Genomic DNA, 72089 nt, shown 5'->3' with positions numbered 1-72089 from the left:
ATATCGTTGTTAGTTCTTGAGTTATGGTGTGTTAAATGCTGCCACGTTGTATTTGTCCAATGTAATGGACAAGCGGGACTCAAGAGTCGCAAAATAACAGCACGAGGATCAGGAGAACATAACTGCGCTGGAGATGCGCGCGCATGCTACGCCGCCGCGAATTCAGTTTCGGGTTACCAACGTGATGTACGTAATGACAACGTGTATCTGCGGTGTTCCTTCAGAAGGAGGACGAGGGTACAAAATTCGTATCTGGGTTGGCGGGTTTACAATGTAATTGTTTACAACTTTTTAAATTAAATGTGCTTAAACAAGAACAATCTTCAAATAAAATAATGCAGTTTCCTCTTCAACGTGCATTGATTGAATATACTGCTGACGGAAGCAAAGGGGTGGGCGGAAACATCGGTGTATTTAGCGGGAGGGGCAAGGTCCCCTCCTAAAAGGTAAGACTAAATGTTATGGAAAAATATTATGCGCCGTTATATCGCAACAAACCGAAAAAATGTTTTAACAGCACAAGATAAAAAAAAGTCTTTCTTTCGGTAGACCATAATATTTTTTTCGACAGATAAATTGAACAAAACAAAGTTTAGCATCTGAATGATGCTTTAAATTTACACTAATCCTGTTCGTTTTTATATCTTTGAAATTTTCTACATAATATGTATCCTGACAACCTAGATAACTCGGATGTTGAGTCTCAATTTCTCCATGTGCTTCTTTTTCATGATGACGTTTCTCTAGTACTTGCAGCTGTGCTTCCGTAAGAACAATACCATCTTGTGCCATCTTAGCTTCTAAAGCTTTCAATCTTTTATTGATATTATTTAAATCACTAATCGGAATTGGATTTGCTGGACGCTGGAATATGCGCCATCGGAAATCGAATGTGTGATGGATGCCCTCCCTCATTACAACACCATCACACTAATACTACGCCATTACGAAGGCCTTCAAAGGATAAAGTATAGAGATAAGAGATTATGCCCAAATTTACACTAACGGAGATGAAGAAATATCTACAAAGCAGAACTGAGTAAACAAAATTTTGATGTAATTAGTTTTTATGTAGGTTTACTGGTTAATTTTTAATTGGAGATTTGGAGTCCAAAGTATAGAGTAATCCATAATTTTTAATCCGCCAATATAGGCTGTACGATACACGTCACAATTTTGTTTCATAACTGCTGTCACAATCTTTAAAGTTACCCCTTTTGATGGAAACTCCAATGTTAAATTACACGATAAAACCAAGTGACAACCTTGTTTGGACTCAAATCGTGCTCAGTCGTATGCTGTGACATATAGGGTTACCAGACGTCCCGGTTTTTCCCGGACATGTCCTACATTTTAGCGGCGTCCGGGAGGAATTTTGAAAAATATCATAAATGTCCTACATTTTGAGCGTCACATAATATTAATTAGGAAAGTACGTAACAAAAAAAATCATGTAAGTTATAAGTCTATGGACTGAGCTTCCAAACTCAATAGTGAAATGTATTTTGATTCAGTCATTGCCCAAAAAGAAAAAAGAGTTTGTCCTGCTAGAAAAATAACGGGAAAACGGAAACAATTAATGAACAAAGTTTTGGGACCACTTTCTGATGATGTCACTGTTCAATGACTTGAGCGGAATTTCTTGCCTTGGCGTTTATACTGATGGAACAAGGTGTTTCCCATTCTTGTTCAATATTTTGATTGTAAAGCAGGGGTATAGAGAACAAAGTTATTCAGGTTGTCTGCCAGTCAAGACAGTCATGGAAGCCACCGACACAAGCCCCACATAAGATCTGCGAGTCCAGATGCCAAAGCTTCGCTAGTCTGCCAAAAACAGTTCAGGATGCATTAATAGATGAAGCAGGTCTAATTCTCTTCCTAAATACAGCATCAGTTTTCATATTAACTGGCCCTTTGGTAGGGGTTTTCATTAAATAAATATTTATTTTCTTATTTGCTAATTTCCAACTACCTAAGTAGGGGTCCAATAAATAAACGTTAAGAAAAACGGAAAAAAGGGTAAAGAAAGGTCAAGAAAAATCAAGAATTCTGGATGTGTTATTGAACTAAAAACTACCCAAGATGAAACTTCTGGAACCATTTCAAATTTCGGTAATTGCTGACTATTTGTTTGCCATTACAGGTCATAATGCAAATGTTGAGAGAGTACTGGAGCATTACATCATCACAACAGACTCACGAGAGAAATTATTTTTATGATAAGGTCTGTAAAATGTTTGGTACTGATCCCTATAATTTCAGAGAGTTTGACTCCACTCTAACATAAATATATTTTAACTACACCTGAAGTTTTGAGAAAAATTAGCTCTTCTGAGAAGTACCACTTCAATCATGTAGTAAGAGGTGCATTGTTTAGTATCATTGCAAGTTCTGAAATTTTGCATTTAAAAATTAATTCTTTAAAACTAAAAAGTTTCATTTTTCAATTACTTTCTAATGTGTTCTATAGAAATATGTATTATTTATTGAGAATGTGTTGTGTCCTACATTTTGGGACAGCATGTCCTAAATTTCCAACGATTGTGACATCACCACTAATAACCTATATGGTTCATTCCTCCTGGACCATTTTCACCATCTTTTGTCAATGAAAATTCCCTTCTACACGCACAAAACACGTATAAATGCAATCTCCTGATTTATAACAAGAGCTTAAAATTGCCACCGGCACCAAACCTAACTTAACAAAAACGTCATATTACTCCCTAACCGTAAAATTACGAATAAATTTATATCGCACCGTATTTTCTGCCAATCGATCACATATGCAAGTAAATTATTGTTCGAGTCGAATTACTTTCGGAACATCTCCAGCGGACTGCGCGAGTCTGTCTAGCGAGCCTAGTGGGCGTGTAGAACCTGAGTAAGGGGCTTAGCGATAGGTTCTGGGTTGAGATGACGTCAGCAGCTTGCTTGGTTAATTGGCTGCTTCGAGAGTTGTCACTCATTCCGAAGCTTCAAATGCATAACTGCCAAAGATGTTACGGAAATAATCTCCCTCTAACGAAATTATAGGCCTATACCTTGAAAATATTCACTTTACACTGTATGGCTGTATGGGCGAAATGTGTCAAGTCTCAAATGGTACGCATTTTACGAAAGCTCGGAAGAATAACTTAAAATTACTATGCGCATCAATTTGAAAAATACTGAAACAATCTGGCACTTTCATACTTGAGAGCCCGCGATACGGTACGGCCTGTACGATAAGAGTAACATTAACTTTCGACAACTGATCATCCTGAACCACTATAACACGATAAACCTTGTGCATATAATCATGCACGACTTGTTTTGCAATACATTTCCTGTTCTTCATACGTCACAACATTCAAAAGTAGTTACATTTTATGCACAACACGAAAAAAGTAAGTAAGAAGTATAACTCCTCGTACGCAATTCGCTTCACATGACGTCACAAATTATACCAGGCATACAATCACTAATTACTCATATCGGCGGGCTAAAAACAACGGCAGTCATCATATGAAGAACAATCTTTATAAACCAGACAAAATTTTCCATTTTCTCGTGGGTATATCGTGGGTTACCAGAACCTCATTATTATTGCAACCGTTTTTAGGATTTCCAATGTCACGTAGGTGGAAAATTATACGGCATTTATTTTGGAAGACCTAACCTATAGTCGTCTAATTGCTAGAAATATAATTGTCATGTCAAAGTCGAGACTAGACCCACAATTTCAAGTGGAATCCGGACAACTCTTCGATATGCCTCCATCGCAACAGGGGAAGAAAAGGATTGGTTGGAATGAACAAAACATGGTTAGGCTTTTTGGTAACCGAAAAAAAAATTAACAGCCTTTAATAAATGTGATAATTCTTTGTTAACTCTCAGCAAATGTGCACGATTAGCCTATTAAAATAATGTTTCTGGTGAACAATCATTTATTTAGACTATTTAAACAAATATTTCGTTATACCAGAAACTATTTTTTGGTTATTTCTCTGTGCGAGATTGAATCTGGAACTACACTACAATCAGTGCCGGATCTGTAAATCTTGGACTCCCCCTGCAAAATATTATCAAAGGCCCCTCTCTACCTACCTACTTACCTTCATACACAAATGTGTGTGTAATTCTTGATTTCATGTTGACATAGTCAACGGCCTACAGGGTGATTCAAAAGTCCCTTAACACCTCCTATAAGAAGTAGAGGCGTTAGGCTGGGTACAATTGATCATGATAGAAACAGGCAGGGACGTAGCTAGGTTGATCAGTTTGAGGGGGGGGGGGGTCAAAAGTAACATTTTTTTCTATTAAACTATTATAAATTAAGAAACTATTTATACTCCATATAGGTCTATACTGTGTGTGTGTGTGTGTGTGTGTGTGAGAGGCTGATCGGGACTGGTCCTACAGTGTAATAGGGATCCGAACCACTATGAGCATCCACTGGGTATCGAACCAGGAACCCCTTGATTACAAGGAGTTAGATGTAATAACGAGGGACTTCCCGATGGCGCATCGTCTCCTTGTAATCAAGGAGTTCCGGGTTCGATACCCGGTGGATGCTCATAAAGGTTCGGATCCCACTTTACACTATAGGACCAGTCCCGATTTGCCTTACTGTGCATAAAGTGGACTTAAAACACCAACTCAATGAACCAATAAATTGGAAAGGAACATCATTTTCTTCTGTAGTCCCCAACAGTCTACGGATAGACTCGCGAAATCCACAGCCATTATTCGGGAAACTAAATCTCAAGGTCTGAATTTTTCCAACTTTGTACCCGCATAAAGCAACGCTAGGGCCTACCTAGCCTCAAATCAAATGGTACGGGGGGGGGGGGTAAAGGTTGCCAGAACGTGGTGCTGATCACATCACCTCCAAGATGGCCAACATAAAAAATATGTGGGGCCCTACCCCCCACATGCCATAAATGTGCCCTCATGGCACGGTGCTATATGCACAGGGAACTAACTTTAACTTTAATTGTATATTCGTTTCTATACCCCCGAGTATTTTTTTTTTTTTTTTTTTTTTTTTTTTTTTTTTTTTACGCGAACCCTACTATGTCAATGGCTGAGGGCCCTCTAAAAGCTTACTTGTTTCCGGGCCACTCCGCACTGCGGGGTTTTGCGGCTTTTAGATCCGGCACTGACTAAAATACTTGATTATAAGACGACAGAGTTACAACTACACACAATATGATTGTCATCAAAATTATGCAATCATTTACGTCGTTCCTACAGGCTATATGCGGTTCGAAGTTCGTTTATTGAGTTATAAAATTCAGTCCATAAAAATCAGAATGTTGCTTCTACATACCTGACAATAAAACATTAGACCAAAGTTCCTTTTGTTTTATTGAGATTTCATCATGCTCCGAATGGAATTTTTACATTGTTCGATTTCGATGTACGTTTGTTAACACATACTTCGGAATTTTAGCGATTGCCTAAGGTTTTGTTCAATATGTGCTTTCGTGGTTATGTTAGGCAGCTTAGGTTTGGTTCCCTTGGCATTAAAATAAAGTCCCTAAATGCATTCTACTAAGGTTCCCATTTACTTCTACATTCATTCCCACGCTTGTACGATATTTATTGTCGCTTGTCGACGGAGAATATCTTGTCCATGAGAAGTGCGTAAGGTAATTTTCAAGTTGTTTTTTTTTCAACATAAATAACTTTTTCGAGTCCAAACAGTGCTCATTACTTTAAGGAAGATTCAAATTTCGTGTGACAATGATTTCCAAAATTCTACGATAATTAGTCTTTGTGCTAGGAGAAATCATAAAACAATCGGAACCGTTACCGTCAAAACCTCTGCACCGTACACTCTCACGATATCGTAATAAATTAGATATGATACTACTCACCATACAGCGCTGCAAATTACGTTTCTCAACCTCACTTCTATAACAGACATTTTAGCAATAACGACACTTACTGTCCAGTACATTGAAAAAACAGCACGTTCCAGAAAACACCACACCATCATCATTCACATTAGAACTTTCCCGCTGATTCTACTGGCACGCTGAATGTTGAACAGGTTGAACCAGTGCTTCCCTCTGGCGGGTGATTCACGAAACAGTCTCGAAAGCGAGGCACGGCCCTTATCAGAAGGCAGTGCGATAGCCCGACAGATTTACCGGAGGAGTTGAATATACGTTGGGAGTAATGGGCCCTTATACACTACACACAATGCGAAATCGGCCGTCATTCAGGCATACGTTTAAAGAGTAAAAATTAAAACACTAAACTGGGAAAATTGCCTAGTTCTGATAGTTATGGAAACTGCAATTTGCATAGGGTCTACACATAGATCTGAACTGACAGTAATTGTAGGATATTCAATTCTCTTACTAATATGTATGTACGTATAACGTTCAAGGTCGTCCGCAGGATTCTTCGGAGGGGCGGGGGTGGGAAAGTAAGGCATTTTCCCCTCAAACAGTGCTTGAGTTTCAAGTTATCGTGTTCCTACAACGACCTTCTCTGCCAGCCTTACTTGTAACAATCCTTTATAGACGAAAATACTGTGACGGAAATTAAATCTTAGGTACGTGTGGAATTTTTGAACTTCCGGGATGGAGTCCAGTCCAGGCATTTCAACAAATTCATCAAATCATCATTCATTCATCTCTCGCAGTTACGCAATTTGGAAAAGTTGTTTTCCATGCTTAACAAACGTAATCTCATTATAATCTTCCAGAACAGTTAGTAGACTATACATCATTGAGATAATTATGTAATTCCTTATTATTTGCTGCATGTCGATGTAATACTTATAGGTTATTTGTTGAACGAAACACAACAGATACCTACAGGGGCAGCGATTGAGTTCCAAAACGGGGTGGGGCAAGGACAGTTTACTTTTCCTTGGTATAGATAAGGTTTAGCATAGTACGGGGATAAAAGTGGAAAAAAAGTTTGAAATAACTGCCTCCCCCCAACCCCACGCCCCCTAATCGCCGCATCTGGGTACCTACATGGGCCTCCTCCCCGATAACGTTCTGCAAACGTCGTTGCCTTGAAATCAAGGGGTCCCAGGTTCGATACCCGGGATGGGAACGTAGTGGTTCGTATCACACTTTAAACTGTAGGTATAGTGGGATCCATTAGTATTACCGTGCAAATTGTCCATCACCATGTTCGTGCACGTCATTTGACCCAACAAGAGCTCCAAGAATTAAAAGAAAACTCAAAACAAGCTGTTGACAACTTCTGCACCAGCATACATAAAAATCCATCGCTTAAAAACACACAGCACAGGATGTAACAGAAAAATTAATGAAAATAGTCATGTACAATTTGCACGGTAATACTAATGGACCCCACTGTACAATCTGTGAATGAAGTGGATTTCAAAACTCACTCAAACAAAGGTCGACGGATCTACATACCAATTTACAATATTAATGCAAGAGGAAAAAAATAAAGTGTACTTTCACATAAAAATACTTGTTTATCACTTACAACGTATACATTTATTGGATCTACGCACTGAGATTTTATTTTTCGATCGACATGTGGAAAATATATTAGTTTGGTGCGCTTGATGCATTCACACGGCTTCCCGATAAGCGATTTCCTTCAAGCATTGTGTTCGTTTATTGCTTTGCTGTGGTAAAATGGATTCCTCCCTTCCTCCTTTCTTTGTAAAATGTAATAAATTATAAACTTACGTTGCTTGCCAAAGGTAAGTGCACAGAATTGACGTCCTTACTATTTCACGAGATAGCTCGACAGCGAAGCAGTAGCAGACAGGCGCAGCCGCCATCTTGACGTCAGAGTGAGACTTGCAACGCGCGACCGTGAGGGTAAGGACACTGAAAGCTTTAGTATCCGGAGAACATAACTTGCTGCCAGGTGGCGTACGTGTAGGCAGCCTGTTGCTATTTACACGTCGCCTCCGTTACCGAGCGCTATTATTTAGCAATTCGGGCGAACGTGTTCTTTTAAATAATCTCAGTTCAGCGATTCTAATTGCGAGATCGGAAAGGGAAGTTTTTAATATTTCTTTCAGCTGAACTAGGATCAATTTGTGAAATAATTTCTATTTGTTTGGCATTGGCTGTTCATTCCCAGCGAAGTTGATCAATCGCAAAAACTAAAAAGCGCGGGTAATAAGTTGAAGCTAATTTAGTTCCTTAACAAAACCATGTTGGTTGCTTCAGAATTTAGGGTATTTGCACCAGCATACTTATTACCAGGGAACGGATTTATATGTAAATACATATTTATGTATGAAGCTGAAATCAGTTATATTTTGATTTATCTTTGCTCATCATGGCATGTAGACTCGAAAAATTCAGTTTTTATTTTCATATCTGTACATATATTAGCATTTCGCTCATAATTTACATTTTAGTTATTTTTACATATTATTTCCATACTTCAGAGCATTTCTCAAAACACACTCTCCATATTCGCACAATAGCTATATAATGTTACATGTCTCCATGTGACCGAAAGAGTTGGGTGATTTTTTTTGCCGAAAACTACAAATTTGACATACACTCCAACTACTTACTTCTTGCTATATTGAACACAGTTTTTGTCAATATAAATCCATCTTAGGAGACAACAGAAGGAAATTCACGTTCGAACACTCACAACAAAATTTTGTTATTCGCTGTTTTGGAAGTAGAAATTGAAAACACATTTTGTGTTGTTTTACAATTAATGTGAATGTATTTTATGTAGCTCGTGCAGTGTCTTATTTTAATAAAAAGGTAAATTTTTACAATTTTAAGTCCATATTGAACTCCATATTTTGGTGAAAATAACTAAATATGTATTTACATATTTAGCATCTACATATAAATACGTTCTCTGTTTATTACAAATGCAGAAAGCAGGGACGGCGCTACAGGGCGGCTGGGGGGGCTTAAATCCCCCAAAACTGGTCTCAGCCCCCCCCCCCATGTAGCGCCCCAAGATTTTTGTAGTATGGTAGACACAATTCGACCGAAAACTTAAAAAGTAGAAGTTTACATTTTCCATTAAAAAAACTTCCATTGGAGCAAGAATGTTCAATACATTTTCTAGTTCGGTTAGATCTAGTGTTGCCCACGGGACGGAGATGGACAGGCTTTTAAAAATTCGAGACGAGACGAGATTGACCATGTGTCATAAGACAAACGAATATTTTCGAGACGAGACAGCATTTCCACGAGACTCCACAAGACGAGACAGGCCAAAGTCTCGTCTCGTGGGCAACACTAGTTAGATCGCAAGTTTACTTCATTTCAATGTGTTCTAAAATTAGTGTTGCCCACGAGACGAGATTTTGGCCTGTCTCGTCTCGTGGAAATGCTGTCTCATCTCGAAAATATTCGTTTGTCAAAGGAACACATGATCAATCTCGTCTCGTCTCGAATTTTTAAAAGCCTGTCCCGTCTCGTCCCGTGTGCAACACTATCTAAAATCATGTGGGGGCGGGCTGGGACAGCTGTAGATATGCCTGGATAACTTATCATTTGATATTAGGAATTGGCCAATCATGAGTCGCCAAACTTTACGAAATCTGCTGTCTGCCGTGTAACTGGGCGTATTCAATGGTTGTGAGATTATTATTTGATTGCTGGCACACACAACTAAATGTTACAATTACTAACCTCTATATATCGTATCTCTATATTTCGGAATAGGTCTAACATGTGTGACAAATTATGTTTATTAGTAGGACGACGTTCAAAATCTAAAGAGTACCGACAATTGCATGAATGTTAGCGATATTCTCTCGTAGGTTTCATAGCTATCTATCCTTATCGCTGCAAATATTCCGAAGGGAGAAATACGATGTTAAAGAACAAGAGTACACCTACAGGGCTACTACAAAAGAAATAGACACTTTCAATGTTTTATAAAACAAAAACTATTCGTAATATCGACATAAATTTTGCGCTGGTAGGTTGAGGAACTGGAAGTTTCGATAAGACACATTTTGAAAAATCATATTGTGTTCTTGAACTAAGCCAAAACAAACTCCGTTACTGTCTTACAACGACTTTTCGAACACGTTTCGGAAAACCAGCACCTACTAGACAATCGATCTATGATTGGTACAGAAAATTTAAAACAACAGGGTGTTTATGTAAAAGGCCGGGAAGACCCACCGTGTCAGAAGAAAAAGTGGATCGTGTCCGTGCTCTTTTCCAGCGAAGTCCACAAAAGTCTACAGCAAGGGCGAGTTTGGAACTACAAGTGCCACAACAAATTATTATGTGTGCTCAACATTCAGAAAACGTTTTATTTTATTCCACAACCTTCCAAAAGTGTAGACGCAGGTATCTTACACCGGGTTTGGGCTGAATTTGATTATCGTCTTGATGTGTGCCGTGTGACATATGTGTTAATTATACGAAACATATTTGTAATGTTATCAAAAGTAAAAATAAAATACTCAATTAAAAATATATTTTTATTATTAATTACATAAAGGAAATTAATTTGTGTCACTTTTATACATAGCTATCAGATATTGCAAAACAGCTAATTAATTCCTTTACTAACTGGTTAAAGATGTTAATAAATTATGAAATAGCTCAAGTGGTTTTAATAAGTGTAAGTCTTTGTTTAGTTTGTGCTTTATGATAAATAAAATTAGATTTCATACTTATTATTTTGTTGCATTCTTGTTTTACTTTTATTGTGCGTATTGATGTAGATTTGTTAATGATCTCTTGAGAGAGAAAGCATTCAATACTCACAACTACACTAATTTGTGTGTGTTTTCGATATTATTCTTGGTAAAGTATATTTGAAATTAAAGTAATTGCTTATCTTTTGTTTGTTATAACAAAAACTCTCCCCCGGGAATTTTTGAGGCCAATATTATTGGTGGGGGAGGGAAATCCCCCCGTCCCCCCAGGATTTAGCACCCTGGGTCCGAGGTTCGATCGCCGGTGGAGGTAACATTTCATTAAGTACTTCGGATCCCACTATAGAAACTGTAGCTTTCGTCCTGTTAGCCTCTACGCATATAGTGGACCTTAATACAAATCCGATGAACTAATAATTGCACTACAGTGCGAAAATCAGCCCGCTTGGGCAATTTTATTGCTCGCAGTCCTAGGTCTACATGGTAATTAATTATAATTTGTGACGATAGAAAACAATTTCTGCAGTACCATCATAGCCGTCAAACCTGATTCCGTGCAGGAGAATCAATCTTTGAAACACATCTAAAACTATTGATCCAATTCTGGTCAGTACTTATGCATTGTACAGGGTGGCTCAATAAGTCACTTAACACCCTCAGTAGAAGGCCACTGCGGCATGGAATTTGAAATTGGCGATGACCAATCGTTATCTGGCCAAAGGGGAACCACATTGACGCCACCCACACGGTCGGCGGCCATCTTGAATTCAACTTCAGAATTTGAAATGGGAAGGGGGTCGTGCGACATATCAAAATGGGCTAGAATTTCACGAGAAATGCAATGGTGAAGGTTTTTTCGACGTATCTTTAACCAGTAAAAGGTTATGACTGAATTCTTGTACCAATTTGCTTCCTTTTCGAGGTGTTAGAAAAATGCTTTAAAATTTGTTTAGCGCTTCGGTAATGCATCGAGATCAAAGTGACGTCTATGGAGAGACGTTCGCATGCCATTGCACATTATTTTAATCGGATACATCTATGAAGAGCTGTGCATTATGAATGGTTGTCGCGAACAATTTACAGTGTGACGCTTCCATTGAATTAAAAGTCCTTCACAGTGACAAGGCTAATGTTTATGTTCATAAGGAAATTCATAAACAGAATATGTGACCCTTGTTATCTGATAACTAACTTTGGACAAAAAATGGTTCATAACGTTCCCATAAGTGTTCTGGTGTTCTTCCCTATTGAAAAACTCTGTAAAAAGTACCTTCTTCCATAAGCAAGGATGAAAAAAACGGTTTATTTAACAAATCCAAGTAGCCCTAAGCATTTAAGGTTCCGTATGGAAAATTGACTAACCAATCGTGTTCCACACAGCACGCCACACCATTAACTTACCAACACTAACCATTCAGCTTTGATCTGAATGATCGAATATTCTGTTTATGAACTTCCTTATGAACATAAACATTAGCCTTGTCACTGTGAAGGACTTTTAATTCAATGGAAGCGTCACACTGTAAATTGTTCGCGACAACCATTCATAATGCACAGCTCTTCATGGATGTATCCGATTAAAATAATGTGCAATGGCATGCGAACGTCTCTCCATAGACGTCACTTTGATCTCGATGCATTACCGAAGCGCTAAACAAATTTTAAAGCATTTTTCTAACACCTCGAAAAGGAGCAAATTGGTACAAGAATTCAGTCATAACCTTTTACTGGTTAAAGATACGTCGAAAAAACCTTCACCATTGCATTTCTCGTGAAATTCTAGCCCATTTTGATATGTCGCACGACCCCCTTCCCATTTCAAATTCTGAAGTTGAATTCAAGATGGCGGACATCAAGATGGCCGCCGACCGTGTGGGTGGCGTCAATGTGGTTCCCCCTTGGCCTGATAACGATTGGTCATCACCATTTCCATGTTGCGCGCTGCAGTGGCCTTGTACTGGGGTTGTTAAGTGACTTATTGAGCCACCCTGTATATTCTGAAATAAAATCATAATCTTTAGCAGTTATTTTCACTAATCAAAATACGCAGTGAAAGAGTTGCAACAATATTCATTGCTTTTATGTCAATATATTTGTCTCAGGGGAGGTGAATTTGTAGTGAAAATATTTTTGTTCCTTGACAGTGGCACCTCCTGTGGACGGTATTTCTCGCATCCTTCCCAATTTTAGCCGTAAGTTCTGAATTCCAGAGAAAATGGTATCATTAACACACTTTCTATTGAAGGGTGGTATTGTTTATTTGATGTCTACTTTGTTAAGTTAGTGCCGCTTTTCTGAAGCACGAAAATCTTCCGCCGCTCCCTGTATCTACTGTTATGATTTGGACAGTGAGACAGAAAGGAACGAGAGATTGAGTGCTCTTTCTATTCTGTCCTTTGAGAAACAGCTTGCAAAATTAGGTGCTCATAAGAACAGACGTATCTTAACGGAATTGCATGCTGTTGTTCATTTTCTCAGTTTAGCAAAGAAGTGCTCACACTCTTTACATAGAAATAGTAGCTATTACGTGTAGTATTGATACACATTTCCAGCGAATTGATAACGAGTGTATAGTTTTCTTGGTGTATTTGTACTGTTCATATGAATAGTAAGTAAGTATCCGACATTATTCCACTCAATAATGGCTTAGGAAATGAAGTCAATAAAATTATTGCATGTTACTTGACAAAAGATTCGCGCCTGAAAGTACTTTTGAATATATGATGGAACAAAATGCAAATATATTTTCATCTGAATGTAAAATATGTCACTGGCAAAATAATACCGTAAAAAGTATTAAGTAAATATCTTTTAGTCGGTATTAGTTATCCCCCACGAATTTGACTCCCAAATCTGTAGCCATTGGTTAATTGGTAAATTGATTTGGTGTTTTAAGTCCACTTTATGCACAGTAAGGCTAATCGGGACTGAACCTACAGTTTAAAGTGGGATCCGAACCACTATGTGCCTCCACCGAGTATCGAACCCGGGACTCCTTGATTACAAAGTGGCGACGCTACCACTACGCCATCGGGGAGGCCCTAATTGCAAGTTTGTAGTACTTTTTAAAAAAAATGACAAACCATTGAAACCAAGTTCATTTTTACTGTCTGTTTTATTAATTTCGCACTGTTGGTTCCCTTCTGCGGCATAGGAAGCTTTTTTTCACAGCATACAGAAAAGGAAGTATCTAAATGAACATACTTTGCGCATGCAGAACGATGGACCCTTCTTGCTTCTTATGTGGTTTAAATGTTGCTTCTTGCTCAGTATCCAGTCTTTGTTATGCAACTTCAACTCTGTGTTGTTGTTTTTTTTTTATCATTTCATCATTTCAGGTACTGTGAAACATGTAGCTGAGATACACGCAGTGAGACAAATATCTAATTTTCAGATTTATTTTATTCTTGGGTTTTTATTTGCATTCTTCATTTGAAGGTGAGATTTGTAATTAGAGTTGTTTTAATCTTACTTTTTAAAATTTAATGGAGCTTTAAACAATTTCCCAAAACAGACAGTGGATTGGAGTTTAATGAAATGCACAATTATCTCGTTTTAAATATTTAAGCCTCTTGGCGTGGCATGTTTCTCCGACAAATGCTGTGAAGCTTGTTACATAACAGCAAAGCAACACGAAGAAGCAATACCAAACATGTTCTATGGAAATAAGAATATCACATTGCATGGCATCTGGCATACTTCGTCAGAACGTGGTGGCCTTACTGCGTGTACCATTTGAAGATGAGACCGGAGTCGTGCATTCTTCTGATGAACACGCTGAATCGGGATGCGAACGGAGATCCTTCGGGAACACCGAATCCGAACAGCTGCTTCCCAAGACTATGGCTCATGATGTGAAATTGCGATTCGCAAATTCTACAAACATGAGCTTTGTGTCCGTAATATTTCAGACTGGGTTTTGCATCAACAATCGCCGTGTGTCCTCCGTGTATTACGTCCCTTAATACTGCGTCGTAAATTGTTCCCACGCCTTCATGGGCGTCCGGAAGGAGGGGCAAGGGGGGGCCATGCCCCCCCCCCCTGGAAAACTAAAGTGAACCAAAAATTACATATTTCACACATATAATTTAATTTCAGCCACAATAATGTGTGTTAATTATTGTACGAACATGAAAAATTCAAATTTAAGCAATGTTTTTTGAGGGATGAACACTATTATTGGGGAAAATATGACATGTTGCCCCCCCTGGAAATAAATACCTTCCTTGCCCCTCCCTGGAAAAAATCCTGCGGACGTCCATGAACGCCTTGGATACGTGAACGTAGTGACTGTAGTTCTGTGTCCCGATGGTCATCCAGAAAGCTCCAATACGCGTACATCCTGAGTCCCTTGATGGTCAGTTTAGACAAGGCAAGTTCTTCCAAAGTGTCCAGGTCTGGATGAAACTTTGAAACTGTCAGTGTGCTTATGATTCCTCCACGGCAACAGTGGCGTACGCAAGGGGGGGGGTTACCGGGTTTAACCCCCCCCCTTGAGCTTTTGAAATATTATGTAAAATGTTGTAGAAAAAAATTAAAAATGGCTAATTTATCACAGTCAAAGATCTGCGACAGTAATAATAATAATAATTTGAATTATTATTCCCATGCAGCATGAAGAAAAACACAACATTCGAAACACAATATAAGTGGAAGCAAAGTTCAATTTTGCAATTTTTTTGCAAAGTCGCGCAGTGACTCTCGCGAGAATTGTAAAAATTCTTTGCTTCGTCGCAGTGTGCCGACCTTATTGCAAACGTTCTTCCCAGTACTGATTTTGCATCCCCTTGTGAACTCTCAAGTGATGCTGAGTCTACACCACATCATTAAATAATGTTGAAGAAGTGCTTTGTGAATCACCTAGAAGTGATAAATGTGTTGGAATGTATATAAACTTACTTTTCAACGAAAACATAGACTCAGTGGAATTTAGCAACACGTATTCTCGCGCTTCATCATCATCCTGGGGGAGTTCCATAAATGTAAATTTCCCCGTGAAGGCACACGTAGTGGTGTGGTGGGCCCCAAAGATTCTCGATCTCGAACTATTTTGCAGGTGATGTGATCAGCACCATGCTCCGGCAACCTTCATCCCCCAGGGTTGCTCTCAGGTACCCATTGCTATGAAGCTGCACTGTAAAAAAAAATACGCTTTCTGCACACTTTTGCAACACTTCCTAGAAACTACTTTTGATCACTTCTTGTACACATTAAATGTGCACAAGAAGTGCTTCAATAGTGTACACGAAGTGCTAAAAAGTGTACAGGAAGTGTACAAAAAGTGCAGCAAAAGAAGTGTACAGGAAGTGTGCAAGAAGTACTTCCAATATAAAGGTATCCCAAAAGTGTGTAAGAAGTGTGCTGCAGAAACTACTTTTGATCACTTCTGGTACACTTTACACATTTGGAACACTTGTGAAAATACTTGAGCGACACTTCTTGCACACATGAGATATATCGCAATTCAGTACTCATACTTAGTTTCTAGAATAAAAATACAGTTCACTCACATTTAACTTGAAAATTGAAAGAGGAAAAAGCAACAACTTTCAACTGTGAACCTTAAATTTTGTGAGATGCGTGTTTGTTTTTATGCGACACACGTACCTTCTACTTATATAGTCCAGAATCAAAAGGTTGCTCATGGGAGATTCACTTTTATTCACTGCAGTACATTTTCTTCTTTAATTTGTATCTTAGATGTTCACATATTTTTCGAAGAGTGTTAAAGCACATTTTTTCACTATGATTACAATCGAACGTATCATTATTTGTTGTACAAAAACTTATGTTTCTTGTACACATTTTGACAGAACCATCTAGCGGCCGGTGTAGGAACAACCAGCCCCCCGAAGTTAACGATCTGTTTTGGTGTGCTTTAAAGATGAATAGTTCGATTTAAGAAAATCTATTAATTTCCTCGGAACATTCAACTTTATCCTTCTTCAATTTTAATGAGATTTATCCAATTATCAAATTGGTACATTAAACAAAAAAGTATTGATAGTTTCATGATGCAATGCGATTTCCATGTGTTCCAGGAAAAAAATAGTTATATTTTGTTATTGTTTAATGTTGCTTGCTTTCAAGTGTGTTACTGCTTTATATAATGAAATTGATTTATGTTCATAACATATTCATTTGTCAAAAAAGTATAAAATAACAATCGATATGACCAACAACACAAAATGAAATCATGTGCTACAAAAGTGTACAAGAAGTGTACACTTACTTTAAACAAAAGTGTACAGAAAGCGTTGAAGAAGTGCACACAACTTTGAATGTGTCCCCAAAGTGTGCAACAAGTGTACAAAATTTCGTCATTTCGGGTCGCACACATCTAGAACACTTTAAGTACACTTTTGCAACACCTTCAGTACACATCTTGTGCATATTATATGCAAGAAAGTGTACCAAAAGTGTACAAGAAGTGTATTTTTTTTTACAGTGTGGGTGCGGAGACAAGGCTGGATAAATTCCAACCAATTCCAGGAATCGAACCCTGATATCCCACGAAGTTGTCAGACTAGACCAGCGCGGCTCCTTGAATGAGTTTCATATTTCGATTATTTCAATAAATCCAATATATTTGCTTCTTTTTATGGATTTTCTTCACACTTAAAATGTCTCACTTATCATATACAAATAACCGTTGACTAGATAATTATTTTGTAACAAAGAAACAAAAGAAATGTAATTTTGTTCTATTTCTTTCATAAATAGCATCTGCATTAGTAGTAATTATTAGTAGTAATTAAATTAATTAATTAATTAATCATAAGAATTATTAATTAATTATTATTAATAATAATTAATTTATTAAAGTATAATAAAACAATGGTAATGTGAATTTGTAGAAAGTTTTCGAAATAACACCCCCCTTGATGAAATCCTGCGTACGCTACTGCACGGCAAAGCTCGGAAATCACAAAACTAAGAAGCACCCATGAGAGGAAGGCCATTCTGGTCGAATCTCTAGCTGGTTGAGTGACCGATACTTCAAGAAGAACTCCAAACTTTTCCAGGAATTCAAATGCCAATTCACTCCCTTCTTCAGTGACGGCTGCAGGAGTCTTTAATCTTGACTTGAGCAGAACAGCAAGAAGGTAAAATACTAAAACCAAGATGCACACCTCTAGGCGATAAAACACCACCAGCAGAAGCCAATGAGGAACCATTTTTCCCTTGGGAACTATGATAGACACTGGAAACATAACTACGTATTCAGTGTAATCTATGGATTTGTACCTCTCTGCATTGAAACCAAGTGGAATACCAGCCATGTCAACTTTCATGGCAACAAGGTCACTTATGGCATAGGCTATGTCCAGGACCCATTACGAAGCTTGTATCCTGCCCTGTACCAGCCATGTCTGAACAAATTTTCAGTTGTGTAGTTTGCGCACTTACGCAGACCATTTAGAACCTCTACTATGTAACCTTCCAACTTACTGTATATACACCATCAGATCCTTTCCATATGGAAAGATGCGGCACACCCTTGCACAAGTAATCTGTTGTCTTTAAAGTATAGTTATGTAGGTTTACTGTCTTTTCAAGCGAATACGCTTGCCTTAAAAGATTAGCTGCCATCTTTACTCTCTCTAATGTGAACTTGCCTGTGACCATCAGATCTGTGAAAGGATTGTGAGACGAGATAGATAAACTTGCAGAAGGACTCGTGAAATTGTGTGCAAGAGCTGTTTGGTGAATCACAGTCTCGACATTCAAAATATTGGATTTCCGAAATTCTTTCAAAATAAAACTGTGAACTTTATGTACATCTCCTTGTGTAGATGTTAGAGCTAAAATGATATTAACTTTGTTGTTCAAATGGAATCTAGATATAACATTGGACATAGAATCTAAGAGAGATGCCACGTTCTCAAGAGGAATAATTATAATCTCGTAGTTTCGTGGAAATTCCTTTGCACCTGTTGTGTTCAGTGGATGTAGGTTAGCTATTGTTGTAACGAAATGCATCCCGTTAAGAAACTGTGACAGAAATAACCAAGAATTGCCACCATCTCCAACAATAAGCATTCGGGAAGGTGCCTGGTTGATAAATGTTTCATTGCATAAAGATGAGAGAAAGTACGATAGTTCTATGCTTTGATTGCTTCCATAATGTTCCATGAAAGTAATTTTCACAGTACCTATGTTCAAAAGAAAGCTCAATACTGCAATTTGACACCAATTTTTCATCTTTCGTTTCACATGTGTTGGAAGTTCATGTACCTTCTGAAGGCGACGATCTGAAACCAAGAAGTGTAATATAAATTCTGGCTTAGAATGAGATATTTATGTTCAAATATTATAAAATAAATTAATATTGCATACTAAATCGGGCAGTTTGCCATTGGAAAATGTATGGCTCCAAGTCAAATTTTTATAAGAGTAGTGAAGATCTTGGAACTATAAATTACATATATTTTATTAAATGATCTGCAGATTTGTTAGTTTATTTATGCATTTCGAAGCTACTTGTATTAGGTGCTACATAACAAGTAAAGATACAGTGTTACCTCTGTGGCTCTTCATATGTACATTCAGCTACTTCTCAACGTAGTTCATAGTTCTCATAGTTGTTGAGATCACAAACCAGAATCCGCTCTATAGGTTGGTTGCGGGGTCGGTAGCAAAAATTTTCATGTGGATTCTTCTTCGGTCTTCATAAATTTATATTTCCTTCTCTTTCACATTTCTTTCCATGTTCCTCTGTCTTTCTTTTCTTCCTTCTCTAGCTTCATCCAGTGATATGCAGTAGACTATAAGTTTACGTCTACATGCGTTATCTACACGTAATCTACGCGTAGATTACATTGGGTAGTAGTTTACATAGACTACGTAGACAATCTAAAGTGCATTAAAATTAATTTTCAAGGGTTTCATGAAGGGAAAGTGACATTTTCAACTATATTGGTTCCTAACGAAATAAAAAGAATCGTATTTACAACAAAATTTCTCTTCTCTTCTATCAACTATAGATAAATAGTATGCAAAAGCAACAACAGATGGCAGTCATGAGGCAAGAGTGGTCTTTCCCCCATAAAACACTAGAATATTTCTTATATTAGGTTTCTTCCTAGGTGAGAAATTGTTCGAATTTGGAAGAAAGAGTATGAAAAGTTCTTTTCACACATCAGCAACTGATACGCAGTATAATTTTCTTTTAATTGCCCTTTGCTAAGTTATCACCTTTCGCCATGTTGTTTACATAGGTTACGTAATCTACGCGTATAAAATAGTCTACGTGTAGAATGTAGACTATCGTTGTTTACGCTTAGACGCACATCACTGGCTTCATCTCTTCTTCTTTCTTCCTCTCTCTCTCTCCCTCTTATCTCTTTCCTCTCTCATTTACTTATCTTCCTCTCCCTTCTCTCTCCTTTTGGGGATCTGGGTTTTAAAGGGAAAAATTAGCTAATTGAACATGCACAATGAGACAATAAAAAATGTAAAATTGGCAGCAATGTGTGAACGAATATCCATTTAAAAATGTCAGAAAGTTTTAATATTCCACAACATTTAAAATAATACGGATTTCCAGGCACTAAAGATTGCCTGAATGGGCAGGCCAAAGGACATTAAAAATTTGTAAAATATGAACTATAATATGCACTAAAAATAATAACAGCACATAATAGGCATTCACTTTTCAATGTTGTGTGCAATGAAAGACCTCTAATCAAAATTTTATCAACCAATATTTAATACTTCCATATCATTAACGGTTGTAATTTCGTAATGAATGCTGAGGATTGTATAATAATTTTATATTTTTGAAACGGAACCGGTATTTTGTTGTTATACATTACTTATTGATTTTCAAAACAGAAAGTTTTTTTTAAAATTATCTTTTCTAAGGTCAAATAATAAAATATTTTTATTGTGTATAACAACAGTTCATGATGACGGGGCATTCACAAAGGAACAGTTATGCCCGTGTTGGGATTCGAACCTGGAATCTTCGGTATCGTGTGTGGGTATCAGGAATGGCACAGAGACTTGGTACAGTCTCGTTCCTGGTACTCATCAACTTGGTTTGTTATTGTGTTCATTACAATAAATCATGGACGTCCGTATGGAGGTTCAAACTAAGGGGTCTCACTTATCGCACAACACTTGAGCAACCTTGTGTTCTGACGTCACGGGAAACAGCTTTTTAATTTTAAGATAAATGCCTACGTTGTTAGGTTAGGCTAGCTAGGTTTTAGTGTTGCCCACGAGACGAGACGAGACGAGACGAGACTTTGGTCTGTCTCGTCTCGTCTCGTGGAAATGCTGTCTCGTCTCGTGTCTCGTCTCGAAAATATTTGTTTGTCCCGTCTCGTCTCGTCCCGTCTCGTTTTGTCTCGTCTCGTCTCGTAAAAATACTGCAGGACATTGTGCCAACAAAAGTTATAACTGGGAGACATCACAAAATATTATTCTCCAAAATGGGTTAAACCTGTAATCACTTTGCTCATTGTAGTTATAGTGAGAATAAATATGATTTCTTAATTATAAGAACATGAGTATATCAAATAAAGTTTGTTGATTATCAATAGCTAGATATTGTATAGAATCTGCCTTGCTTTTCTAACTCCCATCCACTCTTTATCATCCATCGTACAGGGAGGGAGCTTTCAGACGGAAGGAACACGCGACAAGCCACACGGGGATTTACACTGAAGTGACAAGCGACAGGATCCCCTTCCGTTCCGTCTATGATAAAAGTCTTCACCGCACGGGCAGTACCAACAGATCGAGGCATTCTACGCTCGATATTAAGAAAACGACCCAATTTGAGCAACACGCAAGCGACAAGAGACACGTGGTACTTCGGTTCGGAAGGTTACGTTTACTGAGGGTTCGTATCTAAGCGCAACACGTTGCTTGTCGCTTCTCTCCTGTGACTTGTTCAATGTGACAAGCGACACGAAAGTATCACACTGAAGCAACGAACGACAGGGACACTTCACTTTATAAACAAACACGAGTCGCTTGGAAGCGAACTTTCAGTAGTCAATGCAACCTTTCGAACAGAAGACACACGAAAAGCTGCGCGTGTCTCTTGTAGGGATGGCCAAACGGATCCGGATCCGAAAAATCCGGATCCATTCGGATCCGGATCCGGATCCAAAAGTTCCGGATCTGGATCCGGATCCGAATCTGAAAGTTTCGGATCTGGATCCGGATCCGAGAGTTCCGGATCCGCGGATCCGGATCCGGGTCTGAAAGTTTCGGATCTGGATCCGGATCCGAGAGTTCCGGATCCGCGGATCCGGGTGTGAAAGTTTCGGATCCGGATCCAAAAATTTCGGATCCGGGTCCGAAAGTTTCGGATCTGGATCCGGATCCGAAAATCCGGATCCGGATCCGAGAGTTTCGTATCTCAATCCCATTATAATATTACCACACCTTAGTCCTACAAGAATTTTTTTCAAGTGTTGTTCCTAAAATACTTTGCTACGCATCGGCTAACACACTCGTGCACAAAAGTCCGAAGTGATTTTGTAAATGCCATTGAAACGAATATGTATTCATTCGAATGTATTAGAAATGAAAACACACATAAATGTGAGACATTCCATTCCAGGATGAAACCTTTAACACATATAACAAGATAGAAATGTTATACAAAAATTATACAATTGTTCTACAGTTACAGTTTTACAAATTAAAATAAAACATTATAATATATGCAGTGTTAAATAATTACAAAGTGTAAGACTAACAAGGGAGGTTATCTAAAGGTCCCCCTCCGATTTCCATGAAACTTGACAGTATAGTGGGGCCCAAAGGAAGAATTACGTGTTTTTTTGTTTCAGCTAAAAAACGGTTTTAGGGGGCAAAACCCCTCAAATGTCAAGATGAGGACAAATTGAAGTGAGGATCTGACCCCTGTGTCTTTCCGATTTCCATGAAACTTGGCAGGTGTATAGTGGGGCCCAATGGAAGAAATACGTGTTTTTTTGTTTCAGATAAAAAACGGTTTTAGGGGGCAAAACCCCCTCAAATGTCAAGATGAGGACAAATTGAAGTGAGGATCTGACCCTGTGTCCCCCTCCGATTTCCATGATACTTGGCAGGTGTGTGTATAAACGGGCCCAAATGAAGAAATACGTGTTTTTTTTATTCAGCTAAAAAACGGTTTTTAGGGGGCAAAACCCCCTCAAATGTCAAGATGAGGACAAATTGAAGTGATTATCTGACCCCTGTGTCTTTCCGATTTCCATGAAACTTGGCAGGTGTATAGTGGGGCCCAATGGAAGAAATACGTGTTTTTTTGTTTCAGATAAAAAACGGTTTTAGGGGGCAAAACCCCCTCAAATGTCAAGATGAGGACAAATTGAAGTGAGGATCTGACCCCTGTGTCCCTCCCATTTCCATAAAACTTGGCAGGTGTATAGTGGGGCCCAATGGAAGAAATAAGTGTTTTTTTGTTTCAGCTAAAAAACGGTTTTAGGGGGCAAAACCCCCTCAAATGTCAAGATGAGGACAAATTGAAGTGAGGATCGGACCGCTGTGTCCCCCTCCGATTTCCATGATACTTGGTAGTTGTGTGTATAAACGGGCCCAAATGAAGAAATACGTGTTTTTTTTGTTTCGGCTAAAAAACGATTTTAGGGGGCAACCCCCCCTCAAATGTCAATATGAGGACAAATTTAAGTGGGCATTTGATTTGTGTGTCCCGCTCCGATTTCCATGAAACTTGGCAGGTGCATAGTGGGGCCCAAAGGAAGAAATACATGTTGTTGTTTTTTTGTTTCAGCTAAAAAACGGTTTTACAGTGCGAAACCCACTGAATTGTCAAGATGAGGACAAATTGAAGTGGGGATCTGACCCCTGTGTCCCCCTCAGATTTCCATGAAACTTGGCAGGTGTGTGTATAAACGGGCCCAAATGAAGAAATACGTGTTTTTTTGTTTCGGAAAAAAATTTGTTCTAGGGGGGCAACCTCCTCTCAAATGTCAAGATGAGGACAAATTGAAGTGGGGATCTGACCCCTGAGTTCCCCTCCGATTTCCATGAAACGTGGCAGGTGTATAGAGGGGCCCGAAGGAAGAATTACGTGTTTTTTTGTTTGAGCTAAAAACAGTTTCAGGGGGCAAAATCCCCTCAAATGTCAAGATGAGGACAAATTGAAGTAAGGATCTGACCCCTGTGTTCCCCTCCGATTTTCATGAAACTTCGCAGGTGTATAGAGGGGCCCAAAGGAAGAAATACGTGTTTTTTTGTTTCGGCTAAAATACTGTTTTAGGGGGCAAAACCCGCCTCAAATGTCAAGATTAGGACAAATTGCCGTGGGAATCATCTGACCCCTGTGTCCCCCTCCGATTCCCATGAAATTTGACAGGTGTATAGAGAGGCCGTATGCCCCCTGTTTCTTCCTATGCCATATTTACGTGGTTTCGGGGACAGATCCCCACTTCAATTTCTCCTCATCTTGACATTTGTGGGGGGGAGCTCTATACACCTGCCAAGTTTCATGGAAATCGGAGGGGGAGACTTAGACCTCCCTAGTAAGTAAGTGTATTAATTAATTACAAATCGCGCACGCGAGCACACACACTATATATACAGGGAGGTTATTTCAGTCGTTCACCGCCAGCGTATCGGCCGTTCAGCGGACTCTTCATGCAACAGGTCCCGGCAAATTGCGTTCAGGAAGTCCGTAACAGAAACCGCTTGTTTTGTAATGTTTCCACTTTTCACAATTACAGTTACAATTACAATTGAAATAAGCACGTACCTTGTCGCAAGGATGCTGTGTGTGTGTGTGTGGAAAAGGTGTCCTCCCAAATACAAATATTTCTGGCACCTTATTTCTGACAGAAAATCTTAGATTAGACATCGCTACTTTATCGTCAGTTGTCAGAAAGGGAAGACAGCATCCCGGCGCATAAAGCAAACCGAAAGCGTAAAATGATATTTAAAAGTAATAATAATGATGATCACTAACCTCCTGTGTTATAAGAGATGTTGAAAATGACCTCCTTTAACAGCAATACAACACGTTTCTTAGGTTCAAGAGATCCGGTCTATCGTAATTCCCTGACCACTTTTCTGCAAGAATTCGTTTTCACGTAATTATCGTACATAAAAACTCTCTGTTCAAGACTATATTTGTTTAACGACATAACTAATGAATGAATAACAATTAACACACAATAAAGCACTGGCCATGAGTAGCAACACAGTATAAACAACACGCGTACTGATAAACGCAAACAGAAGTGAACTTGAACGTACACTGACTAGTCTGGTAGCCGACAGTGTTGCTAACCATTTTTCGGCAATGTCCCTACAGACGTAGTCAAAATGTCCCTACAACTGACCAAATGTCCCTACGCCAAGTAAAGCGACTAAAAAAATTATCACCTCATGAGCATGCAAAACAGAAGATAAAATATACACATTTACTTACCAAATCTTTCTGCTCGGTGCTTCCACAATTAATGAAGGAGCGAATTTACATTTGCCTATCCTAACTTAACCTAACCGTACCTGGAAGCGGCCCCGGCGCCTACCCAGCGTCGAATAACATGGGTACCTGGGGGAAACCCTGGGGGGTAAAGGCGGTCAGGGGCGTGATGCTGATCACATCACCCCCACTCACGACCGGATCAAGAAAGTGTGGGGCGTTACCCTCACACCCCCTATACGCCTTCATGGCGTGGTGCTATGCACAGGGGAACACTTTACCTTTTTTGTACCTGAATGGTTCGTGGGGCTACCCGTTTTTCGAGCCCAAATTTTAACTATGTTTGCCTTGCCTAACCTAACTTAACCTAACCTTACCGAGAATGCTCAGTGGGGCTATTCCTGAATGGTTTTGCGGTAATTGTGATTACGAACCGAAAAAAAATATTTTTTTCGTAGCACTTTAACATCATCGAAGACGCCATTTTAGTATCCTGCAATTTTATGATTGATGTAATGTTGCCAAATTTACCTGTAATCAAATCAGTTCTTCTACATCGTGATTGTCGCTGTCACATGTAAGCATGTTCTTTGGGCAATATACTGAAATGAATAAGTTTATTAATTAGCCCTCCTGCACACTCCACCTAACAATCTGTATAACATTAACAACTTTTTTACTGTTCTCTTCCGCTATTCTTATACAATCCATGCTCTCCAAGTATGAAATCAAGAGTGTGGTAACGCTGTAGACAGCGTAACTAATTGTAATTTGTTCATATCAACAAATATGGCTACCATACTTGTATACGGAGAATCATTGCGAGAATTGAAATGCTTATTTTACAACTTTTACACGTTAATTAACATTTTTTCCCCCTCACCCCAACATGTTAACTTGAGATAAATCATCACGAATAATTATTTCGTGAGTATAAGACGTAGCATAGAAATTACAGAAGGGTCCGGTATTGGAAATTCTTGCCTTAATGAATAATAGGGGTGTACGGGACAGAATTTTTTGGGTCGGGACGGGATCGGGACGGTAATTTTTTTAAATCCCGACATTCGGGACTGAAAAATTTGCAATTTCCCGACCAAGTCGGAAAATTTTCGGGACGGGAAATGTTCGAAATTTCCCGAAGCACTGGAAATCTCGAATTTTACAAGTCATTTTCACTTTAAGTGATTGTTTTTGCATTTCTAGAATAAAAACTTACAATTTTCGATAAGTTCCAGAAACTTACAAGGTAGAAAACGTCGAGAATTAACGACTTTTTAAAGTAAAGGATCCCGCACACCCCTAATGAATAACGTTGAGTCGTTTACTGTTGATTATGTTATTTGAAGTCATACATGCTGCTGCTGTGCAGAGATAGATGTTGGTTGGTGATGCTGTATTTCCTGCAGTCTTTAACAATTCTGGTCCCATTTTATTTCCCTTTTTTGTTTTTGTTGAGTTGATTTGAGTTGGTGTTTTAAGTCCACTTTATGCACAGTAAGGCTAATCGGGACTGGACCTACAGTTTAAAGTGGGATCCGAACCACTTGTGCCTCCACGGGTATCGAACCCGCGACCCCTTGATTACAAGGCGACGACGCTACCACTGCGCCATCGGGGAGGCCCTTTTTTTGTTTTTGTATCACTTAACATTGAAAATATTCTTTCCGTTTCCGCTTTAGAATGTGGCAATGTTAGCACTATTTTCGCGAGAGTGGAAATGTTTTCAAAAAGGAACTTGCCTTGAAAGTTTTTGGTAACCGATAACATGTTTCAAAATTCTGATGGAGATTTGTTAGTTAGTTCTTTTTTCTCCTCTTCGCTAAAGTATCCAGATAAACTAATTCATAAAATGTCATTTACCAAGATTGAAAAAAGTACCTACGTTTTCCCTCATTTGGCACAATCTGTCCCTACGTTCTTACGCGGGAGAAATTTAGTGAAAAGTCCCTATGCTTAGGGACATGTCCCTACGGTTGGCATCACTGCCGACACGTGCAGTATGAAGCGCCCTCTCGCGGCTGACAGACAACTCACCCAACCCCCGATAAGCTGCCGGCGCTGTCGCGACAACTGAGGATAAAGTAGCGATGACTAATCTAAGATTTTCTCCCGGGTTCGATACCCGGTGGAGGCACAAGTGGTTCGGATCCCACTTTAAACTGTAGGTCCAGTCCCAATTAGCCTTACTGTGCATAAAGTGGACTTAAAACAACAAATCAACCAACCAATCTAAGATTTTCTGTCAGAAATAAGGTGCCAGAAATATTTGTATTTGGGAGGACACCTTTTCCACACACACACACACAGCATCCTTGCGACAAGGTACGTGCTTATTTCAATTGTAATTGTAACTGTAATTGTGAAAAGTGGAAACATTACAAAACAAGCGGTTTCTGTTACGGACTTCCTGAACGCAATTTGCCGGGACCTGTTGCATGAAGAGTCCGCTGAACGGCCGACAGGCTGGCGGTGAACGACTGAAATAACCTCCCTGTATATATGTGTGTATGTATATTATATATATATATGTATATTAGCAGGTAACAATATGTTATAAGCACATTCTTACTTTCCAAAGAAGCGCATGTGGGATGGCAAAACGGATCCGGATCCGAAAATTCCGGATCCGGATCCAAAAGTACCGGATCCGGATCCGAAAGTACCTGATCCGGATCTGAAAGTACCGGATCCGAAAGTTTTGGATCCGGATCCGAAAATTCTGGATCCGGATCCGAAAGTTTTGAATCCGGATCCGAAAGTTCTGGATCCGAAAGTTCCGGATCCGGATCCGAAATTTCTGGATCCGGATCCGGATCCGAAAAATTTTAGGATCGGAACCAACCGGATCCGGATTTCGGATCCGCCAGGATCCGGATCTGGCCACCCCTCTCTTGTCGCTTCGGTCCGTTGTTCACGGATGCGGGGTGAATGCTTTCCTTCAGACTGAAGGGGATTGTGTCGCTTGTCGCTTGGGTGTGAATTATACGTGTCGTTTGTCGCTTCGGTGTGAAATTTCCACCAGATAGCTTTCAGGTTGAAGCGACAAGCGACATAGAGTTTTCGCACCAAAGCAACAAGCGACACGCTCCTTTAGGGCGATTTCAGACCGGAGCGACAAGCGACAAGCGACCCATGTTGCTTTGGAACGAGCCAATCAACAGCAACGTTTCCCAGCGTAGGAGCATGGCAGGCCTAACTTAACCTCGTAGGCAATCCTCGTCTGACGTCAGAACACAAGGTAGCAAAACTGTTGTGCGGAGAGGAAGACGGCAAACTAAGAGTCGCTTAACTCCCTCCCTCCCTCTTTTATTTGTAACTCTTTTCCTTCCTTGCATCTTCTGTCTAGCTTTCGAAATTTTCTGTTTTATAATAAGTCTTCTCCCACTTTCTGTCTGTTTCTTCTTTCTTCTTTTTCTCTATCAATCTTCTACTGATTCTCTTCCTTCTCTTTTAAATTTATCTTTCCTTCCCCCCTCTCTCTCTCTCTCTCGCTTCATTCATTCTCTCTTTCTTCTCTATTTCTGTCTCTCCCTACTCTATTTCTTTGTTCTCATTCTATCTCTTTGTCTCTCACTTATGTCTTCCCTTCTCTTTCTGTAGCACTAAAACAACTCTGTTCAGTCTGCTTGTAAACGTAAAGTTTGACAGTTTCAAGCAGCATCGTCGGCCTGTCGCTTGTGTTTCCACGCGACTTCTGTTCTCCTGGTCAAGGAAGAGCTTCATTCGTGGCAGGTGGTGTAGTCCTTCGCGCACAGCTTGCGTACGCACGTATCCTGGAATAACCAACCGAGCAATGAACTCGGCAGCACAACTTGCGAGTGAGGGGGCAGCAGCGAGATATAAAGCAGAACGCCTCCAATACCACCAACGTGACCTAACATTTGAGCAAGAGTAAAGGCAGCGTCAGGATTAATCAACCAACCATCTAGGGGTGCGGGAAGAAATTTAAAGGGTGCGATGTTGAAAATAAAGGAAAAATGAAACATGCGTGTATGCTTTTAACCACTGCATCAAATACCAATCAACTTTCAGAAGGTTTCATGAAAATATGCCAATGAGCAATGACTTGATTAATTTTTCCTTGCTTCTTTTGACCAAAACGTGTGTGTACAAAGAAGAAAATGTGGTTTCCCTTCCAGATTAATATTAATAGGTCGCTCGTAGTATACAGTAATAATGGTCTCTCTTCAATACTTAATATTATACGCTCATGATGACATGGTTTTCGTAAGCCATAACGTAAATGACACTGCAACACAGAAAGAAACTGCTTTGCTTAAATTAACAAAACGCGTTTGGTTAAGCTATTTGGCTGTAAAATATAGTAGAATTTACTAAACATGGTAATTTTGAACAAATTCTTTAATATAGATCGACCACAAGGAAAAGAACCTTGGGACGAAAAGTCCCCGTGCAGCTTTCCCTTCTTCCCTCCACCTCGGGCCATAAGGAAGCATGGTCCACTCTCCCCCTCCCCTCCTCGCGGGAGTACGATGCACAGGAGTCGCGAATCTGCGCAGGTTTTTTTTACTCGTGGTTCCCCTATAGTAACTATAAGCACATGAGCACAGAGGCGCCAACTTAAGATAAATTTGGTGGGAGGGGGGAAGATCGACATAAACAATACTTTATATATGTAAATATACATAAAATGTGTCCTTCTACTTGAATTTGTAGGGGGGGGGGAAGTGCCTTGCTACCCTAAAGTCGGCGCCTATGCATGTACACAATTACTGAATAGCACTTAGTGTTAGTGAACAATCATTTGTTTATCGCCTGTTTAAACAAGTGTTTGGTTTTCTTAAACTAATTATTGGTTATTCCATTTTTTCCCTCTGTGAAGAGTCAAAGTATTTTCGGTTGAAAATAGGTTTTGGAAAACGGGGGCTGAAAGGGGTGCGGAAGAAAATTAAGATGTGCGGAAGCACCCCTTCGCTATTGCGTACCTCCTGGCGCTGCCTCTGGTTTCTACTTAATTAAACACAACTCGCTGGATACGCGGGAGAAAGATCTTTTCAATTTTTCGAGGCTTTTGCAAAATTTGAAAACATTGTTTGTTTATACTTCTCCATGTTCATCGCGGTTATAAGTAGGCTCAAATGAATACGTGATATTCATGAGAGCAACAACAAGGAATTCCTACAGTTTAAATTGGCATCCGAATTCCGAACTACTATGTGCTTCCACCGGCTATCGAACTCCGAACCCCTTGATTTCAATACGACGATATTACTAAAACCCAGTGCGGAACCACAGGAAGGGCAGCAGGCGTTTTGCCACCCCCACCCCCAACCTTGGACGGAAATGGGTTCTAGGGGGGCAAGGGGGGCAAACATTGACGGCTAAGTGTGCCTTCAGGGTGCAGTTACCGCTCACAACTTCAAATTTTATGCAAATAAAAATACTTTTCGTGAAACTTTCTTGCTCGCTTCGCTCGCAATAGCTGCTTTTCTTAGACTTATCAAGTTCCGAACCCTAGCTAGGGGGCGGCGGGAGTCGGCCTTGGGCGCCGAACGATCTAAATGAAAAGAGTTGTAAAATTCATTGATTTAAATGTGGATTTAAGTCCACTTTAAGCACAGAAAGGCTAATCGGAACTGGACCTACAGTTTAAAGTGGGATCCGAACCCCGGAACCCCTTAATCACAAGGCGACGATGTTACCACTACACCATCGAGGAGGCACAAAAGTTGTAAAAGAGAGAATGCATTGACGTCCCGTGAAATTGTTTGCGCCATGTTAAATCAATATTGATTTCTGTCTGCTTCGCTCACAGTTTGTTTTCTGTTATGCATTGCAAATTACGAGAGAGAGAAGTAACACTTGATTTTGTTTTAAGTTATGAACAATAGTTTAGAGGAAAGGGAAAAAAAAAGTAAAAGTAAAGTCCTCCTCTGTGCATAGCACCACGCCATGAAGACGTATAGGCGGTGTGGGGGTAACGCCCCACACTTTCTTGATCCGGTCGTGTGTGAGGTGATGTGATCAGCATCACGCCCCTGACCGCCTTTACCCCCCCCCCCCAGGGTTTCCCCCAGGTACCCATGTTATTCGACGCTGGGTGGGCGGCTTGCTGTTGGTTTATTGTGAGATGTATGAATTGATTGTGTAATGTATTTAAATAATATATATAAACTTTGAATACATACACAATTTAGTGTCCACGTCACTCCATGTTACATATGTGCGAAATATATATCGTGCATGAAAGTTATACATGTTAATGTTAAAAAGAATAATATTTGGAATGCATTTATCAAGCATTTTCTATCTATCAAAAATGCTTTGTGTGCTTGTTTTCCATTATTAATGTGAAGTTGAACGTGTTGAAAAAATAATTCAGATCGTTTGTTCGAACACAAATGCTTTAGCATCAACTTCTACCCCCCTTTTGCGTAATGTATATGGACAATAATGTCTTTGATACCACTACTCTACCACTAATAATAATAATAATAATGATGATGTTGGTCGCGGGTTCGAATCCCGGCTTGGGCATGGATGTTCGTGAGTGTCCATTTATCAATTTCATCATATCATCACTCATCACCATCTTCGCAAATTAGCCAAAAGTGGCAAAAGAAGCAAAGTAAAATAAAGAAAATCAATAATAATAATAATAATAATAATAATGTTAAAATAACATTATTTTAATGATTATTATTATTATTATTGGTACGTTTATCCTGGTGCTTGCCCCCCCCCCCAGACAAAAATTCATGGTTGCGCCTCTGCCAAAACCAACTCCATCTGGGAGGCCCTAATCAATTCTTGTTGCTTAGATTGTCAAACATTGAAGAGAGACGGCACATCGTCAGACTTTCGAAGCATTTTGCTAACCTTACAATATACATTTTACATTTCAATGGGAATATGAGGGGAAGTTTGAATAAATTTAGTGTTAATTTTATTTCTAATTGTGGACTTCTAAAAATTGCAAATCTGTATTTCCCGTGTGCACTAAGTTTGACAACAGGCTTTTTACTACTGAATCCTAATTTGGCGACTTGGTGCTTAAATGTATTATGTAAGCATTATAATTATGTTTCGGTCCAAACCTCTCCTGAATTATTTCCTGGACACTTCACTAATAGCAACACAACCTAGTTATTTCCCCCTTTTGGCCTCCCCGATGGTGCAATGGTAGCGTCGTCGCCTTGTAATCAAGGGGTTTAGGGTTCTATACCTGGTGGAGGCACATCGTGGTTCGGATTCCACTTTAAACTGTAAAACCAGTTCCGATTAGCCTTACTGTGCATAAAGTGGACTTAAATCACCAAATCAATAAATCAATTATTTCCCCCTTTATAGAGTTTGTTCTTGTTCAAACAAGCACGTTGCCATTCTATGTCTTCTAAAAAAGTGAATGGTTACACAATTTTCAAAAATTGGACAAGAGTTGCATAAAAAATGTGATTGCTATGAATGTTGGTCTATTATCATTGACTTTCTGACGAATCTAACAAACTGTGCACAAGGGTCTCCCCAAAGCTGCGATGATGATGATGATGATGATAAGCTCCTTCATGTCAATGGAGCCTGAAATATGCCGAATGCATGTACTTTAGCTTCCTTTTCAATCTGCTCAGGTAGGAGTCCTCGTAATATTTTCCGTAGCTATCTGTTTATGCAGCACGTTACAAACATACATATAAATATATTGTGAACCTGAATGCACACCCCCACACCCCCTATACGCCTTCATGGCGTGGTGCTATGCACAGGGGAACACTTTACCTTTTCTTTATCTTTACCTGAATGCACGTGTAAGGCAAATTGTGAGAGATTAAAAAGGACTGTTCTTTTCAAAGCAGCAAGTGGCACTTTTCTACCTACAAAAGGAGAGAGTAAATAAGTTAATACAAAATAATGATATATTGGAAAGCATTCCGAAATCAATACGTAAAACTAAAACTACATTCTGGAATAGAGAGTATGGAAAAATATTGTTCTGTGAACACGTGTGATGTTTATGGAGAAAAATTCGCGAGGCGAGTTTTGAAACAGGGTCTGTGGTTACATATTCAAAAGACAATCGAACAAAAGGCACAAGCCCTAATCGCCGCCACATCTATATCTTGAATCGAATTTTTGTATTTCAGGAGCACATACAGAAAATTGTGGGGCTCCAACACCTCCCCCTTTCCCGCATTTGGGTTGTTTAGGAGGATGGGATCTCTACACCACTGCACGACCGGCCAGAAGCAAGATTTCAACAGCGTGCGTTAGGGGTGCGCGAGACATTTTTTTCTTTTTGGTCGGGAAAGGAAATTTTTTTAATCCCGACATTCGGGACGGGAAAAATCCGTCATTTCCCAACAAAGTCGGGAAATTTTCGGGACGGGAAATGTTCGAAATTCTCCGAAGCTCTGAAAATTTCGAATTCTACACGTCATTTTCAACTTAAGTGAATGTTTTTGCATTTCTGGAATAAAAGCAAACAATTTCCGATAAGTTCCAGACACTTGCAATGCAGAAAACGTCGAGATTTAACAACTTTTTAAAATGACCACTCGGTATTTCCCGACTGCTCGGGATCCCGCACACCCCTAGCGTGCGTTCTAGGGAGACGTATGGCGTATGATGATGATCTGTGGCGTGCATCTGCTGCATATAATCTGTGACTGTGATGTTTACATTTTTAAGAACGTAAGTCTGTTTGCATTAAAGACGTAATATCGAATATATATGTTAGATGTTATTGTACCAACAGGAGGTAAGAATTTACAATATAGAGAAAGTCTCCAATTTCTTTAATTTTCGGTATACTAACTAATTTTGGCCTCCTAATCACGAATCTGTTGTGAAAAACCGGGGGTCACGTCTGGAAATTGTACATTTTGATGAAAAATTGTTCGTTAGCGCCAAAAACCATCCACGGGTAGCCCCACAAACCATTGACATTAGCCCCAAAAACCATCGAGGGGTAGCCCCACAAACCATCCACGGGTAGCCCCACAAACCATTGACGTTAGCCTCAAAAACCATCCACGGGTAGCCCCACGAACCATTCACACGAGGTTAGGTTAGGCCTGTTAGGTTAGGTTCCATTAGCATTCATTTCACCCCTAAATTCATAGAAAAAATAGGGATCGTACTAGAATTGAACATCATAAATCATGTTCTTGTAAAACAACGGCGTGGTTGGACACAATGACAGGAGATTACATTTTTGTTCGTAAAACTATGCATATACACCTATATATAAAAAAATTCAATCGGCTTTTTTTCAAATTTTCAGACGTGACCCCCGGTTTTTTTTCAACAGATTCGTGATTAGGAGTTCAAAATTAGTTAGTATACCGAAAATTAACAAAAGTGGAGACTTTCTCTATATTGTAAATTCGCTCCCAACAGGATGAGAGATATCGTTCAGCATTCCGAACCTCTCAAACTTTATTTATGTAAACACACAAACAAAAACAAAAATAGTGCAAGGTAAAATTTCCTGAAGTCTTACATTATGGTTAAATTCATGGAACATTCTGTATTCTAGATTATAATTTTGGTAAAATTTTCGTATCCCCAAAACGTATTTCTTCAATTTTACAGGAGAAAGTACTTACCGAAATGGGTTTATTTATACTTTAGGAAGGTCTTGGAAGTTTGTTTTCACCTCGTTGAAATTTTTTTGCCGGTAAATCATGTAATTTTCGACATTAATGTCACTCCAATGCACGAAAGCTGTTCCCTTGATGTCCGTCTACTACGTGAACCAAATATTTGCGAGCGTTTCATGACATAACAACCGGTCAGTGTTTCCAAATACGCGGTTTTGTAACTGTGTAACAGTTCTAGAACGTAAATAAACGTGAGTTACTGTTCATCATTTCTGATTACGAACTTGCGACAACATGACGTGCACAGGATCAGTGGCGTGCTCAATGTGAGGTTGATGGGGGCTATAAACACCCCTTTCGCCCAGTATCTCTAAGGCTATTTATGAATGGTTCGTGAGCTATTTATGTATGGTTCGTGTGGCTATCCGTGAATGGTTCGTCGGGCTATCTGTGAATGGTTCATGGGGCTATCCGTGAATGGTTCGTGGGGCTATCCATGAATGGTTCGTGGGACTATCCGTGAATGGTTTGTGGGGCTATTTATGAATGGTTCGTGGGGCTATCCATGAATGGTTCGTGGGGCTATCCGTGAATGGTTCGTGGGGCTATCCGTGAATGGTTCGTGGGGCTAGCGCCAATGGTTCGTGGGGCTATCCGAGAATGGTGTGTGGGGCTACGAATATTTTTTTCGAAACCAATTTTTAACTATTGAAACCTTTGCGTGGCCCTACTAACCTATCCACGTGCCAATGGTTCGTGGGGCTAGCGCCAATGGTTTGTGGGGCTAGTGCCAATGGTTCGTGGGGCTATCTTTTTCACTATTCAAACCTTTGCGTGGCCCTACTAACCTATCCACGCGCCAATGGTTCGTGGGGCTATCTTTTTCACTATTGAAACCTTTGCGTGGCCCTACTAACCTATCCACGCGCCAATGGTTCGTGGGGCTATCGTTTTCACTATTGAAACCTTTGCGTGGCCCTACTAACCTATCCACGCGCCAATGGTTCGTGGGGCTATCTTTTTCACTATTGAAACCTTTGCGTGGCGTACTAACCTATCCACGTGCCAATGGTTCGTGGGGCTAGCGCCAATGGTTCGTGGGGCTATCTTTTTCACTATTGAAACCTTTACGTGGCCCTACTAACCTATCCACGTGCCAATGGTTCGTGGGGCTAGCGCCAATGGTTCGTGGGGCTAGCGCCAATGGTTCGTGGGGCTAGCGCCAATGGTTCGTGGGGCTAGCGCCAATGATTCGCAATTATTTCCAATTTCACACTTTGCACATTCCTTTCCTCTCTTCACCACCCCGTGTGCAACCAAAAACTCCACCGGATCCTCAACACCTGGCACCAATTTCACAACACACCCACCACACGACACCTATAACTTCCGAGTTTCGTCAATTTTTGACATTCGTACTTACGTATTCTCCATACTAGTACCTAGATATTTTGCTATGAAGAAGGTCGCAACACTGCATAACCACTGATCATGGACTACGCTAGTCAAGATTTCTCCGCCATATCGCGTGTAACGCAAGCAAAAGCGAAGAAAATAAAAATACTCCATATTTCGAAAATTGAGATTATTTGCCTGCAAAAAACGAAACGCGAAATAGAATCCTTACGAATGCAGAATATGTAAGTATCAATGTGAAAAATACGAAAATAAGGGAATTAGAGACGTTTGGTGGTTACCGAAATTTTAATATAATTTTTAATGTACTGTAGTTGGCTGTTAATTGTCAGTTGGTTAGGTTTAACAATAAATATGCTGTCGATGATGAACAAATTTGCCAGAATGCCTCCTATGAAAGCAAGGTGGCCAAATTTTTTAACCAACAAACCGGTACATATATTTGGAGCGAATTTACAATATAGAGAAAGTCTCCAATTTTGTTAATTTTCGGTATACTATCTGATTTTGACCTCCTAATCACGAATCTGTTGAAAAGAACCAGGGGTCACGTCTGAAAATTTGAAAAAGAGCCGATTGAATTTTTTTTTATATATAAATGTATATGCGTAGTTTTACGAACAAAAATGTAATCTCCTGTCATTGTGTCCAACCACGCCGTTGTTTTACAAGAAAATGATTTATGATGTTCAATTCTAGTACGATCCCTATTTTTTTCGATGAATTTAGGGGTGAAATGAGTGCTAATGGAACCTAACCTAACAGGCCTAACCTAACCTCGTGTGAATGGTTCGTGGGGCTACCCGTGGATGGTTCTTGGGGCTAACGTCAATGGTTTGTGGGGCTACCCGTGGATGGTTTTTGGGGCTAACGTCAATGGTTTGTGGGGCTACCCGTGGATGGTTTTTGGTGCTAACAAACAATTTTTCATCAAAATGTACAATTTCCAGACGTGACCCCCGGTTTTTTACAACAGATTCGTGATTAGGAGGCCAAAATTAGTTAGTATACCGAAAATTAACGAAATTGGAGACTTCCTCTAGTTATATTGTAAATTCTTACCCATATATTTTTCAGATTTTGCTGAAGGAATAACTGGAAGGCAAAATGCACACATTTTAATGTAAAAACTGTTCTGTCATAAATACTGTGTAAGTAAACATAATATAGTGATATGCACTGCACTCAAACCAAGAAGTCATTTTGGTAACACTTTACTATACAGGAGACGGATTTCTTCAAATTTACAGGAGAAAGTACTTACGCAAATCATTTTCTGTAGCGTTGTTGATGTTCGGGAATGTAGTTTCGATCCATTTTCAGGGTGGCGACAGACCTGGAAAACCTGGAAAACCGGGAAAAGTCAGGGAATTTGAGGTGTCAAAAAAAGTCAGGGAAATGTCAGGGAATTTCGTCTTGATTGACTTCGAACAGTCTTTTGACGAAAATTGTTATAACTCTGGCACTATCGGAGCAATCTACTTCGGATAACTTTTGTTTTGCAGCTAAAACATCAGCGCATGCAACGGTGTACAATTTACAACACCAGACCGAGGAAGGGGGCTTGGGGGCACGTCCCCCGAATTTTAATGGAAAAAACAAAAATCTGGAGTTTGCCCCCTCTTCTCCCGCTATTTTGGGGAGAAGGCGCAAACTTTAGTATTCTTTTCAAAGAATGGACATTTCTCAACAGAATGAAACATGTTTTATGTTCTTGGGTGCCATACAATTTGAATAATAAGCCAAAATGTGATTATTATTTTTTTACGAAATATATAAGTAATTTGCATTTTTGGAGGAAAATTGTTATAACTCGGGCACTAAGGGAGCAATCTACTTCGGATAAGTTTTGTTTTGCAGCTAAAACATCAGAGCATGCAGCGGAGTACAGTTCAGAACGCCGAACCGAGTAAAGGGGGTTTTGGGGGAGCGACTACCGAATTTCAATGGAAAAAAACAACAAAAATCTGGAGTTTACCCACTATTCTCCCGTTATTTGGAAAGAAGGTGCGAACTTTAGTATTCTTTTCAAAGAATGGACATTTCTCAACAGAATGAAACATGTTTCATGTTCTTTGGTGCCATACAAGTTGAATAATATGCCAAAATTTAATTATTTTTTTTTTACGAAAAATAAGTAATTTGCATGTTTGGAGGAAAATTGTTATAACTCGGGTACTATGGGGGCAATATACTTCGGATAAGTTTTTGTTTGCAGCTAAAACATCATAGCATGCAACCGTGTACAATTCAGAACACCGAACCGAAGAAGGGGGGGTTTGGGGGCGCAACTACCGAATTTCAATGAAAAAAACAAACATAAAAATCTGGAGTTTACCTCCTCTTCTCCCGCTATTTTGGGGAGAAGGCGCAAACGTTAGTATTCTCTTGAAAGAATGGACGTTTCCAAAGAGATTGAAACATGTTTCATGTTCTTTGGTGCCATACAAGTTGAATAATATGCCAAAATGTGATTTTTCTTTTTTTACGAAAAATAGGTAATTTGCATTTTTTGGAGGAAAATTGTTATAACTCTGGCACTACGGGAGCAATCTACTTCGGATATGTTTTGTTTTGCAGATAAAACATCAGAGCATGCAACAGTGTACAATTCAGAACGCCGAACCGAGGAAGGGGGCTTGGGGTGGTGCGACCCCCGAATTTCAATGGAAAAGACAAAAATCTGGAGTTTGCTACATTCTTTTCAAAGAATGGACATTTCTCAAGAGAATGAAACATGTTTCATGTTCTCGGGTGCCATACAAGTTGAATAATAAGCCAAAATGTGAAACTGTTTTTTACGAAAAATAGGTAATTTGCATTTTTGGAGGAAAATTGTTATAACTTTGGCACTATGGGAGCAATCTACTTCGGATAAGTTTTGTTTTGCAGCTAAAACATCAGAGCATGCAACGGTGTACAATTCAGAATGCCGAACCGAGGAAAGGGGGTTTGGGGGGAGCGACTACCGAGTTTCAATGGAAAAAAAACATAAAAATCTGGAGTTTACCCCGTCTTCTCCCACTATTTGGGAAGACGGTGCGAACTTTAGTATTCTTTTCAAAGAATGGATATTTCTCAAGAGAATGAAACATATTTCATGTTCTTTGGTGTTCGGAAATGTGGCATGGATATGTTGCGGAGGGGGGGGGGAGCTTGGCCATCAATATGCTCCAGGCTTGCTCCAGACCTGTGTCAGAGTTTCCACCCAAACATAAGAGTATGAAGGTCCAAAACGCACATTCATTTCGTAATCAGCACCATGATACCATATGGTATCATCGGGCCAGTACGACCTTACCCTGATGATACCATAATGGTTGGTATCATTGGAGGAGTAAAGGTTAAGCCTCTAAATATTATGTGGTGAAAAATGCATTGAATTATCATTTTTTCTTGTCCGTATGGGAGTAGTAAGGGAACTTGTCAACAGATTGAGGGGATAAGAGCCGGTGGCGCCATCCGATAGTTGTCGGACGTCGTAGTAAGGCATTTTGTGGGGCAAACTGAAGGAACATGGAAACAAATATGTTCCATTATACATACGATTTTTGTCGAATATCACCACCCGACAAAGTATCTCACTACACCATGCGACAGAAATTGCATGGACTGAAACATCCAACAAAAATCGCATGCATAAACAAGAAGAGCTTTAGACTGCAAATATGCTGCTGGAATTTTATTACTCTTCTGGCTCACTTCACATTATTTAATGTAGCAGTTCTTACGAAGGTTTTCTTTCATCATCCTGACGCATTACTGGTTTCGCACAAATTAACATACGTTTACAATGACATTGCACTATTCTTACATATTAAGAAGAACCCAACCAAATGGGATATATATTGAATACTATCACGAAAAAGTTAAACGTAAATCTGCATTGGTGAACGTTATAAAAATTGGCAAGTGGCATGCTCCCAACATCAAATTTACTGCAACACTAGTATTGAAATGAAATTAATGCCACTCTCTGTCCTGTCTGTTTAATCTCGTGAGAGATGGTCTTAAATTTCTCACTGAGTGAAGTTAATGTCTAATATTATGAAATAAAATACTAATAATAAATACGTAAATATTTTAGTATCATATTTACTCGAATCATTCAATCATAACAGCAAATCACTTCCTTCAAGAATTGACTTTTCTCTGCCAGCCCTGCTAAATTTTTACTTTCCATCTACTGATTTATACGAGGGGTGGCCAGAAAGTAATTTCCAATTAGTAGGTACATTGATTTTTCGCAAACGCCAAAACCGTTAAAAATTGTAATTGCTGCGAAATTATGTTTAGGAATGTGCAGTGATGTCTGGACACATTTTTCGCCCGTTCGAAATATCGAAATAATGCGAATTTGGCAAAAAAATGCGAATTGTAGGCATTTTTAGCGATTTTTTTAAAAGAAATGTCCTAAAACAACGAAAAATTCCATGAAATCCAACATCCTTGTCTTTTCTAGGCCATGTTTGTGTACAAAGAATATGCAAGTTTTCCAACATTTTACTCAAGAGTAAACTATAGAGTTATACGTACGTGAAATGATTTCGACAGCCACATTAAATCATATAACGTGCGTCCATTTCGATCTGCAGCCGAGAGATCGGGAGAAGCGTGGCGGGCAGCACTGACGGAGTTGCCGACATTTGCGGCCTGAAATGCCCGCTTATTTTTATGGACATATGCAGACATTTATATAAATATTGCAAAACGAGCACTAACCTGTGTTATAAGAGTATGGTTTTAATTTTAGTAGCTTAGTGACTGTATGTGCCGATGATTTTGACACGCCCACCTCTTGTGAAACACGGCGTAGAGGTTTGTTTGGAGAACGTTCTAACGCTGCACCAATATCATCGAGTTTTGCTTTGGTTAGAATCCGTCGTTTTTGCTTAGGTGTTTTAAAATTTAACGATACAGTTTCTCGTAATTTAAGGACAAGATGTCTAACCGTATCTCTGTGTGGAGTTGAAACGCATGGGAATTTCTGTACAAATTACCTACACACGTCTCGACACGAGTTTGTTTTCACGTAGGTACGTGTCATACATAAAAAAAATCTTTGTTCTAACGTGAATCTTGCGGCTGGCATTCCAATCGTCTCACTGACACGTCACACATACACACTACAATAACACAAACAAGTAACTGCAAGTAACCAAGAATAACACTCTTGCGCACAGTACGAAATTAACACGCTCTTGGTTTACATTGCTCGCCACTATATTTACAACTCTGTCTTCATCTAGTCGCGAAGGAACAAAAAACTCGAGCTCGGAGATTTCGGATTGCAAGGAAGCTCACGAACACTATTGACTTTTAACGGTTTCTTCTACAGCGTAATCTTGATACAGTGTTGCATATTCAAAACCTCCAAACGATCCCCATCGGCACAAAACTCTTTCAAGGATATAAACTTAAGCAGGACGTTACTGGTCAAAACTATGATTAAAATGTTTTATTATCTGTGGATCTTTACATCGTTTCTATAGCGTATTTATTTGTGTATCTAAGAGCAGAACTTGGATGAATTACAGAAGAACTTTTGCGTGTTATAACACAGGTTAGTGATCGTTTTGCAATATTTATATAAATGTCTGCATATGTCTATAAAAATAAGCGGGCATTACAGGCCGCAAATGTCGGCATCTCCGTCAGCGCCGCCCGCCACGCTTCTCCCGATCTCTCGGCTGCAGATAGAAATGAACGCACTGTATTTCCCACGATTTTTTCAACTTCTATCAAAACCATTTGCATCACAGAGCAAAGTGGCAAGGTTATAACAGGAGATTGAGTGCTTATCTACCGTCACACGGGAGCCACATCTTCATATTTGTCGCACGAGATATGTTTTGATTTACCACGCTAAGTGCGTTCTATCGGCATTTCTCGATTGAGTAATAATGGAGCTCAGTCGTTAGGGCATCTGACTACTATGCGAGAGACCCGGGGTCGATCCCCAGCGGGGGAGAACCGGGATGTTTTCCACCTATTCAAACTGCTCCGGCGCCCACCCAGCATCATACGAAGCTGGTACCTTGAGGAAACTTTGAGGGATAAAGGCAGCCAAGAGTGTGGTGCTGATCACATCATCCCCACCTTCAGCCATGATCAAGAAAGTGTGGGGCCCTAACTCCACACCAAAATTTCATTATCAAAAATCCTTCCCTTAAAATTAATAAAGGGGTATGGAAAATAACTTTCAAGATATCAAACTCTCGCGAAGAGGCATAAGCCATGTGAAATGGCAATTTGAAACAGTAGTTTAAAAACACCATGAAGGTATAATTTCAGATATTTGCCAGAAAATGCGCTAAAATGAAAATGTGAATTTTGGGAAACATTTTCGGCATAATCACCACCGTTGTTCTGGCATGTGTCGCACCATGGCACTAAATTTTGTATGCTTATGGTATATGTGTGTGACACCAAAGAGTGGAACAATCTCTACCGCAATGTAGCTGTCAAATCCTTGCCTTGCCAGAAACCTCTTCAGTTAAACAAAGAGATGAAAGTAGGTACATTCAAGGCCAGGGCTGTACAGGGAGTGGTCCAAGTTCTCTCACCTGAAGTGATGCAAAGGCCCCGTGTGTACTCAGCTCTATGGGGTTGTGCACATTCGATTGGCCTTCCGTGAATTGTCTGCACCATCGTCTGACCATCCTATCACTCACGACGTCCGGTCTGCACAACTCACACGATTGCTCTGTGCCAAATTTTGAGCGTGCAATGTAGGCTACATCGCAGTCGGTGGGAGACTGTATGAGAGCTGCAATCTTTAACCTAGAACTGTCCTAAACCGGCTACATTGCAACTGTACCAGATTACAGCTACATGCCACTTCTTCCTGCCTGTATGTGTGTGTGTCGCTCTCCGACCACTAGTGCTGCGTATAGGCACCATTGGAGCTTTTCCAGGATGCACCTCGTATATGAACTTTCAGAAGTTTTTATTATTAGAGTGTTCCTGTTTTAATGTGTTGGTTAGCTAAATCAGGTACCTATACAATGCAATTCTATAAATTCCTTGATATCCCATCGATAATGTAAGGAAATATGACACTTTCTTTTGTTTGATTCAGTTGTTTCACTTATATGCAAGAGTTAAGTTGTTTGTTTTACGGAGAAGAGAGAAGTAGCTTTATGCATTGAAAAATGAGTCCGCACTCATAGTTTTTGCAAGCAGAGGGTTCCAAACCTCAGTGGAAATATCAACATATAATACCGAGAATGTATAAGGAGACTGATAAATTACAAATTGTATTTCTTAATCAATCACTCTTATCTCATTTAGTCGTAACTTTACAATAAGCTAGTATGTTATTTTAAACTTACTGCGTATAACAAAATTCCATAGTCCTTCCTTAGCTTGTGAATTGTAATAATTTTCCAAATTCACTATTTTGCAGTTTGAATTCAAGTCATAGAGAATAGAGAAATTAAGTCAATTTAATAGAAGATAATATTCATACTTAGCAAAACCATACGTGGATCTGTATGAGTTTATTATTTCCATTTGTAAAAACATCGATTTAGTTTAGTTTGTAATTGTCAGGGGAAAAATGTAAATTTTGTCCTGGAAAACCTGGAAAAGTCAGGGAATTTCATTTCTGCTTGTTTGTAGCCACCCTGATTTTAATGCGAATGCTTGTGGTTTTCTACGAAAATCTATTTCCGACGCGCTATTGCTGCTGCTGCCATTTGCTTTCTGCACGAGAGCACAATACGCTCTCGTATTATCCGTATATGCTAAATTGAACGAAAGAAATACTAATGGAACCTAACCTAACAGGCCTAACCTAACCTAGTAGGCATACCTCGTCCCCGTGATGGTTCGTGGGGTTATCGTGAATTTTGGGGCTACCCGTGGATGGTTTGTGGGAAATAAGGAACAACACTAAGTACTCGTTAATGTAAGAAATATACATTATTTTCATTAGAAATTCATTATTTCACCTAAAGAAATGTTCCGCAATGCAGAATAGTACATTAGCAATGTAAAAAATTGCAAAATAAATCATTGTTAGGTGTCTTCAGTATAGTAAAGTAGTACCATGATTTGTTACAAGCTTTATAGGAGTATTAGAAAGTGCTTTAGAATACCGGAAATGATTGTGGGTGCAAGCTCGAAGCTTGAAGGAACTAATTGGCATGTTAAAAGTATTCGTAGAAGGAGAAATTATAATTTAAAATGTAGCTTACACGAGAAGACGTTCTTGGTCGACTTGGACACGAGTTTTTGTGGATTTTCTACGAGGCTCGAAAGGATTTTATGATTAAGACCAGATGTTGCATGATCAGATGTTTAAAGCATTTAGGGATATTTGATATAAGAGCCCTAAACCTGACGTGCCTAACCTAACAAATACAGGCCCGTATCTAGGCAGGGGGGCTGAACCATTCCCCTGGCACTGCTATCAGATACTGTGACATTAGGTAAAACTACTTTGTGTAGTTTGTTTGCAGTAAAGAGTGAAAATGTAGACAGAAGATATTATTTTGCGAAGGATAAATTCACAGAATAGGAACAGCAGCTATTACATGAATTCATCTTGTTTATGAGCCGAAGTATAAGAAGTGGCAAGTATTTAGAAAGTTCTTTCATAGAGAAGCTTCTTTATCTGTACCTTCACTGCCCCTGTTGTGGTCTCCTGTTTAGACAGAAATCTGTGACTTTGATGACATCTTCCACAGTGGCGTACGCAAGGGGGGGGTTACCGGGTTTAAACCCCCCCCTTGAGCTCTTGAAATATTATGGGAAATGCTGTAGAAAAAATTAAAAATGGCTAATTTATCACAGTCAAAGATCTGCGACAGTAATAATAATAATAATAATAATAATAATAATTTGGATTATTATTCCCATGCAGCATGAATTAAAACACAACATTCCAAACACAATCTAAGCGGCCGCAAAGTTCAATTTTGCAATTTTCTTTTGCAAAAAGTCGCGCAGTGACTCTTGCGAGAATTGTGAAAATTCCTTGCTTCGTCCTTATTTCAAACGTTCTTCCCAGTACTGATTTCACATCCCCTTGTGAACTCTCAAGTGATGCTGAGTCTACATCCACATCATTAAATAATGTCGAAGAAGTCTTTTGTGAATCACCTAGAAGGAATAAATGTGTTGGAATGTCTATAAACTTACTTTACAACGAAAACATAGACTCAGTGGAATTTAGCAACATGTATTCTCGCGCTTCATCATCACCCTGGGTGAGTTCCATAGGTAAAGGTAATGTAAATTCCCCCGTGTATATAGCACCGTGCCATGAAGTCACACATAGTGGTGTGGTGGGCCCCAAAGATTCTTGATCTCGAACTATTTTGCAGGTGATGTGATCAGCACCATGCTCCGGCAGCCTTCATCCCCCAAGGTTGCTCTCAGATACCCATAGGCTGGGTGCGGAGACAAGGCTGGATAAATTCCAACCAATTCCGGGAATCGAACCCGGATATCCCACGAAGTTGTCAGACTAGACCAGCGCGGCTCCTTGAATGAGTTTCATATTTCGATTATTTCAATAAATTTAATATATTTGCTTGTTTTTATAGATTTTCTTCACACTTAAAATGTCTCACTTATCATATACAAATAACCGTTGACTAGACAATTATTTTGAAACAAAAGAATTGTAATTTTGTTCTATTTCTTTCATAAATAGCAGCTGCATTAGTAGTAATTAAACTAATTAATTAATTATAAGAATTATTAATTAATTTAGTATTATTATTAATTAATTAAAGTATAATAAAACAATGGTAATGTGAATTTGTAGAAAGTTTTCGAGATAACACCCCCCTTGATGAAATCCTGCGTACGCTACTGATTCCACATGTGTGACAAAAGGGCAACGACTCCCAAGTTTTGGGAATGAAGCAGATTTTTATTGCTTCGGTCGGGGGTGGAATGCAAGGTAGTCACTATGATTGAATATCGTGCATTTTTCTTGTATGATATAAATATCTGTCATGGAGGCTTTCTAACTATAGTCAAATCCAATGAAACTTATTATCTTCTTTTTTTTGTAGGAATCTCATAGCTGATAATGAGTGAAAGTGACGATGACTTCCTGAGTGGATTCACTATTGTGGATGAAGTTGAAGGTGATGATGATGATGATGAAAATGAAGCACCTGTGTTTTTGGAAGAGGATGGAGAGCCTGACAGCAAGAAAATAAAATTGGATACAGACTCTGAGAGTTCATCAAAAGTATGCAATGATGAAGGTAAAGCTAAGCTTGAGAGTTCCGACACTGTTAACGAGTCCGAACACTTTCAGAAATCTAGTGATCTCAATAATGAAGAGGAAGATCCTGCATCTCTATGTGAAGAAAACTGTTTAGCTATTTCACCTTGTGCCACCAAGATAGATGACAGATCAGTTGATTTGAATGTTGATGAATGCATTGTACCAGATGTCCCTCAAGACGATGATGGTGATGAAGAAGTGATGATAGTTTATGAGGGTGAATCTAAAGTCAATCATACAGATTCATCAGGAGTATCAATTGAGGTAAATCATTTTGTATTAAAATCTTAACGATGTATGGAGTCATGCCTGTGCCTTTGTTTTTGGGTGACAGAACATTTTTCGTAGTGTCTGAATCACTTCAGGGAAAAATAATGTGTAAAATTCAAGATTTCTTTATAAACATTCATAATGTATAGAATCACCAAGAAAAACAACAACTTTTTTTGATAAGTCTTTTATATCTAATTCCATTTCACATCATTACAGATTAGTTTTTGCTTGTCAAATAAATACTTTCAGCATTGTTATAATTAGAGACCGGATGTTTAGGCACTAAAAATATATAAAATAGGCAGGCAAATAAGCACTTATAATTTTCAAAATAGGCAATAAAAAGGCAATGAAATTTAACTCAAAATAATGAAGATAGACATACAAAAAGAAATAGGTGTTTAAATAATATAAAGACTTACCTGTACATTCTTTATAGTTGCTTAAAATAAACCAGGAGCTCACCATTAGAGAGAGACAGCAGTCCAATGTTGTACTTAATAAATCACTGCAAACAGGAGTCACGTCAGCCCAAAATTTTTTATTGTATAATGGCTACACACAATAGTCTGACAAAAGAAATTGTTGGCTACTTCCAACCAGTACGCAAATTATTTAAATATACACTTTATCACTGCACACAGGGTTATTTCAGTTAAAAAATTTACACTGTATATTCCACACAGCAGTTCGAACTGAGAAACTGTTTAAATGCATTTCAAGTTTGTACTGTACGGTTTGGCAGTCTCTGAATAAGAAGCACTAATTGCGGTACAAGGTATTTCTTCAGGTGATCAACCGACAAGTTATGTCTACGATCGGACAACACATTTTTAGAATTGAAAAAGATCTTTCAACCTCCACAGATGTTACCGGAGCATACTTAAAGCACGCGAGAACATGTGGATCTAACTCAGTTTGTATATTTTCAGCTTTCAGAACTTGTTGAATTGCCCTTAATTTGTCCAAGTTCTTATTAGCTGCAATAACTCGCTAACTGTTATTTTTAAATTTCTTGGAAGGATCGGAAACTAATCCTGGGGACAGGAAATTGTATGCACAGAGTTCAGTCATGTCCCAATTTTAAAGAAAATGCCTAAAATAGGCAATATCTGGCATTTATGAAATAATATAGGCAATATCGTATGAAATAGGCAAAATTAAATTGGCTTTAAATGAAGCTAATCCCTCCCCCCTGGCCTTCGCAACATTCGTTTTCATCATATTTCTAACAGGAAAGAATAGGCATTTTGCCTAACATCCGGTCTCTAGTTATAATCTATTTTAGGAATGTTGCTTTTTAGCTGTCAATACTTGCAATTTAAATGGCTAATAATATTTCCCATACAGTTAATCCCCTCCTTTCCCCTACATATATTTTTACTTATTCCAAGAGAAAGTGGGCTACTACTGGTAGCTATCTTTACATATTTTTACAACGCTGTAATCTTGTTAATTTTCTGTTCCTTATATCCTTGTATGGAACCAATTTGGGATTGTACTTTCATACAATACCTCAAAGCACTGTAACTGGGCATTTGCCTGTAGTGTTTAATAAATAAATAAATAAGTATAGTGTAAACCAGTGGTTCTCAAACTGTGATACGCGTACCCCCAGGTGCACATGAACGACTTGAAGGGGGTACGCGATCAGCACGGAAGATTTTTGCTGCAGGTGTGTAGAGCACTTCATTGTGTCAGACTTCATAGCTTTGACACTCACCAGGAAAATAAGGCTGATTTTGTCACTGACACTCTTATATTTCTTTCATATCTTTTGAAACAAAGACTCGTTTGAAATCTATAATATACTAAATTTGGAGCTGAATCTCCGCTTGAAAGTTTCAAGTGCACAACCAGACATCAAGAAATTGTGACATACTATGCCGGTACATACTTCTCACTAGAAACTAGAAACTCGGGATTCACAATAAAAACTCCAAAATTGTGCTTTACAGTTTGTTTACAAACTTATTTTTGTTCTTTACTTTTTTCAACAATTCTGGAACAAATATGCATATAAGAGTTATAAAGTTGTTTATGTACTTCTTAGCATACATGTGTTTCACATAATTAATCATGAAGATTGTAAACGTAAGAGCGCCCAATAAAATAATAAACGTAGGATTCTAATGTTTATTTTTTTGCCATCTTTCCACATACAGCCCCAATGCTATTTTGCTCTGTTGCAGATGCAAGCCTCCTGCAGATAAGAAACGCCCCACCAATCAAGCAGCCAAAAAGTCCCTAAATCCCACTATTCCGATAAACATATGATGGGGTACATTAGACGTTTTGTTACGACTTAAGGGTACAATGAGAAAAAGTTTGAGAACCACTGGTGTATACTAAGGTTTGGCGAATGCGAATAACACTTTCAATCCGATATTCGAATATCGCATCCAGAATTCGGAATTGAGATATTGCATCCAAGTTTCTGAATTGGAATAATTGCATTAGGGATTTGGGACTAAGATGTTGCATCCATACTCGGGATTCGAATATCGCATCCATCGCGATCTGGATATTTCATCCAGGATCAGGATTTGGACAGCATCTAAGGATTTGTGATCCAGACAGTTCATCCATGATTCGGGATTTGGATATTTTATTCTGGATTCGCATATTGCATTCAGGGTATGGATTCGGATATTGCATCCATGATTCGAGATTAAGATATCGCATTCGAGATTCTGATATCGCATACAGGATTCGAGATTCAGAAATCGCATCCAGGATTCAGAATTTGAATATTGCATCCAGGATTCGGGATTCTGATATTGCAATCGAGATTTGGATATCGCATCCAGAGTTAGGGATTTGGATATAGTACCCAGAATTCGGTTATCGAATCCAAGATTCAGGATTTCGATATTGACCTCGGGATTCGGATGTCAGATCCACAATTTGTGATTCCAGAGGACTTGTGCTGTGTACAGTCAAGGAAAGAAAATACTTCCCCCATAGAGCTACCAGTAGTCTAAAGGGGGAAGTGCAGGCCCTCGTGGCGGAGTGGTTAGCACATCGCGCTACGATGCTAGGGGTCCGGGGTTCGAATCCCGGCCTGGGTATGGATGTTTGTGAGTAGCCATTCATCAATTTCATCATGTCATCACTCGTCCTCATCTTCGCAAATTAGCCAAAAGTGGCACAAAAAACGAAGTAAAATAAAGCAAATGAATCAATCAATCATGGGGGAGTGTTTCTTTTAACGACTGCACATACGTGATGCGGCTGATTGCAGACTAATAACTATGGCAGCCATGTTAATATTGAAGCTGGATATGTACAGGAGAGAAATTGTACATCCGCGGTCTTCTCCAAGGAAACTATTACAGCACTAAGTTCCAGAGAGTGCAGAAATCCTTGTCAAAATTAGCATAAACTGTTTGTGAATTGAAGCGAGAATTCTCAAGCGCATGTCAAACCACCGAGATGTTACCACCGTCCTTCCAAACGCAAGGCCACAGTGCCAGTAACACACCTCACGTGTTCGTTGATTCGATTCTGTTCTTGATTCAGCCCGACCTTCCAGCTTCATTGTTTCTTTGCTGTACGTGTTTACAATGAAACTAGCTGGTGCACATCGTGTGAAGTTGTTCTAGCCTTGGCATTTGAGTGTGCATTATTGCACGGCACTCTTCACTTCGCTGATTGGTTAAATGGCTGCCGAGTTTTTGTCTTCGTCTTGATTTATCTTCGCTCCGGTACTCGTATGATCATACCAGCAGAAGTGCGTGGCAGCTATCTATATGAAATTGATTTCCAGTGGTGTGTTTTTTGAGCAATTGATTTCCAATGGTGTGTTTTTTGAGCATTAGGAACTCATTAAGTCAAGGTTACCGACATCAATACATATTTTGTACTGACAAAAGACTCGGCACCATCTCGTCTTGTCTCGTAGAAGTCGGTCTGGTTCTCGGTCTCGTTTGTTCATTCATCTATTTCCTTTAACCTAGAAAAGCGTCGCCAAGTACAAACAAATTATTCACACGTCTCTTATTCATCTAACCCCTTAATCATCTATGAAGTAATTTACTACACAGTGCTGAGAACATACAATGAAGCTCTTAGTTAAGTTTGTTTTGTATCTTTTTTTAAAAAAAATACTAAGCAATAAATTAACAATAAGTGCAAAAAAGTATATGCTTGCGAAGGGGAGTTGTGATGTGTTTGTGTGTGTCTTGTGTAGTAGTTGTGCTGTCTAATGTGTTTGTGTTAGTCTTGTGTAGTAATTGTGCTGTCTAATGTGTTTGTGTTTGTCTTCTGTAGTAGTTCCTCCATTCATATTGGGGGTTAGGCGTAGAGCTGACAACTCTGCACTGTAAAAAGCCATGTCAAGAATCAACAATATAAGGCCATGGATGTTCCCAAGGTAAAATATTCCGGAGGTAAAATAGTCCCCCGTTCGGATCTCCGGGTGGGGACTACTTTGGGAGGTCCCTGGACTAAGGATAAGATCTATGTTAGGAATAAGAATATTAAATTAGGCACCTGGAATGTTCTGAGCCTTTACCGGCCTGGGGCATTTCAGTGTACAGTTAATGAGATAGTTAAGTATAAATTAGATGTAGTAGCTGTCCAGGAAGTTAGGTGGCCAGGAGAAGGGAATTGTAAAACTAAAAATTATACTTTTTTCTATGGTGGTACTGAAAATCATAATTTTAGAACAGGCTTTTTCATAAATAATAGAATTATCTCGGCTCTTAAAACAGTAGAATTTATTAATGATAGGATATCATATGCAGTTTTACAGGGTAGGTGGTGTAAAATTATTTTAATAAACATACATGCACCAACGGAAGATAAAGATGATAATACTAAAGATGATTTTTATACAGTTAGAACAGGTCTTTGATAAATTTTCTCAGTATGATATGAAAATTCTGTTAGGTGACTGTAATGCACAGATTGGCAAAGAAGAGACATTTAAACCCACGATTGGTAAATAAAGTCTTCATGAATTAAGTAATGATAATGGTATAAGATTGATTACTTTTGCAACCTCAAAGAATTTAATCGTGAAAAGTACCACTTTTAAACATAAAGATATCCATAAATATACCTGGTCTTCTCCAGATGGTAAAACTCATAATCAGATAGATCATATTCTCATTGATAAGAGAAGGCATACTAGTATAATTGACGTTCGTACACATAGAGGTGCTGACTGTGCCAGTGACCATTATTTAGTAATTGCTAAATTAAAAGAAAGACTCTCAGTGATAAATCATAAGCAACAAAATCTAAAAGTTCTAAAATTTGATACAGGAAAGTTTACTGATGAAAGAATTAAGAAAGATTACCAAATTAAACTGTCAAATAGATTTGATGTTATGCAGGATTTAAATAATGATGAAAATATAAATGAAACAGACGTAAATAAGAATTGGGAGCACATACGTAATGCAATAGAATCAGCAGCTAAAGAAAGTATAGGATACCATAAACCGAGAAAAAGTAAGCCATGGTTTGATAATGAATGTCATAATCAGCAAAAATAAAAATAGCAGAAATTTATATAAAGGTGTAAATGAGTTTAGAAAGGGGTGGCAACCTAAAGTAAACTTGATAAAAGATAAAGACGGTGATTTTCTTGCTGACCCAAGCGATATTCTAAATAGATGGAAGAACTACTTTAATGACCTTTTAAATGTCCATGTAGGAGATAAATCAGAAGTGAATGAAGTACACACAGCAGAACCTTTAGTTCCAGAACCTAACTTGAGTGAAGTTAAAGATGCTATTAAAAGGCTAAAGAATAACAAAGCACCTGGCATTGATTTAATACCAGCTGAGTTAATTAAATATGGTGGAAATTCATTAATATGTCAAATTCATAAATTAATTTGTTTAATATGGAATAAAGAAGAAATCCCTCAACAGTGGAAAGAATCCATAATTGTTCCTGTGTTTAAAAAAGGTGATAAAATGAACTGCAATAATTACCGTGGAATTTCTTTACTCTCAACAACATATAAAATATTATCTAACATTCTTTTAACAAGACTAACCCCATATGCTAATGAAATTATAGGTGATTATCAATGTGGATTTAAACGCAATAGATCAACTACAGATCAAATTTTTCACATCAGACAGACACTTGAAAAAAAGTGGGAATATAATCAAAATGTCAATCAGCTATTCATTGATTTCAAAAAAGCATATGATTCGGTCAAAAGAGATAAATTTTATAATATATTAGTAGAGTTTGGAATACCTAAGAAGCTTGTTAGTATGATAAAAATATGCACCAGTGAAACAGAAAGTAAAATTCGTGTGGGTATTAATATGTCTGACAAATTTACAATTCATGATGGGTTAAAACAAGGAGATGCATTATCTCCATTGCTCTTTAATTTTGCCTTAGAATATGCTGTTAGGAAGGTAAACGAAACTAAAGAAGGACTAAAATTAAATGGTGTGACTCAGTTGATGTAGACTTACTGGGGGATGATGTGAATACAATTAAGAATAATGCTAAAATATTTTTCAAAACTGCTAAAGAGATAGGTTTGGAAGTTAACAAAGAGAAAACTAAATATATGCTTACAGGCCGAAACCAAGTGTTAGGTAATAATCAAAATATAATTATTGATAACAACTCGTTTCAAACAGTTTCCAAATTCAAATACTTAGGAGTAATATTAACAAATGAAAATTATATTAAAGAGGAAATAAAAAGTAGGCTTATTCAGGAAATGCATGTTACTTCTCTCTTCATAAACTTTTGTCTTCTCGTTTAATATCTAAGAAACTAAAAGTTAAAATATACAAAACCGTAATTTTGCCTGTAGTATTATATGGATGTGAAACTTGGTCCCTTACATTGAAAGAGGAACATAAATTGAGAGTATTTGAAAATAAGATCCTTAGGAAAATCTTTGGACCTAAAAGGGATGAGGAGACAGGTGAGTGGAGAAGGTTACATAATTTGTATTCATGTCCAGATATTATTAGAATGATTAAATCAAGAAGACTTAGGTGGGCCGGCCATGTGGCACGAATGGGAGAGGAAAGAGGAGTTTACAGGATTCTTGTTGGGAAACCTGATGGTAAGAGACCAGTAGGAAGGCCAAGACGAAGATGGAGGGACAACGTCGAGATGGACCTAAGGGAAATCGGTAGGATGGAAAAGAGTATATAGATCTTGCTCAAGATAGGGACAGATGGAAGGCCTGTGTTGCTGCAGCCATGAACCTTCGGGTTTAAGAAGGCTAGAGAGTTAGTTAAGAGAAAGTGGGAAATTTTGTCAACTGTCTTAGTGTGGACAGTCTGAGCAGACATTTGTAACTTTGTAATAAAAACTTTTTTTAAATTCAATTTTACCTAGTCATAAATATTAGTAAATGTATATTCATTTCTTTATGTATTCGTTCAGAGGCCCAAGATAATCTCACGTGACTTTAAAGATGTCATGTTTGTTTCAGAATGTAGAATTTAGGGGTAGAATGTTAGAATGTGCAGAAACATACGCTAGTGTGTTGCTTCAGGCACTTTGAAAATTTTTGCAAATGACTCCACATCTGTCTTTCATCCATGCTTCTTTTCACTTCATACAAAACATTTTTTACACCTTAGTAACTTTTTCTAATAATGAATTTTTGAATTTCTGAATATTGTTTGCTACACAGAGGAAATTTTAAAATTAATGTTTATTGTGGTTTGGTTCATCACCAGATCTCCGGCCGGGCACCATTCACATCCAAACACACTTGCAATCTTCGTTTGAATCCAAGAATTGCATACTGATGGTTCTCGTCCGGAATGTTGTGAATCACATCACGTATCTTGAACTTCAGGTTGTCAAGATCTGTTGGAACACGAATTCATGATGAAAGTTGTGCAAATTACTCACAATTATAATATTAAAAAATATATTAAAACTTACGTTTTGTGAGTATCTATACTGCTTCTGCTACGTTTCGGGACGCAACTGCTCCCTTCTTCAGGCTGTTCACTTTTAGGTTATACTCAATTCATAACCGCGTCGACCTTTTATTAGGTATAGGATATGGGATTGGTTAGGTGTGTGTGGTTAAAGGTTGTAAGGGAAGAGAGAATAAATTAAACAGAGACGATGGGAATATCGACGAGATGTGGGGGAAAATGTTCAAAAAGTGGGATGGGAAAGAATACATAAAAATAGGTTTTAACGTAACCCCGGAAGTAGCACGCCAAGCTCAAATGGAAGAGGAATTCTCACTTGACTTTGCGTGAAATGGAAAAGAGGGAGGGAAGGATGAAAGACTGGAGGGGAAGGAAAGGGGAGGCGCCCGGCCTCACGCTCTACGAGGAAAACTTGAAGTATTGCAATTGCAGCACACGCGGGCCGTGGCTATTTAGTTTTAAAGTTTTAACGTTTCAAGGAGAGTTTTAATCGGGAAAACAGCATGGTAAAATGGACACACACCTGTTTTGGGTGTTAAGTATGTACTGTTTAACCACACACACCTAACCAATCCCATATCCTATACCTAATAAAAGGTCGACGCGGTTATGAATTGAGTATAACCTAAAAGTGAACAGCCTGAAGAAGGGAGCAGTTGCGTCCCGAAACGTAGCAGAAGCAGTATAGATACTCACAAAACGTAAGTTTTTAATATATTTTTTAATATGTAGGTGTTTTTCCAAACATTCTTTGGAACCTTCTCCACACTCGACAAATCATATCACCCACTGAGCTTTTTCCTGATCGACTCCATCTTGCGATCACGTGATCACCTACACACACGTCATTCAGCAGTGTGAGGAACACAAAATTTAAAATTTTCCTCTATAAAAAAAACAATATTTTGTTGTAATAAACCTATTAGGTACCAGTTTGGTATGGGGAAAACACCTTTCACTCGTTCATTTCGTCTTGTTTGACATTGGTGCTTACCTATTATGCACTGCCAAACATTCTTTAAGGTGGGATTTTGCTTTTCTCATGAAAATAATTTCAATTTTTCACATTACGAGTATTTATTGTTCTTCCTCTTTTCGCTTTCGTAAAGGCACAATATGGCGAGCACAGCTTGGCACGTCGTGGATCATCAGTGGGTATGCAGTATTTCCAACCTTCTTAACCGAAAAATGCCCCACAAACCATTCACAGAAGGTTAGGTTCAGTTAGGTTAGGCAAACATAGTTAAAATTCAAAACCAAACCATTCACGCATAGCCCCACGAACCATTTCCGGCAAGTTTAGGTTCGGTTAGGTTAGGCAAGCATAGTTAAAATTTTGTTTGTAAAACAATGTGATACAGCTTTCAAAAAAAAAATCACCTTCACTTCTTGCAAAATAAAAAAGGCATGGTTGGAAACACTGACAGGGGGGTTACATCATCAAACGTACGGAACATCCGGTCCACATACAGGAAGAATGGCAATTGTGTGTCGGAGATATATTTCTCTTCGAAAATACATGAATTCGTGGTCCAATAGATTCAACGATGAAAGAAAATACCTCCACAAACTTTGAAAATGCCACAGAAACTCATTTCCGTAAACAGTTTCTCCTGTAAAATTGAAGAAATGTGTTTTCCCCATATCAAATTGTTACCACCTATTACTTTAAAGTTACAGATTTTTAGAATCTTGCAGGACTTTTACAACACTGTATTAGCCATGATGTACATTTTCTGATGGTGTTTATATTCTTTGTGACATAATAGGAAACTAAACCAGCAGATGGAGATCACAAAAGTTTTGAGGAAGAAAATATTCCCACGGAAACGAGAGCAAATGAAATGACGTGTAATAAGGAGTATGACTTATCTGTAAGTTTGGAAGTATTTAAGTTATTCTGTATTGTGAAAAGATTTGTAACTGTAGTAGATGAAACTGTATGAATGTCTCACTGGATTGTTTTTTGTCATAGACCATCAGGATTCATTGTCTGTAAGAATGTTGGTTATTTAATACAGCAGAACATATTACTGTAGTTGTTTACTTCACATTAAAGTCATATAAATAGTTTTGCTTGCGGATATGTGTTTCATTCAATTGCAATACATTGTTGCACCCAAAGCTTGAAATTAAAGTAAAATTTTGTGTTGCAACTTGTTACTAATTCTTTTCCAAATTCTTGGACGGTTTGGTTGAGTTGGTCTTTTAAGTCCACTTTATGCACAGTTAGGCTAATCAGGACTGAACCTACAGTTTAAAATGTGGGATCTGAACCACTATGTGCCTACACTGGGTAACAAACCTGGGACCCCTTGATTACAAGGCAACAATGCTAAGACTTATCAGGGGAGTCCCACAAATTCTTAGACATTTTGCGTTTTGTATAATCAAATTTTAGGCCAGTATAATTGTGATAGATGGTAGTGTGATACAAATGCATTTTCTGTATGGACAAAATCCTGTACTGATGAGGTTTTCTGATTATTTACTGCATTTTCCCCCCTCTCCTGTATGTTTCTGTGAATAGGTTGTGTGTCTCAGGATAGTATAGCTAAGCGGGCTCAAAAAGGGCAATTTATGCGAACTTTGACCTTGAATAATTTAACAATTACAAGACGCACGAGACTAAAAATTTTCGTAGTTACTAAGTTCCATGCATAGTTTCAACTCCCCAAATTTCATGAAAATCGGAGATGGTCAGGTTGGGGGCTGTGTTGATTTCGCATGGAATGACTCCTATATAACTTATTTTTTGTCCTTTTTAACATTCCTACTTACGTATTCTGCATTGTGGAACATTCTTTAGGGTGGAATTATGCTTTTCTCACGAAAATAATAGCGGATAGCCCCAAAAACCATTCACGGATAGCCCCACAAACCATTCACGAATAGTCCCGAACACCATTCACGCATAGCCCCAAAAACCATTCATGGTAAGGTTAGGCAAACATAGTTAAAAATTCATTTTTCTAGAAAAAAAAACATGAATTCGTGCTAAAAAAGATTACACGATGAAAGAAAATACATTGCGAACTTCGATAATGCTACAGAAACTGATTTCTGTAAGTAGTTTCTTCTGTAAAAATGAAGAAATCCGTTTTCACTAGATTGAAGTGTTACCATATTATCATCTCCAGATTTTTGTTGGGATATAAGGGGTGATCCTTTTCATAGACACCCAAATGCTAACCACCCTTGTACATTGTACACCCTGGACTGCATTTTCCAGACTAATGTCTACTGGCATCTGAATTCACTGCCAGTATAATCTTCTGTGGGGTTAGTGTTTGTCCAAAAGTGACAGAAATGTCACTGCATATGCATAGTGTTTTTCCGATTAAAGAAATTGTTTCAAACTTGTGAGCATGGTCCTTGCAAGATTCAAGTTATTTTTGCAATATTGAGCTTCATAAATTAATTCTTGCTTTATTTGAAACAAATCAGTTAGTTTATTCGAACTTCAAGGGTGCAGTTTGATTATTATTGACTGATTTTTGATTGATTGATTTGCTCTATTTTACTTCGCTTTTTGTACCACTTTTAGCTAATTTGCGAAAATGGGGATAAGTGATGTTATGGTGAAATTGATGAATGGACATTCGCAAATATCCATGCCCAGGCTGAGATTTGAACCCGGGGCCCCTGGCACCGTAGCGTGATGTGCTGATTTTTGTTATTTAGCTTAACTTTTTGGAAACTTTTGGCTAATTTCTACGATGAAGATGAGTGATGATATGTTGAAATTTATGACAGGGCACTTGCAAAGAACACCCATGCCCCAGGTCAGGATTCGAACCCAGGACCCCTGGCACCGTGGTTAGCAGTCCAGAATCTCTGAAAGTGTGTATTTGTGTTTTACTCTACATTAATTTTTAAAAGACTAACTTATGTCACAGTGTTTTCTTTTCCAGTATGTGCCGATTTTTTCACTAATGTGTGTATTTTTGAATAGGTTAAAAGGAAAGCTAAAGTTTTTAAAGATGAAGTCAAGGTAATTGTACATGATATTTTTGACCAGTCGATCAGGAAATACATGTATGATAAGCATTCTTACACAGTAAAAATTCTTGACTTCCAACGGGCTCCTGTGTTTACTGAATACAGGAACAAGTGTACATTTGCTGTAGGTAAGTTGTATTTCTTTTTCGTAGTTATTTAACAGGTTGTATTGTGAATATTATTCATTAGAATACATAGGGTGTATCTTTACCAATATAGGGGTGTAAGATACACAAATGTTAACTTCCCTTCCACACAAGTGTTGTGCTGGTTAGATGCAATTATGTGGCTTTGGTTGAAATTTGTGGCAGTGATATTGTTTTTTCTAGTAGTACCGTGGTAGCTCAGTCATTAGGGAATGTGACTACCATGCGAGAGACACTAGTTCGATCCCTGGTGTGGGAGAACCGTGAATTTTTTCCAGCTGTTCAAATGGCTCCAGCACCCACCCAGCATCATATAAAGTGGGTACCTGGAGGAAATTCTGGGGCGTAAAGTCAGCCAGAGGCATGGTGCATCACATCACCCCCCCCCCCCCCCCTCCTTCGGTTGTGATCAGAAAGTGTGGGACCCTACACGCCTTCATGGTATGGTGCAAAACACAAGGGAGCACTTTACTTTTTTTCACTTTTACATGGTTTTCCCATGTAGGTTAGGATTCCAGTGTGTTCCTGCTTCATCAGTACCAGCAACAGAAATCATTTCCCAAGTTTTATGCCTTCGCCTAAACATAGGCGATTTACTTTTTTGGAACTTTTCTAGTCCAGTTTAATGTATCACATGGCACACTTTCTGTATAAAAATATTTCACTTAAATTCAAGATGGTGACCATGCTGTAGTTGTGTCATAAAAGGGTTTTTCTCATATCTCTTCAGAGTTTGGATTAACACTACTGCAGAGGTGTCTCGTGATTTTTGACTCACCCTATGAAAAATCTTCATGGAAATAAATTTGCATCTTTGCAACATTGATGGTTTAATATTTTGAAAGTTTAATTTGAGATAAAATTAACTAAACTGAATGATGCAGCAGCCCTATGAGGGCCATTTGCCAGCCCAGCAGTTTTTACATTGGGTGATGTGTGATCAGTGCATCAGGCCCGATTGCATCTGTTTTCTGGCTTTCGAGACCAGAATTTGAAATAAAAGAAACATAAATGATTGTATGATGGTTGGTGTTTTAAGTTCACTTTATGCACAGAAAGGCTAATTGGGACTGGACCTACAATTTAAAGTGGGATCCGAACCATTATGTGCCTCCACCGGGTATCGAACCCATGACCCCTTGAATATGATTGTATGTAATAACAGTTATAGCATTGTGTGAATTAAAACATTCATCTTCTGTGGTAGTGTGATCAGTAGGGCTAGGTTTTTTATGATCTAAAATCACCAAAATATACTATTATGATCTAAATTTTTTTAAAAAAAAGTATGCACTATAATTTGAAAAATATGTCCTTACAACTGAACTGTTTCAAACAAAAATGTTTAACATTTGCTGAGATATTTTCACATAGTATTTTTAGTTCACTTTAAAAGCCCTGAGTTGCAATGTACAATTAATACTTTTGTAAATTTTGAAATAAAAATGATTGCCTATTGTCAGCCAGCAAAGCCTTGTACTGAGAAAAGCTTCTCTTTTCTTAGGCTGACACAAGAGGAACATATTTAAAGTAAACCATGTCATTCGGCTCAATTTCTGTAGTATTGAGAGAATTTCTTCTCCAAATAAATTTTTTGCAGCAGTTCACAACGTCCAACACCCTTTGTTTTTTTCCCCCAAAAATTTTGTTCTTTTTCGTTGACCTTGTTCCACTTCAACACAAGTACCATGTACGTTATCCACAGTTTTATTCACAACTCTATCTGGTTCACTAGTGGTACTCCTGATTGAATTATATGTTGATGAATATGACTGAAAATTATCAAAATGTGCTCTACCATGTAGAAATAGCCAAATGCTTCATAATATGAATTTCTATATATTTAGGGAACACCTCACCAAAAGAGAAATATGCTAAGTCATGAAAATCCTAACCCTAGTGATCAGAGTATTGTGCTACAAATCCAGATTTTCTGGATTCAAATCCTGGTCCAAGGTGGATATATAATTCTGTTGTTGCCTAGTCACCATTTCTTCAGTTTATCATTCATCTTCATCCTTTCAGTTAATGCAAGAAGTAGGCAAGTGATGGAAAGTAACCCAAATAGAAATAGGATTATGAATAAATAAATTGACGTGTGTGTGTGTGTAATTGGTAAACTTGTATGCCTTGAAGCATGTGCGTAAATGTTTACCTTTATTAATTTCATAGAATATGATGAAGAGAAGAAGACACCAGTAGTGAGGTACTGCCAGTGCACCATACGAGAAGGGAACAATCTGTGTGACCGCTGCATTAGAGAACTTCCCGAGACTATCAAACAATCAGCTAAGGTAGGTGTATTTTTGTCACTTCCTGATCGAGCTGTCAGTTTCCCAGTTTCGTGGTTATCACAGCCTACTATGATGCCAGGGGTGCCAGGTTCAAATCCCAGCCTGGGCATGGATGTTCTGTGCGGGTGTACCTTCAACAATTTATCAGCACTCATTCTTATGGTTGCGATTAGCCAAACATGGCAGAAAAGTAATGCTAAATAACAAAAATCAAAGTATGTAGACTATGTGATCTACGCAAAAGTCTTCTCAAGCCAAGATGTACGTACAATTGGATGAAAGATAGTGAAGAATAATATTTACTATTTTTTATATAGTATTATATAATCTATGGCTTGCAAAATGAGGCCCAGGGATTGCGTTAGTCCGAAAATTCTGCCTCAAGGACTTCTCAAAAGCCTTTGAATTCAAGCATACTGGATCTAGGATAGGGGTAAAAAAAATACCACAGTATTTATTAGGGATGGACTGATGTTAATATTTTCCTGATATTGATGACCAACATTCTGTCTATTCAATATAAACTTGGAAATGTTTCTTTCAATTAATGTAGGTAACAAGGTGACCACAATGATTTTTGACTTAGGAAAAGAAACTGCATATTTAGACACATACTTTTCAATTGTGCAACTTTACAAATGTGCAACATTGAACAAAGGCTATCCCACAAGTTTCATCATTCTCTTGGCCTTTTTGATAAAGTAGAACAAATAATTCAACATAAACTATTACCTAATGTCTTGTGTTTGAACATATTGAAAGTTCATTTTATTTGGTATTAATACATATAAACGGTGGCCGCGGTGGCTCAGTCGGTAACGCGTCTGACTACCATGCTCAAGGTCCCGGGTTCGATCCCCGGCCGGTTCAAATCCGGGAACTTTTCTAACGGTGGAAGCGGCCCCGGCACCCACCCAGCGTCGAATAACATGGGTACCTGGGGGAAACCCTGGGGGGTAAAGGCAGTCAGGGGCATGATGCTGATCACATCACCCCCACTCGCGACCGGATCAAGAAAGTGTGGGGCGTTACCCCCACACCCCCTATACGCCTTCATGACGTGGTGCTATGCACAGGGGAACACTTTACCTTTTTACCTTTATTAATACATATAAACAGCACAGCAAACAACAAACTACTTTCATGGTACACGTAGAGTTGTCCCTGTACAGTGCAACATGTCATGACCAGGTAATGGATTTATATGTAAATATGTATTTACGTATGAAGCTGAAATCACTTTTGTATTATCTTCGCGCATCATGGCATGTAGACTGAAAAAAATCAGTTTTTATTTTCCATATTTGTACATATATGTATTAGGTTTTGGTTCATATTCTAGTTATTTTTACATATTATTTCCATATTTCAGAACATTTCTCAACATATGCTCCATATTCGCGCAATAACTACATGTCCCCAAGTCACAGAAAGATTTGGGTGAATTTCTTGTGAATAACTGACAAACTCCAAAGCAACATTAAACAAAGGAAAGTTTACAGCCTTTTTTATACCCTCCAATTGCGTTAATTATAAGTTTTCTGTCATCCGAACAATCATTATTTTTTTCAATTTTACACCTCCTATCTGTTTACTTTTGCTATTTTAAACACTTGAAATTCCTGTTTATTTACAAAAGTTGTCAACAGCATGGGCGTCTGCAGGATTTTATGTAGGGAGGGGCAAGCAAGGTAATTTTTTCCAGAGGGGGCAAGGGAGGCATATTTTTCCCCATAATAGTGATCCCCCTTCAAAAAACACTGCTTCAGTCTGAAATTATCATGTTCCTTCAACACCCTTATAGTAATTAACATAAATTCTTTAACAAATGAAATTATGTGTAACATATATACTTTTTACATGAACATTCATATTCCAGGGGGAGAGGGTTTCTTCCGGACGTCCATGGTCAACAGTAGAGAATGAGGGCTCAAGTATAGGCTCCTGGTTGGTACAAACATTATTTGGCACCATTGGAAGTGAGTCCCAAGTTGAGCAGCCCGTTGCTAACCCCACCCTCGCTACTAGTTGCACGCCCAACAAAAGTGCCAGAAGCAATGATTTTGTGGCACACGTAGGGTCTTGTAATAGTTAAAGTGTCAATTGTTTTAAAACTGAAGAGTTACATACGTAGTGTCTTATATTATTGAGAAGGTAATTTTTTACAATTTTAAGTCCATATCTTGATGAAAATACATTTTTAATACACTAGACTCTCGCTAATCAGGCCATTCCTTGCACATATGGGTGCCGGGTTCGCGGAAGTGCCGGATTATTGAGAGAGTCGGAAATTACGTACTACTATGTAGTTTAAACACATAGGGACTATACAGGCTGTACTTTACGTGTTTTCTTTTAGAAGCCATAGTATGTACTGAACTTTACTGTAAGAAAGTCACAATTTCAAATATTGTACGTATGTATAGCATTGTTTAGCATTTTTAACTAACAACATTGTTGAACATGATAATTCATTGTTGTGGGCGTCATTTCTGCTTGAGTGACTACAGGCTGGATGTGGGCCGGACTACTGAGAGGGCCAACTATTGAGGGCCGGATTAGCGAGAGTCTAGTGTACATATATATCCGTTCCCTGGTCATGATGTTACATAGGACATGTGGAGGTACAGTTCCACACATTTTTTATCTACCATAGTGGGTGTGTGATCTGCACCATGCTTCAGCCCTAGATACACTTTGATGAGAGACCGGGAGAGTATCAGAGCCAGTTAATGCAGGAATGTGGGCAGAAAATATTCCTACATGAGATCACCCACCCTGAGGGTGGAACTCTGATATCCTACAGAAACCCCATTCAAAGTTTAGTAGGTTTTTTTTTTGTCTATTTTTGTGTCTGAATTATTTTGATGGGTGGATCCATAACAACAAAGTAAAAAAGGTAGACCATTTCAAGGAGATCATATTTAATTTTAATGCATTTTTAAAATTTTTAGTGTTATGATATAGTTAGTATAATTCATGTTTCGTAAACAAAATGTTTATTTTTATCAGTTTTTCTTACAAGCTGATTTTTGTCTTTTTTTTTTTTTTGTTACCTTAATTGGAGATCATACGTAGAACATTGCATCTAATGATTCATAGAAAAATAAAACTTTTGTTCTTTTGTACTTGATTCTAAATCAGGTATAAAGCATTGAATCTTGTATTTTTCTCTTTTCTCAAGCTCTTTGAGGAATACACCCAACAGCTTACTTTAGGCAAGGATTTTTGGCATACATTAACCATCCGATCCTCTTGTTATGGAGAAGTGATGATTGTTGTGCAAGTGAAAGCAAGTCCTGAAGCAGAGAATATTATTGATGATGTGAAGACAGACATGAAGGCATATTTTGAGGAAAAAAATCAGCAGCAACGTCTGAAAGTTGCATCCCTTTATATTGCACGTAGCGTTAATGGGTATGTTGGTGATATTTTGACTAATAGCTGGAATTAGTAATTGATTGATTGAGTTAAAATTTCTGAGTGCTTCGGCATGTATGACCATTTTGCACCCTTCTAAATATACAAGGAAAAATCCCCTGATCTAAAACCCTTAGCGGAAGTTAAAAAGGGGTGTAAATAGCCTCTTGAAAAAGGTCTTCTAAGTCTTCTAAAAGGACTTGCACAGTACAAACACAAATTAAAAAAGGCAACAATAGTCTAAAAACTTCCTCAGAAACAGTGTCAAAGGCCCACACTTCTCAAAAGCTAAAAACATTTGCTAAAATAATATCATCTCCCAACATGAATGACAAATTGTTGGAAAGTTTAAAATGCTGTATATACAGGGTGGGCACAAAGTCGCTTTCTCCAATAAATGAAGAAATCAAGTATTTTGGGAAAGCAACTTAGTGCCCACCCTGTATATACACAGCATATCCCAAAATGATTTTGGTGTTCAAGTAGTTGGTATATTCCAACAGATGAAGGTGAATATTTATATCGTACTTGTACTCGAACGATAAGAATGGCTGTGGAAGTTTGTTAGCCTGTGTGGTTGTCATTTGTTTCCCATCAGTCACGTGCAGCGTAGGTGTATTACAAGATGATGGTGACTCCTGTGCAGTTGTTCTTCTTGTGGGTCTATGTGTATGTACCATCACTTCCTGCCGACTTACCAGACTCGAGAAACAGATTGGTGCAACTGTTCAATCTATCACTTCAGACATGCTGACCTGTGTTTGGGAAGACTTGGACTACCAGATGATGTGGGCTGTGTCAGGAAAGGTGCTCACAGTGAACATTTATAAGATGCACTGTGTAAACTTGTTGAGCTGTTGTTTACTCCCATACAAGCTTTGTCCTTGTACCCCACAGATTAGGGAAATTAAATGACTATGAAACCCCCGATAATCATTTTGGAACATGCTGTGTATTTTAAACTACCTCTTGTACATCATGGACATGTGTAGTACATAAGAAATTTCATGTTGCTAAATTGGTTACGGGCAATTACATTGTGACGGGTGACATTCAGACAAGTTTACGTTCATTTTTTAAATATTTTCTTAGCATCTTCAAATATGTAACTACAATTCATCTAATTTAATTTTCCTTGATGAAAGTTATTTAATTTCATAATATTCAGCTACAGGAAAAACATTTTTTGTAATTGTGACGGGTGTGACACTTCTGAGACATGACTTTAGAACCTTCCTCAGTCTTTCAGAAAACTCCGTGAAATATATGAGTTTACTGAAACAATTTTATTTTATTTTCACAAAGCAAACTTTACTCGACATTTAGATGCTTTTAGTTTCAAAAAATAATACTACATGCTTTTTATATAAATTTTGTGAAGGGTGTGACATCATGCATATTATTTACTTTGTAGGATTATGGAACAATGCAAAGGCTAACAAAATTATCATAACTAGATTCTTCAAACTAAGGTTTGTTTTGAAATGAAGTAAGATACTTCAGAGCTTAAGATATAGCTAGAAAGAATAAGTGAGACAATTAGAACGAAATTAGAATTAATTTAGTTTTTGTATGATAATACTGTATCATGAAACTAAATGCAGTGGAAACTCCACACATAAAGTCACACTTCTACTATAAAAAGTAATTGGTTTGAAACAGTATGTTATTTAAAAGCCATTAAACAATGTTTTTATTAATAAGTGTTCCCTTTAATTTTACATATAATAAGTGATACTTTGAATAAAAATAAATTAACCTTGTTTGTCCACTTTCACATGGAATGGCTTTTAACTAAGATTGGTTAACTATGATGTGTTGCAGTTGCAACATGTTTGAAGTAGATCTTTTTACATGAGGCCCAGTGTTTGAAACTGGATCTCATCACTTAGGTTCCATTTGTCTCCTAATTAGGGCTGAACTGATAATGATGCTGATGTTATCAGTATCAGAAAATATCAGTTCAGATTTAATCATCCGGATGTTTAGTTTTGCGGAAAAAGTTAGTAACTTGTTTACGTGTATTTATTATACAGGGTGTTCCATTCAAACCTCAGACATTTCAATTCATCATTGCTAAAAGGTTATGAAACATAATGGAATGCAAGTGGTACTAGACAAAAGAGAAACTCAAAGAATTTTATTGCACGAAGCACTAAACACAAATACACCTCTACACTGAACTCTAATACACCTCTATGTGTATAAATAAATTTGTAGCACAATTATTATCCAATCTGAGAACCTTCGAATTGTTTATTAACACTTCCAGTCGTCAATAACTTCGCACACCATGCCATAATGGTTTTCCCATTAGGTTCTTCACCTCCATATTCTCTCTGGTAATTTCTTTGCACTGTAATGATTGATTTGGTCTCTGCATACCTGAATACAGATTTTGCACGCTGCTGCAGAGTCACTATTGTGCTTTATCCGATTGTGGTGCTGCATAGTGAGAGAACGGTGAACTTCGAGGTCATGCAATAAAATTTTTTAAGTTTCTCTTTCATCTAGTACCACTCACATTCCATCATGTTTCATAACTTTTAGCAATGATGAATTGAAATGTCGGAGGTTTGAACGGAACATGCTGTATAATCATGTCTTTTATTCCCCAAACATGAGTGAACCATTGTAGATGATTGAAAATATAAAATGTAAACATAATTTTTTCTAACTCTTCCAGATATCTAGAACGAACACATTTGCTGGGGAAGAAAAGTATTGAGGAAAATGTACTTGGGAGGAGATATCTGGTCTCAGCTTTCTCAAATTTTGAGTCCTGCACAGCTACAGCAGAAATCTTATACAGAGTGATAGAAAACCTGATAAAACCAGACTCCAGTACGTTAGTGCTGGATTTAGGCTGTTGTTCTGGAATTCTGTCAGTGAAGTTGGCAAGTGTAAGTAAAAAGTTTTTGCTTTTTTCTAGGTGATTTATTTAACTGGCATCTAGAAGTTCACAGAAAAGGAAAACTTCTGAAAAAGTCAGGGAAAATGAATAGCTTTATTTATTTATTATTATTATTGGTATTTGGCAGGATTTGAGAACAAAAATAAATTCTTGCTTGATCAAGCTTCTTGATGGAAAAAGATATTCTATAAAAAAATGTTTTATAGTTTATTTCTGTTCATGTATTTTGAACAGTGTTGAATAAGTTATACTCTCTTGAATAACAAGTGCATTTTGACTCTTAAAACTTGGTTAGTAGAATGGTAAGGTACAACAAAATTGTTCTGAAATTTAAATTAAAACTGCCTAGACGAAGGAATTTGTTTTGACAGGAAGAAGTGTTGTCAAAAGTACACTGTTGTCAACTTGTCAATCATATTCATACACCTTTTGATTTATTTTATTTATTATTATTTTTTAATTTTTGTAATCAGGTGGTGGTCGTCCATATTCCCACCTAAAATTTTGCTGTACCACAATTGGTGGCTTGGTTTTGTGATACCATACATTGAGTGTTCTGCACCGACACCATTTTTAGTTCCAGCAATTGTGCTTCTTTTACCAACTTAGCCTCTATCTAGAACAAAGTGAAAAAGCTTTTATCAGTTTTTTTCTTTTGCACGCCATGCAGCTATAACAGCAATAGTTTCTTTGTAATAAACCTTTGTAATGTTGGAAAGACTTTATGGCCACCTCTATAAGGAAATGGGAAGCACTCACCATACACCGAGAAAATTCAAAATTTTCACAAAAACAGGCCACATTGTCTTCTCATTTCTTATGCAGCCCTTCAGCCCTCTTTCCTTTCATACACTGCCTAAGAGTAAGACTAGTTGCCTTTTCTGCTTGGAAATATCTCCTATTGTATTGTATATGTTTTGTAGGTGTGCAAGGAGGTTCTTGGCTTTGACTTTGACCAAGCTTCTGTGGAAGATGCTGTAGCCAATGCAGCAAATTCAAACAATTGTGAATTCTTTCGTGGTGTTAACATAAGAAGTAAATTGAAGAATAAAGTTTATAGAGAGCTGGTCGCTATCGTACGTTTACCATGTAAGTATTTCTTTTATTTATGTATATTGTATATGTGATGATTGATTTTATGTAATATTTTAACAGAGTGCCAATATTTAAAAACTCGATAGTAGTACTAAAGTCAGTATTGTTAAGATTTCAACAATTAAAAATTAATGTGCAATGTTATAAATATGTTCCCAAATGGATGGTGACAGCAGCCACTAAGTTTTATAGAATTCTTAATAATCTTTTTCATGGTAAAGTAAATACTGGTTTTGAATATGTTAATTAAAATATTAACTGTCATATCAAAATTGTTAGCATTTCTTTTGTTTTCCCAACTTTTTTCTGACAGTACCAATTGTCCAAATGTCCCACTTTCTCTAAAAATGCATTATAGATTTAAAAAAATCATTTTGGGTCTTTAGTTCCCCTCCCCTCCTTCCAGTCAAAGAGTCCTTTCTGGCCACAATCACTTTTCTTCATTTTCACAACCAGATGAATAAAATTACATGAGTCACTATTTTCTTTCACAAAACTACATACAGAATGTCACTACAAAATGCATGCTGAACAGTGTAGTTTCAGCAGAAACTAGAATGCACTGTCCACCATGAAAAGTTTACAGAACATGTTTACCATTGGTTCAAATTGAGTTTAATTTGGATGGAGTAACATGATTCACACCGAATTAACAGGAGGCAAGCGACACAGGCCCCATGGAATCTAGAGAAAAGCATTTGCTGCACATGCACTACCAACAGATTGAGGCAGCGCGATACACGTTAAGAAAACAGTCCATTACAAGCAATATCAGGGGTCTACCGGTCAAGAATGTCAAGAAATTGACAGGCCAAGGAAATTATTCTGGTGGTCAAGAATGTTTGCTATTTTTTACATTATAGTGAATTTACATTGTTACACACCTGTACTAGGATTTGTTAAAATTGTATATTTGGAAATCTAAAATTGTATTGCTTTGTGGTTAAGATAATAATTACAGCAAGTCTAAATCTCGTCAAATTACAGCTTCAGTTTTCCCTTGTGGTAGGTGTTTTTCATTGAATAAAAATATTATTTTCTTAATTTTGCTACTATACCTAAGTAGGGGGCAATTAATAAATGTTGAAAAGAAGGGGGGAGGTCGAGAAAAAGGGAAGAAAGGTCAAGGAATTTGGGATTTGTTATTTTGGTAGATTTTCGTGTTGCTTCGATACAAAAGGTTGCATTTATTTCAGAAGGTTTGTTTCGAAATGACACTTGTTGCATCAGTCTGAAAGATCCCTTACTGTGTTTATCCCAAGAATTGCTCAACATATTGTGGAATGTTCATAAAGGATCATGCACGTATGTAATTACATAAGCCATGGTAGCTCAGTCGTTAGGATATCTGACTACCATGCAAGAAACCCAGGTTTGATCCCCGGCAGATGAGAACCGGGATTTTTTCCACCTGTTCAAGCAGCTCCAGCACCCACCCAGCATCGTATGAAGTGGGCACCTGGAGGAAACTCTGGGGGGTAAAGGCAGCCAGGGGCGTGGTGTTGATCACGTCACCCCCACCTTCGGCCATGATCAATAAAATGTGGGGCCCTATACGCATAATTAATGTCCATGGTACATTTAACACATCAGTTATAGCTCAAACTCTTTCCTCTAATGCATTTTTGATGATTAACGAGGCTCTGGCACCTGGATCCACATTCAGTTTAATCCTCTGCGAGGGTTTGTGGTGTTTGTGATTATTCCTTCATCCTTTTCATCGTATCACTATTCATTTCCATTACCACAATAAGCCAAAAGTGGCAGAAAAGCAACATAAAATAAACTAAATCAACAAATCAAAATGATTGATTGGTTGATCAGTCCAGTATTAATACTTGTAAAATGTAGTTGAACTTTGTTTTTAACATTCATTGATTTTCTTGCATAACACAAGTAATCATTTCTATTCCAGTGTGAAGCAAAATGTTAAGATTTTATTTATTTACTTAGAATCAGTCAACAGGAACCTAATTTTCCTATATGAAACATTCAATTGAGGGTCCCAACGTAACAAATTGTTACAAAATTTTCGTCGGTTTTACAGTTTCCTGCATTTTTTTAGCTTGGTCCCCTGAAAATGTAAAATTGAGGAGGTTATCGTAATCAACATTCCACTGTATGTATACTGCTATAAATAGCTATCTATCTTTTTATGTGATGTTTGAATTAAAGCTCTGTTGTTTCCTTGCAGTCTTTATTAATCTGAATGAACTTCGAAGGTTGGCTAAACTAGAGAAAATTGTGTATATCGCAGATAATGTTCAGGTGATGAAGGACGTGGCAAAACGATTAAGTAATGAGAAACCAAATTCTCAGGATTATCCTTTCTTACCAACAAAGGTTGTTCCAATTGATATGTACCCTCTCTCAAGAAACTGCCATGTGGTGATGTACTTTGAACGTACGAGGAAACCCAAATCACCACCTATAAAAATTAAGTCAAATGTTTCACAGGATCATCCGGTAACTAGGAATACTTTTGGGAACACTAACAGTGCTGCAGGAAAGACAACAGAAAACAAACAAATGGGAAATTTTACCCAGCAACCTTCAAGATTATCGAATGTCGAGGACAGAGTAACGGATCAAGTTTTGAATATATTTGATAAAGAAACTGTGAAGGGGAAAAATGCAATAACGAATAGATTCCACCAACTTTATTACAAAGTGAACAAAGTGGATTGGAAGCAGATATTCTTGGATGAATTTAATATTGTTGCCGATGCTGTGTATGCACGTGCCGTGAATGAATTTCCGGAAATGGGGAAACTGAAAGGAACACACGAGGAAACTGTCGGTAGTGTATGCCCAAGAACTGTGCAGCGATCAGGTGCGAGAACAGAATGCGAGAGTCAATACAGTCCTGGCTCCAGTGGACACTACAAAGGATTTGAAACGAACTGCCATTCTATTCCTCAGCTAGTTTCTAGCTTCTCATCGAGTGAGAATGCCAGGTTCAGAACCAGAGGCAAGAAAAGAGTGCCATGGTGGAAAAAGAGTAAATATTAAGTGAATGTAAATTAGGTTGCCCGTTTGCTTTTGGTAAACAACACTGTGTGGATGGTTTCTCCCACTATAAAGTTACAATTTTTTTGTAAGTTAGCACAGGTGTATTATTTGACAAAAATATTGAAGACAATTATACCTCTGAATTAGAAATTGAACTATGAATGGGGAACATCAGGTAGCTGTAAAAAGGTAATAGTAATGTGTGAGTAAAACACTGGTTGATTGTGGCACAAATATCCAACTTTCTTTTTGTTTCATAACTTTGCGTCAATTGATCCAATAAAGTTTTTCTTTCACACACACATTTATATACGTATTAGGTTCGTAGAGGTTTTTAAGGACAGTGACATCACCTGCGACATTTTGTTACATATAGTGCAAGTGTGTAACTTCATAGCAGGCTAACAGTTTAAAAATAGATAATGACTTCCACACAACATTAATGTCACTTTAATGTAGGTAGCACCCTGCTTGAGAGGGTGCTTTGAATATTTAAATAGTAAAGGAGGTTGAATGACTGGCATCCTTGTTGGATAGCAAATTTTGGGGGAATTTTTTTTGGTATGGTTGGCAAAACCTGAACTTATATTTGAAAGGCTTGGGTGTAAAACATGTAAAAAAAAAAAAGTGATATTTTGTTCATTTCGGAGTTCATTAAGAAAGAGAGTTATTAGAAAGAGAGAGTGGCCCTTCCCTTTTCTCTCTCTCTCTCTCCAAATTCTCCTTTTTCCTTCATCCAGGGTCCCTTGAAAGGAGGAGAAGAGGAGACTGAAGAGAGGAAGAAGAAAAGCTTTTTCTCTCT

General features: G+C 38.2%; 1 protein-coding gene across 2 annotated transcripts; it reads left to right on the top strand.

Annotated features, from left to right (window-relative positions):
- Window positions 1-33580: 33580 nt before the first annotated feature.
- LOC145992088 (uncharacterized) lies at window positions 33581-71589 on the top strand. Of its 2 annotated transcripts, none has more exons than XM_083128309.1 (9): window positions 33581-33659; window positions 46018-46502; window positions 56174-56278; window positions 58360-58534; window positions 60725-60846; window positions 64031-64263; window positions 66953-67169; window positions 68104-68269; window positions 70470-71589. In XM_083128309.1, the coding sequence occupies exons 2-9, from the start codon at window positions 46035-46037 to the stop codon at window positions 71285-71287; spliced, it is 2304 nt and encodes a 767-aa protein (XP_082984435.1). In that variant the 5' UTR covers window positions 33581-33659; window positions 46018-46034; the 3' UTR covers window positions 71288-71589. The 2 variants fall into 2 exon arrangements, with proteins under 2 accessions (XP_082984435.1, XP_082984436.1); XM_083128310.1 differs by lacking the exon at window positions 33581-33659 and adding an exon at window positions 34361-34448.
- Window positions 71590-72089: the final 500 nt, after the last annotated feature.

Source organism: Lepisma saccharinum, chromosome 9, assembly GCF_977018435.1.
Source record: "Lepisma saccharinum chromosome 9, izLepSacc3.1, whole genome shotgun sequence".
Classification (NCBI taxonomy): domain Eukaryota; kingdom Metazoa; phylum Arthropoda; class Insecta; order Zygentoma; family Lepismatidae; genus Lepisma; species Lepisma saccharinum.
The sequence above is the reverse complement of the archived record's forward strand: the minus strand, read 5'-3'. Positions and strand labels throughout refer to the sequence as shown.

Excerpts from the sequence above, each read along its gene's own strand:
- LOC145992088 (XM_083128309.1), top strand. The coding sequence starts at position 46,035 with ATGAGTGAAAGTGACGATGACTTCCTGAGTGGATTCACTATTGTGGAT. Across the intron at positions 56,279-58,359 it reads ATAAGGAGTATGACTTATCT|GTTAAAAGGAAAGCTAAAGT; the intron begins GTAAGTTTGGAA and ends ATTTTTGAATAG. Across the intron at positions 67,170-68,103 it reads TGTCAGTGAAGTTGGCAAGT|GTGTGCAAGGAGGTTCTTGG; the intron begins GTAAGTAAAAAG and ends TATGTTTTGTAG.